Source organism: Pteropus medius, unplaced genomic scaffold (assembly GCF_902729225.1).
Source record: "Pteropus medius unplaced genomic scaffold, Ma_sr-lr_union100, whole genome shotgun sequence".
Taxonomy (NCBI): domain Eukaryota; kingdom Metazoa; phylum Chordata; class Mammalia; order Chiroptera; family Pteropodidae; genus Pteropus; species Pteropus medius.
This window is the reverse complement of record NW_024340700.1, coordinates 1032000-1104088: the sequence shown is the minus strand read 5'-3', so window position 1 is coordinate 1104088 and position 72089 is coordinate 1032000. Positions and strand designations below refer to the sequence as shown.

The window sequence follows — 72089 nt, the reverse complement described above, 5'->3', positions numbered from 1 at the left end:
ACTGATTTAAGTTCAAATGATTTCAAATTTAAATAAATTTAATTTATTCAAATAAAATTAATTAATGGTAAGAATGTCATCATTCTTACCATGCATATTTAATATTTTTTTAAATATATCTGGTTTACTTGTTTATTAATTTATTTTAATGCCTTTTTCTTATTTTTTATTTTAATGCTTTTTTATTATTTTTTATTTCTTAAAAGCTATGATATAGATCATTTCAGAATATCCTGTTTCCCCATATGTTTAAGAACATATAAAATCAGGGGATTTGAGGATTAAAATACTGCTTTTTGATATTTTATCTCCTTTGACCATGAAATTTCATAGAAATAAATTCTCATACTCTTCATATTTAAAGTAATTAATTATTTTTAACTTGATTGTAAATTTTTACTTGTAAATATCGTAAGTTATAGTCAATTTGTAGTCAGAAGATAAAAACTCAAGTTTGAATGTTCTAGACTGCATTTGACCTATGGGGATCATTACAGAAGCAGAGGGTCCCTAAGAAGACTTCAGGACCACTTGGCACACCAATAACCATCAGACAAATTTAAGGACAAAGACAACAGCATGAGCTATGTAATAATAACCACATAAACACAGGTAACACTTAAAAGCAGTGAAATTTATTTTCTGCTGTGCCATTTTTCTACCCATCTTTCCCTTTAACACAATAAAAATACCCATGAATAATCTCACACACAAAAAAATCATGCCAGGGTTATGAATTACTGAGAGGCAAGACTGCGAGAGCCAAGAGGCATCTGGTACCTAAAACCCATGTTCTAAAATGGAGTCCAAAGTAAAAAGCAAAATTACTTTCAGGAGTTGGAAGTGTACAAGTCAAAGATCAAAGATGAACTAAATAGTTGATTAAAGGGTCAGGGATAACACAACATTGAAATTGTAACAACTTTGGCCTCCTTAAATAAACTTCTAAATATTTCCTGCTCTGCTCAGACTGGATATAATTATTCTAGGACCCAGGAGTAGGAGGAAAGTGATTCAAGATAAAAATATAATAAACAAGCTGTTTTAACAGCTTGTTATGTGGTGACAAAAAAAGAGATAGTCTCTACCTGGATGGGCATAATTCTTCCAATTGTAGGCCATTAGTATGCTGATGATAAAGATGTTTTGGGGCCAAAGTGCCCTCTCCTTCAAAATCTTTTATGTCTACTTGTTTTTCCTCTTTGTTATTTTAACTAAAAATATTCAAATATCAACTATTGATTTATCTCTTTCTCTTTCTCACACACACACACACACACACACACACACACACACTGCCTTTTACACACACTCTCACACACACACACACAGAGTAGGCTAAGGAGATAACGAATACAAAGCTGAAGGAGAAACTCTTATGCCACAAAATAGTGTGGCAAATGAACAAAACAAACAAATAAATATAACAAAATAAAGAGTGGGGTACTTGGTGAAATCACAGGAAAGAGACATTACCTTCAGTTTAAAAGATTTAGAAAAGGCTTCATAAAGAGGTGACATTTCAGAAAGAACTAGAAAATGATTGAGATTTTTGTCTAGTGAAACTAAGGGAAGAATTATTTGCTAGCAAATATGTAGTCACTGAATATTTTTGAATAGTGGTAGGCGTTGTACATCAGAAAGATGTCATCCTCTGTAGCCAGGATTTGACAAGCAAGAACTAAGGAATTGCCTCATCATCTTTAGTGGTAATTTTATTCATTCCAAAGGGAGATTCTGATACTCTTTCTAAGTCTATTTAATTAGTTTAAGCAACCTTCACATATTTAAAACTGGTAATAAATCTTATAGAATAATTAGCTATTCCTATGACATTTCACAAAATCAGAGAAATCTGAACAAGCACTTGTTCTTAGTTGATAACCTTTGTTATTATTTTGTTGATAATCTTTCTAAAGAAGTCTGTCTCTTTTTTACAGTTCCTTTGTAAAAAGTTTCTGTAAAAAGTTTCTACTAAAATCTAGCAAGATGCAAATTATGCTATAGACTTAAATATCAGAATCCCAAATTTTCCATCTCAGAGTGTAATCTTATATTTCCTTGAGTAACACCCTGAAAAACTTGTGTGTGTTCATGTGTACGTGATCCATGCGCTTATATAAATATATGCAGTGATTTTCAAAGGTATCTTAAGTTGGCTGCACATTGCCAGATTATTAAAATAGTTATGTAAAAATGCCAATTTCCAAATTTAAATTTTTAAAAATCATTTACAATTAGAAAGAAAATGACTGCTTTCCGTTATAGCTCTGTGGGAAATTTCTGGAAAGTTTTTATGCCTTTAATTAAAGCCTTGAGAGTCTCTCTGACTCTGGAGAGACAGGAGCTCTTTGTGTCTCATGTACTGGATTACAGGACATCATAGCTCTGAAGGTGTTATGAAGGTCAAGCTCTGCTAAAATTATTGAGAGAATAGCAATTCTCTTCATCAGTCTTGTCTCTGCCCCTCGGTTGAACAACAGACCACAGAAGAACACATCTACTTATTTATCAAGGAAACCCTGACTTAGGAAGTACTACATGTTCTGGGACTTTCCCTTGTTAATTGTAGAGATGCTCTGTTTATTGAGTGCATTAACCTGGAATGAAATAAGTAATCAATTTAATTTTTCCAAAATTCCTGCCCATCTATTTTGCAGGTGCTATATATCTAGGAAATATAATCACACAATCCTGTTTTAGGGCACCCCAGCCTTTCGCAAGCCTAGAATATTACTCCCGCTGCCAATTCTTTACCTCTTTTTTTCTCATGAGATTTTATCTTTGACATCCAGTTCAGTGCTTTCTCTATTCTTCTGTACTACCCACGGCTGTTTTGAGCTTTTGGGATCAGTTTACTTTAATATAGAAACTGGCCTGCTGCATTATAGTACTGTTAATGCAGGTAAGTCTCTGCCTGTCCTTTCTCATTCTTGTCTTAATTGGCACCAGATTCAAACTTCAGTACAGTGTTTTCCATATTTAAGGACTAAACTGAAAAACTCAAATCAACTGGAAAAAAATCAAGTTCTGGGCATAAATTTCTCTTGATGCTTTTAATTTTCTGATTAATTTTGAGAAACTTCTCTTCCTGAGAGATTCTGTGGAGTTAAAAAAAATTAATTCTTTCTTAACTTCATCGAAAGTTGATGTTAACGTTCACATTGTATATATCATCTCACCTCTGTTAGGATGGCTATTATCAAAAAGACAAGAGATAAATGCTGGCAAGGATGTGGAGAAAAGAAAGCCCTTATACACTGTTGATGGGAATGTCACCTGGTGCAGCCACGGTGGAAAACAGTATGGTGGTTCCTCAAAAAAGTTAAAAATAAAACTACCATGCAGCAACATAGATGGACCAAGAAGGTTTTATGCTGAGTGGAGTAAGGTAGGCAGAGAAAGACAAATGCCACATGATTTCATGTGTATGTGGAATCTAAAGAACAAAACAAAGAACAAAAGGGTAGTAGATTGGTGTTTGCCAGGGGAGAACATGGTTGGGGAAATGGGTGAAAGTGGTCAAAGGTCACAAACTTTCAGTTAACAGCATGAATAAGTTCCAGGGTTCTAATGAATAGCATAGTGACTATAGTTAACAATACTGTAGTGTATACTTAAGAGTTGCTGAGAGAGTAGATCTTAAAAGTTCTCACCACAAAAATAAAAAGGTTAACTATGTAAGATGATGGATGTATAAACTAACCTATTGCCATAATCATTTCACTATATATAGATATATATTTCAAATCATTGCATTGTATAGCTTAAACTTATCTGTTATACGTCAATTATATCTTGATAAATCTAGAAAAATTCACATTATAATAATTACATTATGAATTTAGAACCATTAATGTTATTCTAGAAAATGACATTTGGAATCTTCATTTAAATTAAGAAAAAATATATAAATAATATCATAAAAAGAAATAAATAGAATCTGAGAGGCCAATTTCATCATTTTGACTATATGAATTTACTAAAATCAACAATAAACTGAATTAATAAGGATGTGGATATAGAAAATATCCCTCCTCTTTTTCAAACCAAATGACCAAAGGATCTTGTCAGATTAAAAAAAAAATAAGTAAAGGAAATACTTTTATGGTATCAGAGTGTTTTTTGTTTAGTTTGGTTTGGTTTATCCTTCTAAGAAAAGTTCTTCTTCTTAACAACAATCCTTAAAATGTCATCTGAATTTTTACATATGAAGCAATCTGGCCTCCAATGACTTTTTAACTTCCAAATTGAATGAACACATGTAGGTCCTCTTCTTACTTGACCTCTCAGTCACTTTTGACACTGACTTTTTCTTTTACCTTGAAATTATTTCCTCCATCATCTCATAAGATTCTATGTGTTGGTTTTATTTTTACTTTTGTGGTAGTCTTTCTCAGTATCTTTTAAGTTTCATCTTCTAGCTCTTCCCTGTAAATATGGGTTTTTCCCAAAGTTTCTTCGTTTGTACTCACTCTTCTGATTCCAGTTAACCCTTTGTCCTGGAACATCTTAGCTAAATCTGTGATTTCAACTGTGATACCATCTGTTCAGCAATCAGTTTAAAATCTATATTTGCCTCTCAGATCTCTTTCTTGAGCTACAACCCACATATATACCATATGTCTATTATACATCATTCATCTCTAAATCAATAGATCTCTAACTGAACTCACCATTTTTTCTACCTCTTATATCATACCCATCCCTTCAAAATGCTCTGATGTGGGTCACCATTTAACTATTATGTTGAGCCAGAAACTGAGAAGTCAACTTTAACCATTCTACTTTTGTATCCCCCATTTCATCTCCTATTCAGTTCTATTGATCTAACCTCCTTAGTATCTCTTAAATCAACCCCACTCCCTCAGTTCCTACCATCTGCTACTTCAGCTTAGGTACTCATCACTTCTTACCTGTAATAACCAATAGCCTCCTAACAGATCTCCCCAGTTTATTCTAAAATGTACCTATCCACGTTTCCACAGTGACCCTAAAGCTATTATTTTTAATTGAGTGACTGGAAGGAAACCGTATAATCCTATTTAAGTGTTGGGAAAGGAGTAGAGTGAAAAAAGAGAGACTTTGTTAATTAAATAAATCATATTTATGGTAGAGTAATTTGAAATACTGGAGATTCTAATCTCTGTTTTTAGTAATTTTTAGTAATTTAGTAATTTTTATTTCAAACCTCAATTTTTTCTAAAGGCAGCTATATTCTTTTTATGTGTATTGAAAGATAGCATGTGCTTCAAGAAAGAAAAAAAAAGAAACTATACTGTGTAAAACTCTTCAGTGGCTCCACATTATCCTTAGGATAAAGAGTCACTTGTTTAGCATGTCTTACAAGGTTCTCAATGATCTGGCTCCTGTTTATCTCCCCAGCTTTTCATTAATGATTACTAAACATATATAGGACTACAACTGATAAAGAGCTATTCAATGCCTTAATGTCTGCATATGCTATTTTCTCAGTTGAAATACCCAAACTACAGACAGCCCCCACCCACCCACACACTCACATCACACACACATGCATTTCCTCTTGGCTGGTATCATTTTTCCTTCAAGAAACCTATCAAGTATAACAGCCTTTAGAAAATCTTCTTTGACAACAAAATAAATTATTTCTAGAGTAAAAAAAAAAAAATTTCTCTAACTCTCTGTTCTCATCTTTAAATGTTGTGTGAATTCCTCCATTATATCACTCATCACACTGGAATAAAATGCTTGGTTGTTTTTTTTCTATATTCCCTACTAGACAATGAACCTCTTGAGAACAAATATTACATTTTTCATCACTATATTCCTAATATCAAGCCTGGTATTTAAACAAGCATTTTTTGAAACCATTGAGACTGTTTCTAATGTTTTATTAAATCAGAGGTAATAAATAAATTCCTAACACAGGTTTGTTTTGAACATTTCATATTTGATATTCTTTAGAGAAACTTATAGCTTATAATGTAACACCTCCATTATATTCAGAAGATAACAATTAAATGACTAACCCCATTCTACAGATTATGTAACAGGGGCACTGAAGTCTAAAGTACTACAATGAAAGTCATTAAAAACAAAATGAGATTTAAAATTCCCTATTTTTTTATTCTGTAAAAGCAAAAGCTAGTCAGTTAGTTAAGTAAATTAAGCTTAGTTTATTTGATAATTTTCTCTAATTTGCTTTAAAACTCAAATTTATAAGCCCGTTAAGGTAGGAAGTCAAATTGCTCCTAGTAGACCATACATAAAGAAATTTGGCGAAGGCAAACTAGCCCAAATAAATTATATTGAAAATAATTTTGGAAAAAAAAATCATCCCATTTAAAGAAGATATACTTGCTATTATTAGCTAAGATGGTCCTTTAATATCCTTATCACGTGTATTATTATACAACCAACTAGTTAGACATGTCAGCATGGATTTGTTCCTATTGAGCATACAATTAAGAGTTATCATGAAATTTGACGAATTATAATAATGATGTATTCATGACCACCCTGAAAATATGTTTAAAACATTTGATTGTCTGCCAAAATTGTTTATCATCTCTTATGCTAAATAATTGTACAGGGAGTTTAAGAAATGAAAACAGCTTTTGTTCACTGCTCACCTGGCCTGTTACACAATTACCATATATACCGTGTAATCAGAATCCAGGGTAAGATAACAGCTTTGCTGTCACTAACATAATCAGAGAAAAGAGTCACCTCCAGGTCTTACATTGTTCCCTGGCCATGGTCAACACCTGGGCACTCAGGTCACTAGTACCCAACAGACAATAAATCAGGGTACAGAACACCGAACCTTTAGTCTATTATTCAAGGTCAACTCTGCTGAGTCTATGGTATCCTTGGACTTCCTTCATTGTCTAAATCTCTAATTATCTACTAGACTCATTTATTCCACTCGTTCATTTATTCTTTCACAAAATGTATTGAGTATGCATCTTGCACAGGCTGTGTATATCATGCACAATACATGGGAAATTCAAAATGAGAAAAACCAGCAATGTCCCTGCTCTTATGGATTTTATAGTTTATTTGAGGATATGAGCATTACTCAAAGGCTCACTTAAATATATATAATTTTCAACTTACTAAGTATCATAAGGAAAAAATATATAGGAAAATAAAAATGTCTGATGGGGAAGTGAGAGAAGGATTTCCTTCCTCATTTTATTACATTCCTTTTCTTAACTCCTCTAAGTCTTATTTATTTCCTACTCAGAAATTGTCTAGTAGCTGTCCACTGACCAAAGCCTTATTTCTCAAATATTTTCATGGCTCCAGGTATGGAGGTTTGCTCTGACCATTCAATTGACATTAAGACCTGTTATGAGAATAATTGTCTTCCATAATATTTTCAAGTGATGGGACATTCCTCAGATGTATCTAAATGTTTTAAAATATGTATATACCTTCTAATTTTGTGTATATTTTCAGCTTAAACAATTTCTTGGAGTAATGATACTTTAAGTTTATTGTTCATTTTAAAAATGTAAAGAAAACATATTTTGGTCAATAAATGGCCTTCAGGGAAGATTTTGGGACTATTACAAATGCTGAAGATTTGGTGGAATTGTACAAGCTATGAAGAAAATAAAAATTTAGTTAAGATTTCTTTCTTTGAGAGTTTGTGACTAGAGTTAGACAGAAAAGAAAAAGAATAGTTTTGAAAGTCTCACAGTTATCTTGAAGGATAATAATAAAGTTATCTTGTGGGAGATACTGAATTGCCGTGTACTAAATGTGGCCTACCACTCACTTATATGCCAAGGTAAGACTCAGGCAAACCAAGATGGTATTTAAAGCATCAGAAACTGTAAAACCAGTGTCCATTGTTTAAAGACTTGAGCCTGACTGGTTTTGCATACAGAAAAAATTCTGTATAAATATTAATTTGACAACTGTCAGTTGCACGTATTCAGAGTCAGTGTTACATAAACTGTCAACCCACAGTCAGATTGAGAGGGGGTGGATATACTCTTGGGAGCCTATCTTACCAGTCTGCCCCACATTGTTTTTTTTGTTTGTTTGTTTTGTTTTGTTTTGTTTTTTAAGTAAAGGAGCTGACAGAGTCAAGGACAAAGTAAAGAGAGCTGCAGGTTTTACTGATCCTCTCAGGTTAGGATTTAACTGCTTAAGCAGATATATCCTTGGCTTTAAGATTCCCCCTTTCACTAGCACAAACTCCCCCTTTTCTTAGCATCAGGGAATGATTTTACCACTGAGGAAATAGATCAATAACAGGTTCTAATTCAGGACACAATGTCTTTTGTGGTGGACTAAGGATGTGATATTACTTCCAGGCCACAAAGCTTTCCCCAACATTTTGAACCTTTTAGACTTAAGAATTCCACCCCATGAAAGAGCAGGAAAGACAAAAAACAACAGAGCAGCCCTTCACCAAATAGACTGTAAGAGGCCAGTCATCCCTTTTCAAAGCCACAAGTTTATGGAGCTCTTGTCATGCCTGCCTCTGCCCCACCTGTCTGACCTACTTGAATTCGTGCCAGTTCAAGTCCTACATATCAAACCACCTGCTTAATCCCTCCTCAGGACCTTGATCTAGGCCAACAGCAGCTTCTCAGCCCCAGGCAAGAGGCTAGCCAGTGCTTTAGGTGAAACTGGGGCACTGCTAGCTCCTCCAGTGCTCCTTCCTGACTGACTCCTGCTGCTTTCCATACACCAGAGGCTGTCAAAGCCGTGGGCACATGAGCTGATTCTAGCTTTGAAAACGATGGACACATACACAGTCAATGCTTCCTGCAGAGCCTAACTCTGGACATGCAGCTCTACTTTACACTCAGTTGGATTAGCTGAAACTTTTCATGAAAAGAGCTCCTGGTTTGTACCTTGTGCCTATTCTACTCTCTGCCTAGGCTATTTTTTAGCTGCATCTTACTACATCGAATCTTTCTTTCTTTCATTTTTTTTTTTTTCTTTCTTTCTTTCTTTCTTTCTTTCTTTCTTTCTTTCTTTCTTTCTTTCTTTTCTTATTTATTTATGCCACCTTATTTATTTATTTATTTATTCATTCATTCATTCATTCATTCATTCATTCATTTATGCCATCTCCTGATAAAGGTTTTTTTCCTCAACCCCATAAAATAGCTATTTAAATATCCTAGAATATATAATCGTATACATCCTTTCTAATGAGGTGGTACTGCAAGAGCATCATTTCTTTGCCCAAAGAATTTTGAGAATGTTTGTTACCTTGATCACCACTTGTCAGTTAATATTAATTGTGGTTTGGAGATGACAGTGATTAAAAAAAAAAGTGGTATACTTAGCAGCTATAGCTTACTAAACCATATACAAAATTGGAAAGTACTATACTATCTAGCCTAAAGTGTTACTTCCTGCATGAGTGGCTATTTCCAAAGCTGATTTACAGTATGGCAAATAAGAAAATGGGATGATATACAGCAGTAGAGATGCTGCAAGAATTGCCATGCAGGCACTGTTCTCAAGCGCTACCTATCATAAATTCCCACATGATAAAGTGTGTACCAGGGGAAGCAATGAACCATTTTCTTCATACTCTTTCCATTCTGCCAGAACTCTAATATTAAAATAGGAACAAGTGAAAAAGAGCCTCTACTTTGAAATCAGAGTGGACAGCAGCAAAACAAAAGCAGATCTGTGACTGCTTCCAACTCTGTATGGGCTTATGTGACCTTGGGTGAGAATAAATCTCAATATTCTCTGATGTTTTCTGTGGTTTGTTGTAATTTTCTAAGGGACAACACATACCTAAGAGGATACTATAAGATAACATAAACTGTCATATGCATGTGTATGTGATAAAATTATATAATTCGATGTTATAAAGAATATATATGAAATATAATAACAGAAATGTAGTGGTTATATATATATCTGGTTACTACATGTGCACAGGGCAAGTTTGACACTATCCCAGTTCTTGATATTATGAGCTCCCTAATTACATGAGAATTCTATAAATGTGGTATGGGAATTTATTATCTTTTCCATTTACTTTCCATTCCATAAAGAATACAAATAATTTTTTAAATTATATTTTGAACTGGCAATATCAAGAATTTAAAAACTTATAATTTGAAAATAGGTCTGCAACCAGTGTACACACACACACACACACACACACACACACACGCACACAATAGAAACACATAGCAACCTGATATTTAGTCAGTTGTCCCTCATATGTCCTTGATACATCTTTGAGATAATGAACTTGATGGAAGGAACAACCAAAAGATATTTTTCTAACCAAAATTGGTGAATTTATGGTACATAGTAGCTATTAATGCTAAAAGCATTGATGAACTTTGATGCTTATTTATATTTTAAATTGTTATCATAAATATAAAAATAATCCCAAATATTGGATAAAATTTTGATTTTTAAATTTCCTAGGCACCAACAAGAAATCATCATTCTTATAGCAACATTTAAAACAAATCTCTCAAAAACATTTCAGGATTTTTACAACTAAAAAGAAATAGTGGGTAGAATAGTATGGTAAAAAGCATAGTCAATGAAATTAAAAATTACTTCAGGCTTTCTTCAAGTTTAGTGAAGCTTGATTCCTAAAAATTATATTTTAGGAATAAACTACTTGAGAAAGCTCTACACTATAATCATTCAACGAATATTAAATGCCTAATGTGTACCAGGCAAAATGTTAGGTGTGGAGTATACCTTAGCAAAAAAGACAAAGTTCCTACCTTCTGGAATTTATACTAGCAAAAAATAAACAAAGTAAACAGATAATCACAAGAGTTGAATAAATAATTACAAAAGTGCAAAATGCTGCAACATGTGTGGTTGAAATATGTATGTGATCACTATATAGACAATGAAGTTTTAATAAGATAAAGTGAGTTAATATTAGGCAATAAGAGTCACTTGAGATTCTTTATTTATGAGATGAGAATTATGCCATTAGGGGGAAATAAAAATCAGTGAGTGAGACTGGCCATTGGGTGCAGAGACCTTTTAAATTCAGGTAGTATTTGAGAGTCTCTTTTCAGCAAGACTTGTCAGAGATTCAGAAGTGCAGTGAAAAAGTGTTGCCATTTGTATCCCCAGATTTGGGTTAGTACAAACTACTGAAATTTGGTGATTATAAGACAAGAAGAGAAATTTCCTGGACACTGAAACTCATATGTAGAGTCAGTTGTCTTTAGCACAATTCTCTGAAATTGATCAACTCAATGTAATTGTACTCATTAAGTTAGAAACACAAGATTATTTTCTTCTAATAGTAAGTTAGACACAATTTTTATACTTTAACTTATAGAGGATGAAATAAGAATTTAAATAAATTTTTTAAATATAAGAAGAAACTTCAAAAAAGCTACCTTCCCAGACACTCCCTAAATACATGTTTTGACACACAATTTCCAGTAGGGACATATTCTACTCTCCTCTGGCTTTATGGAAACTGTAATTGAAAGTTTGCGGGGGAAAGAACTTTGCAGTTTATATCCTAGCTTTGCAACTAAGTGGCTTTTTGGCCTTGTGCAAGTTACATAAACTTTTTGAGTCTCTGTATCCTCATTTATAAGATGGAGTTAATAATACCCTCTTAACAGCTTTGTGAGATTCCAACTGTGAAATGCTAACCCTTGCCAAACATAGAGTAGGTACTCAATAAAAGTTTCCCAGTCTCTTTCTTTCCTAACCTCTGTCTGTCCCACTTTGCTAAAAGCAAACACGAGAAAGGAAAAGAATAGAAAAATTGCCTCTCTTTCAAACAGAGCCAGAGTCACAATAAGAGATGCCTTCCAGGCATGAAGAGAAATTAGTAAACAAATATGCATTTTAGCTATCAAGTGGTGACTGAGTAGAGAATATCCGCCCCTAATTCAGTGATAAATATAAAGTAGGTGCTTAATAAATATCAAATGAATTAAATGTAATGAAAAGAATGACTAAAATGAAGTAATAAATGAATGGAGTGACATCAATGTACATAAAACTTTTTTTTGGTGCTATTTCACTGGCTTTAAACCCTGCCTACACAATGGAATCATCTGGGCAACTTTTCAAATCCCTGTGCCCAGATCAATGGCATCAAAACTTAGGGGAGGAGAGCATCAGGATTTTTTAACATTCCCTTGTGATTCCAATGTACTGTGAAAGTAAACTACACGTAGAGATTCATCTCCTCTATACTAGTCTGTGCCCGACCTCATATGTAATTTACTTGCTGACAAAACATCACCATTCCCTTTTAACCCTGTCTCAGTTCCTTTGAAGTAATAATTACTAGTTAATTACTCTAGTTTGTCCTAGTTTACTAACAGATGAAGATTAAACAATGCAGCCCTTGTCGGATCTTTGTCCTCCTAGTAACTAAGCAGAATGTGGAATGGTTTATAAGAACAGAAACCTTAGACAGATTTGGAATGGATTATAGCTCTACTGTTCTAACTGAGCAATAGAATGACCTGGAGAGTAAACTTTTCTCTCTCTCTCTCTCTCTCTCCTTCTCTCTCTCTACACACACACACACACACACACACACACATATATTATTTCAAAAACCTAGCCTCTCTGCAGAATCGGAATCTCTGCAACTGGGACCCAGGTATCAGAATGTTTTTTAAACATAGGAAAACCGCAAGGCACGAATCTGTTCATATCCCTGTACACCTGCCATCTGCAATAACCTTCCACAGAATTGGCTCCTGCTATCAACAGAGAAGACAAGGCAGAGTAATGAGACCCTCCTGTAAATATAATCCTGCTGGTTCCTTTTGAAATGGGAAGGGTTTCTCCCTCTTGGAGAAACCTCAAGCCATCACTACTGTTCCTGAGGCAAGTGTAGGCCAGCATCTTGCCAGTGCCCTCTCTGCTCTGAAGGATGCAATTATGGCCTAGATGTAGCACACTCTTCTTAAACCCAAATTTTTCCATGTAATTTCACATTTTTGGAGGCTGATATTCTCAGAGAGTGAGGTTATCCATTATTGGGGCTTTTCTTGCATTTATAATTAAGTCTATTAATGGTAAAATATCAAACTATTTCTCCTTCTAGAAAGCATGTCTAGCAGAATACTAATTTATATAAATGCAGAAATGTGATCATATCCTGGATATTTTTTCTTTTATAATCTGTTATCACTTGTTTGTTTTTCTTTTTCTTTATTCTTGATACCACCTTTCCCCACTTCCCCTTTCAAAACATTTATTCTACCTTTGCTCTCCAAGAATATTGTTAAAAAGATAATACTTATTCTACCACATTTTTCATATATATACATAAATATATAAATTTTTTTCATTATTTGCTTCCAAAAAAAACCAAAATCTTATTATGTTTTTATGCTTTTCCTTTTCACCCAATAATACCTCAAGAAACTTTTGGAAATCTTGTTATAGCTCTAATTCATTTTTAATAGCTGCAAAATCATTCATTATATGAAGACACCGTAATTCAACCATTGCAACTTATATTCATTTTCCTTCCTTTTTTTGATATTAATGAATAATGCTTAATTAAACATCTTATATATTTATACTTACATATTGATCTTTTTAACTCTATGGCCTAAATACCCAGGATGGAATCACTGGATATTTAGAGTATATGTGCTATTTTTTTTTTTTTAATTATAATGCTGTTACTAGATTTCTTACCCAAGGTAATAATTCATAGATCCACTAGCAAGTTTTATCTTCCTGAACATCATTTCATGTATTTGTTGACCTTTTGGATTTGCTATCCTATGAATTGCCAGTTCATATCCTTTGTTCATGTTTTTCATTTGGAAACAAATGCCCTCAATGATTTTTAAGGATTTTTTTTTTTTTGGCAAGGCAACCCTTGGTTGACCTCTCAGATTACAAAGACCTTGTCAGCTTACAATCCTTTAATTTTTTTTAATTTTTTTATGCCTACAGCACCTGGTCTTTCTAGGTAGTCTCCCATCCAAGTACTAACCAGGCCCGACCCTGCTTAGCTTCCGAGATCAGATGAGATTTTTAAGGAATTTTTAGTAGTTCATTTCGGAAGGAAATGGGTAAATGGCATTATGGTAGATATATATATATATATTTTTTTAATTTCAATGGGATTTTATTTCTAGAAGTTTTATTAGAAATCCCTGATAAATTTTGTTTGTTTCTTCACCTCTATTCAGCATCTAGTTGGACGAGCAGACTCAGTCCCGACAAACTGGTTTCTCCGAGGGCGGGGGAGACAGGCCAGTGCGGGTACCTCGGGTACCTCGGGTACCTCGACCACGTGCCCGTGGCCAGCCTCGGAGGAGAGAGGCACAAAGCCCACACGCCAGCGCCCTGTCCCTAGCCTGCCTGTCTCCCAGTTCATGAACCCGCTTGCAGCCCCGTTTCTCACCTGCAGTCAGGCGGCCCTGCCTGCCACGCTGTCCTCAGCCCGAAAACAGGGTGGGCTGCTCTCACAAGCCCAGAAAAGGAAGAACAACCCAGACGTCCGGGATGCGGGGAAAGGGCGGCCAGGCTGGTCGAGGTCAGCAGCTGTCGCCGGAACCCAAAATACAAGGCCTCAACCGCGGGAGGACGCGTATTCGTGCTGCGCCGCCACCATATGACCACTGGCCGCTTCCGGCTCAGGACAAGGATGTGGCCGGCGTGCGGGGCGCTCTGGGCTTGGGCCCTGCCCTTGGCGCGGACCCCCAGGGCCCGGGCCTGCGGTGGGGGCAGGGGCATCTCCTACACTCAGGGCCAGAGCCCAGAGCCCCGTACGCGCGAGTACTTTTACTACGTGGATCATCAAGGCCAGGTGGGCCAGGGACGGGGCCGCGGAGGGCCCCTGCAAGAGGGGGCGGGCGGGAAGGGTGGGCAGTGTCTCTAAGGTAAGTGAACCCAACTCTGCTGAGCTAGGGCAGCGCGCTGGAGTGACTGGGCCGTCCAGTCCCAGCTCAAGACGGCTGGTCCCCAGCTGCCAACTTTCCACACATGGCGGCGCCCAGAGCGCTCTGCATCCCCAGTTCCTTCCCTACTCATCCGCCACCAGCCCCGCCTGCTTTGGAAACCCTGGCAGGAGCAACCACCATAACTCCGAGGAAGCAAGTCTAGCCTCCACGGAGGAGGTGTCACAGCAGACTAGAAAACTGAAAGGAGGCAGGAAAGGCATGCCACTTCAGTGAACCCGTGTGCCAGGAAGCACGGCCCAGGTTCAGGGTAGACAAGGGTAAGTTGGCAGTGCCCCCAAGTTGACCTAAATGCCTCTCTTTGCTCGGTATATGCTTCTCTGTGCACGGTGTGCACAGACAAGCAAGGAGAGCAGTCTCAGATCCGCCTAGAGGTCCCTGCCTTGGGGAGGTCTTCCCACCGGGACTCATGGGCCACGGCCTGTCCCTCTGTCTGCAGCTTTTCCTGGATGACTCCAAAATGAAGAATTTCATCACCTGTTTCAAAGGTACTGCTGCGCCCTCCTCCCCCACATTCCTTACCCCTTCCAGGAAGGCTCTGGAGGGCTCCGCTCCTCAACCCCGCCGCAGCGGGAAAATGGGCTTCCTGAGGTCAAGAGCCCCGCTATCCAAACTGAAATCGGGACGGCCCTCCAACAGCTGGCGCCGGCCCTTGGCGTGACCCAGGACGAGCCATTTGCCTGGGAACCTTGGGTTCCTGGCACGATGAGCAACCTGTGCCCTTCGATCCCCTAGACCCGCAGTTCCTCGTCACCTTCTTCTCCCGACTGAGACCAAACCGCAGCGGCCGCTACGAGGCCTCCTTCCCCTTCCTCTCTACCTGCGGCAGAGAGCGCAACTTCCTGCGCTGCGATGACCGGCCTGTGGTCTTCACGCATCTGCTGGCTGCGGGCCCCGGGCCTCCGCGCCTCTCTTACTGCGGCGGCGGCGAGGCCTTGGCCGTGCCCTTCGAGCCGGCTCGTCTGCTGCCCCTGGCCACCAACGGGCGCCTCTATCACCCCGCACCAGAGCGCGCCGGCGGCGTAGGCCTGGTGCGCTCGGCCCTGGCCTTCGAGCTCAGCGCCTGCTTCGAATACGCGCCTGGCGCGAATGCGCTGCCCTCGCACGTGCGCTGGCAGGGCCGCCGCCTCGCCCTCACCATGGACCTGGCCCCGCTGCTGCTCGCCGCCCCGCAGCCCTGAGCGTCAGGCGGGTGATGGTCCCTGAGAAATTTTAAAAACACTGTTTATGTCATCTATTGTTATATGTTTATTCTCTTTAAGTTTGTTTTATATTAAAAAAATGCATTAAATTATGGTGGCAGATTTCCTAGTAATGAATCGCCACTTAATTCTAAAATAAAACCTATATTAGAGTGTATTTTTTGATAAATTGTAAGTTTTCTAATATTTTTTAACCTATGTATTAAAATGTAAGATTGATCTGTAATATTTTCTCTATTTAAGGGATGTAAATTGTTGTATTTATGGTCTTATACATGTATACATATGTGTGTGTATATATATTTTTATTCAAAACAACTTTTTTCTCTATCAGACCTACTGACAATTGAAAGTGGTATCCTAAAGTTTCATTATAAATATAAATCATTATATTTTAATTTATTTTATAATATATTTTTGTTTATATATTTAGTTGCTATGTTTGGTACATAAAATTTAATAATTATTATATCTCTGTCATAAATAGTAATCTAATTATATGTCTTTATCCTGATTAGTACCATTATTCTTAAATTTCAGCTTTTCTGATAATTATAATTCCACTTTTGCTTTATTTTGTTTGAATATACCTGATATTCCTCTGCTCATCTCTTTATTATAACATTTTCTATAAAGTCAGTACATAGCTATGCTCTTTACTTCAATTTGATGGTTTCTATCTTCTAAACAAAGATTCCAGTCAATTAACTTTTAATGTAATGACAGATATAACATTTTGTTCCTTACCTTATATTACCTTTTTTTATCATATATAGTCAGTTCTCTTATTGTGCTTATTTTAAAACACTAATTTGTTCTAACATGATTGAAATATTAAGGAACGATTTAGATGTGAAATAAATTTCACATTTGCTTATGAATCATTTCATAAATATCCTTAAAAACTCTAAGTAAAGACAGAAAACTGTACTGACTAACCTGAGCCACATCATAATTCAAACACAAAACAAAACACACCAGGCTCACACTTGAGACATCCTCAGTTCACAGCATGTTTATCCTACATGGTTCTGTTTTTCTAGTCTTGAATTTATGAACATTTCTATATTTAAAAACCCACTCTTTTAACCTCTCAAACTTGTCTAAGCACCCACATTCAAAAACCATAAGTAGTGCATGTAAAAGAAAAGCTTTAAGTATTGGGGAAAATCTTGAAATAAAATCTTGAAAGAAATGAGAGAATACATGTGTATCTTAAGAGCAAGCATAAGGAAATCCACACTCTGAACCATCAGAGACAACTCTGCAAAAATAAATGTCAATGTCTGAAACAGCTTCAAGTGCTGTGATAGTCAAAATAAGAACCAGTGCTAAAAAAAAAAAAAAAAAGATACTGAAATATTGTTGAGCATATGAATTAAAGACCAAATAGTGCAACAATTGCATATAATCTTATTCATAATCAAAGAGAAAGCACCATTTATATACAAAGACCTCAGTCACCAAACACTGCAGAATTGGCTCTCATGAGTGCTATTAGCGACCAGGTTTTGTGGTTCCAAACATTACAGTTACCGAAGCCTTCAACTGTTGGTAAAGCTGTACAAATGAGAAAGCCACAGAGAATTTCCAGCAGTGATACCAAAGTTAATTAAAGTGGAAGGTAAGGCATTGGATCAAATTTTAAATATCTATGAAACAAGTGTTTATTATAAACATGCACCTGAAGGACCAACACCTCAAAAGCAAAAAAAAAAAAAAAAACAGGATTTGAGGATGCAAGAGATCGCAAATTTTGATAACCCTCCTTTCACAACTCACAATAACACAAGTTTCAACCCTTCTAGCTCCTACTTGCACAAGCAAACTGTAGTCTTTTTCAATATAATATGCCATATTTATGATATTTATGTATTTTTAAACAATTTAACATGTATAAAATTATCTCACCATTTTTATTAGGTTCCAGTGACCAGTGTTTTGAGTTTTGTAATCCTTACCCCATTTTTCCAATTAGCCTGTGTTTTTTTTAATTATATGATTTTGCAGAAGGCAGTCACTTTTAGCAATGAATACGCTGAGTTATAGAACTGCCTGCATTTTACATTCTCTTTCCTTTTTCACCTTTTCCTTATTTTGCTAGTTAGATTGTCATGATTCATTTTACTTTTTTATTCACATTAATGGGTATGTTCTATATTTTCCTACTTTTTAATAGTTACTAAGACTCTTAGTAAGACATATCTTTCTTATCTACTACTATTAAAACTCAGGTGGCAAGTCTTTTCTCAATCAAGGTGCTCTAATTCCATCCTTCCCGATTTCTCACCCTAACTCAGAAACACACGTGCGTGTGCACACACGCGCACACAACACAACAATGAACTGTTTAGTTTTTTCCTCTTCTACATGCCCCAGGTAAAACTGTTAAAATGCTTTTAATTTTCTCCTCTTTTGTTTACTGTGAACTCTCAGGTTTTACTCAGATAATGTAGTACTTTTGGTTGTGGGCTAATATTCAGTCCCCCTGTGGCCCTTCAGTTTCAAGACTGTGCAATTAACACTTACACTAACAGTCCAAATCAGTAGGATTTTATCCATATAGATCTAGCTATATGACTACATGTCTTCTCCCCCATGTCTATTTCAGGCTCTCTCTTCTGTTTATCTGTTGAATACAGTGTTTTCTCAATTACTTTCTTCTAATGCAGCATATATTTCATGGTTTACATATTATAAATATCTTATACATTAAAAGATGAATACCTTTTATAAATGGACATAGAATTCCTGGCTTAAAGTCTTTTTCTCTCCAAAATGTTATTCTACTCTCTTCTATACTTAATTTTAAAGATGAGAATTCCAAAAGGAGTCAGATTTTCTTTCCTTTGTAAAAATTTTTTCCTTTTTTTTTCTTTTGGATGAATGCTTATATGGATCTTTAAATGTTTTTCTATAAAATTCTTAGATATATATTTTTTTCCAACAGTTCTACTTGACCATTATTAATTTCTGTTGGGTCTCTCTTCATCTTGGAAACTTTTGACTATTGGTTTAACCATTTTTCTTATCTGTCCCTTATTCTTCTTCTAAAGCTCCATTTGTTCACAAATTAGTTACTTCCAAATGTCTTGTAACATCCTTAAATCTATTTTTATAGTGTACACATTGAAATATTTATTTCCTTTAATTTTCCAAGACACTAATTGTCAGCTCACTATATTCATTAAGGTACACTTGAGGCATAACAGATAAATTCAGTTGCTTAACACAATTGCAATATATTTCTTGACCACATAAAGTCTAAGTGGTATGTTAGGGGAGTCAGCTCTGCTCAGTGAACCTAGCCTGATGGAGATTCATCATCTTCAACACAGGGTTTCCCATGTCATTTTGGGGATTTACGCCCAGAAAACAAATGAGGAGAAAGTGGAGGATCACCATCGGAAGTTTATATGTCAGTTTTGGAATTGGTGCACATTGCCTCTACTCACATTCCATTAGCAAGAATTCAACCACATGGGCACTCATAAGTGCAAAAAGACCTGGAGAATATAATCTCCTTACATGCCCAGGACAAAGGGCACGATTTTATGGAACACATATCAGTCTGTCGCCTTACCAAAGACTGTCAACTGATTCAATTCTTCTGATAAATACTTTTGTGAGAAAATTATACTTTGGAGGGGGGAGGGGTGAATTTTGTTTGTTGTTTGTTTTAGCTCTGAAAAGACTTCTTGAGAAGTACTTGAATCTTCTTGAGTACTCTATATTTCTGTTTGAATTATTGTCTATATCATTGATAAGTTCCATTTTATTTGGTACGCGTTTTGTTCTCACCAATCCTCTCTCAGGCTACCAGCCTTTTTAAAATGTTTTTGGTTTAATTTTGTTTTTTCTGCTCAATGGAACTCAGGGCTAGTTGCAGAGTACCAAAGTAATAAAAGTGACGCAAATATTGGTGGTCAACTAGTAGTGAAGAAGTTCTTGTAAAGTACCTGTCATTCTCTCCCAGACCTGGGTACATGGAAGAAGTCTGAGAATGATTCAATATTTTGTTTGTTTGTTTGCTTTTAAACGTCACTTCCTATTTGGAAACCAATGAAAACCAGGCCCACAAACATGTTGCTCTTCCACTGGGCTTCCAGTAACCTTTAGGGCCAAACTCTCTACAGATTTCAATGATTAACAATCTAGCCAACGCTCCTTTGGTCATCTTGGGCACTTGCCCCGTGAAAGTGGGAGAAGTGAAGGCTTCTTTACCACCCAGCCATTCCACGGATTTTAACAGCCATTTGACTCAGGAAAGACAGTTTGAATGAGTAGTTAGTAGAAAAAAAGAACACCCAATTAAGCAGAAAGGAGGAACACCTAGAATATCCAGTTTCGAATCTTTGCACATTAACTTAAGGAAACGTTGCATTCACCCCAAGTATATAAAATAACAAACTCAATTATTGGAGAATCAAAATCCTATTATATTTACTTTGATAAATGGCTGTGATTCCATTGTAATGGGTATTAATTCCATAAGCAGGACTCTGACTTTTTTTTTTCTTTAAACACTGCAAGTAAATTAATCAAATATTCTAAATTTTATTTGCCATTGATGTTTTAAAACAAATAAAACAAACTTCAAACTAAAATGATTGATTTATTGTACATTTTAGATAACTGTCAATTCGAAGTAATGAGTTTTTACTCTGAAGATAAAATATAAAATAAGGTTCTATATAACAGTAATATTCATATGTCCTCATATTGTATTTTAGTAAGCAGTAGTTCCTAAATCTACCTACCAATTATTTTCTAGGATAATCCTAAATAGCAAAGGCATTTTCTGTTCCCTATGATTTTAACAATCAGTCATTATAATTAAAATGGCTTGAAAATATCTTATTTGCCCTGGAATAAAGGAAAAGCTTAGAAAGAACTAAAAGGGCTATTATTTTGACTTGAACAACAATTATTCTTTTGCTCCCTTCACAACTCACTCTCACTTCCAATCCTGAGTTTCATAATTTGGAAAAAAAAAAAAAGGCAGGTAACAAAAATAATTGTATGCAGCTACCTCTTTTTACCACCAATTCAAAACTTCACTTTTAAAGGCCAAGTGACTGTTGTATTTGTTATTTAATAAACTTGTCATTTCTAACAATAACTGCAAATTTTATAACAGTTAGGCCATTTGTTTTTCCTAGGAAACTTGCCATAATGGAATTACCTTTCAAATTGCATACTGTTATTATTCAATAGTACTAAAACACTCATACTGTGAGCATTAATTTGCACAAACTACCATTGCACTTGCCACTGATGAAAATACAAATAACAAATTACACATTTTAAACTACATTTGAATTTGAAAATATGTCCAGTATCATTCATTATCCTGAATCGAAGAAACTGCCTGTGGTAACTGGGTGAAAATATGATTGTTTACATCTCATATGTTTTCCAACAAGACAATTTCATGTGTGAAAAAAATCTAATTATTTATAAGGACTCATTTTTTGTGAACCATCCTCCCAAAAACTAATTTAATAAAAAGCCAATATGGTAAATTGTGGCTCTCCCATAAAATTTAGGATTTATGTGTGTAAAACAACACTGATTCTGTGTCGGATACTGGAAATATTGATAGAGATTAAGCCTCTAGAACAAGCATTGTCTAGTAGAGTGATAGACGTCTCCTCCAATTACAATCTAATATTATGAGTTATAATGGGGCTACAAGATGCAATGAGAGGTGTATTAGTTAAGATGACACTAGTGACTACAATGGATAAAATCTCTAATTTCAGCGATTTAACATCATGAAAGTTTGTTTCTCACTTTTAACAATGGTCCATGCAGGAGTTGCTGGTTGGGCAGTCCTCCAAGCAATGACTCTGGGGCCTGGGTTTCCTTTTTCCAATACTTTAATGCACCTAATAACCTTTCAATCAATGACTATCCACATATACAATGGTGGCCTTATAAGATTTTAATGGAGCTGAAAAAGTTCTATTGCCCAGTGACGTAGTAGTAGCTATCGCAATGTCAAAAGTACACATTACTGTTTTGTGCCATCTCAGTCCTTGGATAGTGATGCTATCCTCTAGAAATGCCTGGAGGCTCTCACCTCCACCTGGTGTGCTTCCCACGGACCCCTTCCTTTTCTAAACCAATGTTACTATAGGAGGACACCCTTGTGGTTCTTATTATGATTGCAAGATGCCCTTCAGTGATAACCACCAGGAAACTTTGAAGAAAAAAATGTTTTCTACTTACAAGCCCTGGAGAGTGCAAAGAACGCTGGAGGGCACATAACTAGATCACTTGTAGGGAGGGGAAAGGAGAGGAGAAGAGAGAGAGAGGAAGAGGTAGGAAGAAGGGAGAAAGAGAGGGGAAGAGAGAATGAGTATGTGTGTTCCTAGCACCCATGCGCAAGTGTGCGAGCCTGAGTCTCTGCTTTTATTGGGAAGGAGGGTGGGGGCCTAGGCTTTCCCTCCAGCTCACTCTTTATTGGTGATTTTAAAATGTAAGAGCGGGAATTTCAAGCACAGGAAGAAAGAAAAAGTAGCCCAGATGATCAGTTATCTAAATCAACCAGGATCTCTAAAACAAAGGAGTATCAGTAGGAGAGCAGTATGGCTCTTTATCTAGTCGTAGGCCTGACAACTCCTTTATTCTTGATAGCCTTCATTAAAGCAGATGCCTCATTGAAATAGATGCCAGTTTTAAAATGGGTACCTCAGCAATTGAAGCTTAAGTGAGGCACTTGCGTTACCAAAAATAAATTAACAGGGCTTACACCACACTTATTCAGGTGTTTGTGGTGATGCTGGTGTAAACAAATCTATTGCACTGCTGGTCATATAAAAATATAGCACGCACAATTATAGTAGTAGTCTATACCATCTAGGTTTGTGTAAACGAACTCTATGATGTTAACATAACAACAAAATCACTTACCGACTCTTTTCTCAGAATGTGTCCCCATGGTTAAGCAGCACATGACTGCAGTTCCATCTCAACACATAGCTCCTGAGCGCTCATTGGCAGGTTTTGTAAACCAGCCATCTGAAAGTGAAAAACAGTATGAAGGGGGGTGACAACAGGAAGAAATAATGGCCACGCCTAAGAGTGTAAAGTTTGGTTCCACTCGCATTCTATGGTGATGACAAACAACAAGAGAGGCTGAGAAATGTTTTGTTGAGTGCCAGAAAGAAAAATAAGTGTGCTTGGTATTCTGGAGCATGATCTGCGCACAGTAGAGGAATAAAGGTGAATTTCACAGGGGCGTTAATTCTTCTACTAACATTTTAGAGACATGATCCACTTTCTAAGTGGGCAATGCATTGTGAAGAGCACTCCAGGGAGAAGTAATAGCTTGTGCACAAGAAAACATGGACTAGACTTGGCTATTGGTAGAAGAGTAGGTTGCACAGTGTGACTGGAATATAGGATGCAAGGGTAGTAGGGCATGAAACTGGAAAACCAGGAATCAGATCATTTAGTACATTGCCACAAAACTCACTAAATATTTTAAATAAGTTTTATACATTTTTAGGTGTTGAAATGGAGAAAAACATAAAGAACAATCCTCAACCTTGTAGAGCTTTCCAAATCAGTGGGGATCACATAAAAGAGAAACATGATTAAGTAAAAAGATAGACACCAGACTTAAGAGAAGAATCATTTGTAGAGCTTTGTGTCTGATTGGGTGAGAGGTGGCAGGAAATATCAGAGGAATAGACTGGTGGTGAAAGAGAGAAATATAAAAGGACTTCCAGACTTCTCATTTGGGAGACTGGGTAACTCAGATAGAGAATATAAAAATAAATATATGTTAGAGGATGGGTAGAATCAATTAATGAAATTAATTTTAAACATTTTGAGCTCCAGGAACTTATGGGACATTTATGTCACAACTAGCAAGTCTCAAAACTCACATATCTAGATGTGGTTAAAATTTCGTTCTGCTTTTTTCAGCAGCACATATACTATAATTGTAACGACACACAGAAGATTAGCATGGGCCCTGTGCAAAGATGACACACAAATTCACGAAGTATTCTATATTAAAAAAAAAAAAAATTGTTCACTCTCAAATGGTTAGATTCAGACTCCATCAGTTGTTTCTGTCTCTTTGCTCTATTTTCAGCATCTCTTGAACTCCTTCCCAGTTGGTCAATAAACACTTTTTTATTGTATAATGAAAAAGTAACCATTCCATAAACTTCGTGTGGCTATCACTCCATTAAACAAACGACTTAAAAAAGAAAAGAACTTTCTCCCTTACTTTCTCTGTCCATTATAGATTTCTGTCTAATCACAAGAATGAAACTACTTGTATTATTGTATGCCATCGGTGATTTTCTAATTGACAAAACTAACAAATTGCTTTCACTCAGCCGACCAGGTGTCATTGAGAATGTAGCATTGTTTGACCATCTCCCTCTAATTAATACTATCTGTCATTTTGCGTGTGATGACAATGCTCCCTCTTGGTATTCTTACTAACTAATCCTCTCGTTTTTCTTGAATGACTCCTCTAACTTGTCCCACTTCCATAATTGGCTTCTTTTCCTTCTTCTAGTATCAACCTCACTTATATCACTGTCCCTATTGACTTCAATCAAGGTTCTCATCCAAATGCCTCAGAGAGCAGGGAGGTGGCCCAAATGAATGGGAAATATATTTTAATTTTTATATTGGTGTGAATATGAATCATCATAGATTACCAAGCATTGTTAATAGTCAGTGCCTCTGTTGAAACAATTCTATATGTGTAGCTTATAGCAGCGGTCCCCAACCTTTTTTCACAACAAGAACAGCTGTTCCTATGAGAATCCAACACCTGATTATCTGAAATGGAGCTGAGGTAGTAATGCTAGCACTAGAGAGAGGCTGAAAATACAGATGAAACTTTGCTAGCTTGCCTGTCGCTCACCTCTTGCTGTGCGGCCTGGTTCCTAACAGGTACTGGTACCAGTACTGGTCTGTGGCCTGGGGGTTTGGGAACCCCTGGCTTATAGTATATCGCAAATCAGATGATCATTGCCATCCAGAATATTTCCTTGTATGGAACTTCTTGAGGAGTGAGGGGCAATTGCAAATCCTTACTGATAACTTGAGAACACCTTAAATTCTTCAACTAACTTTTTTATATGCCTATTTTAATATATAAGACAAAAGGGGCATGAGCAAACAATTCACAAAGGGGAAAATTTCTCAACCTCTCGTAATATAAATGCAAAATAAGGCAAGTTGTCATTTTCTAGCTATGAAATGTTTGAAAATGTATAACAATTCTAGTGCTGATCACAAAATATTTTCTAACCCTCTTTCTTATTAGTCTATGGTAGATTTGCATTTCCTAGGCAATTCATGATTGGATGAAGCCATGTCACTAGTTATGGCTAATGGGATTATGAACGTAAGTGATATTTTTCATTTCTGGGCCAGAATGTTTCGTTGTTAATGTAAGGTCCTCCAGGGTGAGATTCCAGAGAGAGGATGACACAGAGCAGATCGCCTACCTAGCCCACGAAAGATATGTGATTGAGCATATAAGTTGTTGTAAGTCACTGAGAATGAAATAGCCTATCCTGACTGAAATAAAATGTAAAAAGTATAGCAGCCTATTTTGGCAAGGTGTATTAAAAGTGCACGCTTTATATACTACTAGTGGCAGGTAAAATTGGGGAAACTTTTTAGAGTGTACTTTTGCAAGTCGTCCTAAAAGATCATTAAATTATTCATTTTTCTCTAATATATCCTAACATAAAAAAGGAAAAGGAGAAAAAGAAGTGATAAGAAAAGTTTTATTGTCTAGAAAGTTCAGAGCCAAATTTATTTTACTAAAGTTCCAGTGTATTGTAAGTTAAGAGTATCCACTCTGAGTTCAGACCATGCATTAGTTAGGATTCTCCAGAGAAATGAAATCAATAGGATATATAGAGACTTTTATTTAGGACTTTATTATAGGAATTGGCTCATGTGGTTTTGGAGTCCAAGAAGTCGTACAGTCTGCTATCTGCAAGCTGGAGAACCAGGAAAGCTGCTGGTATAATTCAGGACAAATTCAAAAGCCTGAGAATCATGGGGCCAATGGTAAAAATCCAGACTTGAGTTCAAAAGCCCGGGAATCAGGAGTGCTGATGTCTGAGGGCAGGGGAAAATGGCTGTCTCAGCTCAAGCCAAGAGCAAATTTACTCTTCCTCCATCTTTTTGTTCTATTTAGGTGCTCAACAGATTGGATGAGTTTCACCATTATTGGTGAGAGTGATCTTTACTCAGTCTACGGTTCAAAAGTTAATCTCTTCTTGAGATACCTCCACAGACATACTCAGACCAGGGGTCCTCAACACTCCCAGCTGCGGACTGTTACTACTTAATGGTCTGTTAGGAACCGGGCCGCACAGCAGGAGGTGAGTGGTGGGCCAGTGAATGAAGCTTCATCTGTATCTGTAACTGCTCCCCAGTGTTAGCATCACTGCCTCAGCTCCACCTCATCAGGCATTAGATTCTCACAGGAGCACACTGGTCCCTGGTGCCAAAAAGGTTGGGGACCGCTGCCTTAGACAATTCAAGTTGACCCATAAAATCTTCCCCTTGTGAGTTAATTTTTCAAAGAAATTAAAGTTCGTACTTAATCCTCTACAATTACTGCTGAGTCCTGGCAGAGCCTCTCACTCAGATACTACGATGGGTTTCGAGCTTCTTCAGCAGCTGTGGCCTGGTGCTTTTTATTACCGAAATGCATGTGGTCTCTCATTCGCATTGGTAAGTCCAAAGAGTTAATAGATGATCACACAGGGTAAACTAGGCATGCACCTTTTAACAGTTTGAACTGTTTGTTAAGTTGATCTCTTTTCTTCTCTACCTCATCTAGGGCTCTCATCATTTACAAGCTTTCAGTGACCAATTTCATTTTCATTTTCTTGATCCCTCAATTACAATCATTCTTTCTCCCTCTCTCTCTCTCTCTCTTCCCAGAAGGCCAGAACATTTGTTTTTCAAACATGCACTTTAGATCTCTGGGTTAAGTCTAAGAAGTCAATGAATTCTTTATGTTTAAATTATCCATAGTTTACCCTCACCATCCTAGAATGGATAATCCCACCAAAATAATAAATTCTGCCCTGAGTGCAATCTTCTGCCTGGTTTACCTTTAATATGGTTCAATTTGTGCCTTCCATTTAAGTCCTAATTTTCTCATTTTTTCAGCATGTTCCCTCAGAACACAGTACTCTTTATACTGACCATCCACCAGTAGTAACTTTGTCACCTCTGAACTCATTCTGCAATTCTTTGAAGAGTTTATGCTGCTCTTCCCCTTTTAAGTCTGTTCAGATATTGTGTAACCATTTGGTGCAGCTTCCCTATCTTTAAGGGCTGGCTTAACACCTGCTTCTCCTATATGTATAATTGGAGTATAAGGTAAGAAAATAGATTCCAAGACCTTTTCTGTCTGGAGCCTGGGAATTAAGACAAATGGCATTAGTCATGCAGGCCAGTCCCAAATCTGTTTAAACTTCCATCTGCCTCCACTCCTTTATCAGAAGTCTAATTCAAATCAAGATGGGATTCTCAATCGCATATCAAAGGTAGTGAAAGTTTGTAAATTCACCAGTTTGAGCCTTGGGACATTTCATTAGGTTAACAGATGATATGCAACACGGTGAGAAATATAGTAGATAAAAATAGGATTGGCAATGAAAAGAGTTTTGTATTGTGTTATATTTTTTATTTGATTCTGTTAGAGCCAGTCTGTTTGCAAAACCCAAAAGCTTTAAACTTTAAGAATCTCTGTGATTTACTACAGCAGTTTAAATTAAGTTTTTTTTAGATGTGTGTGTATATATATGTAATGAACCTACTATCTGATTTTAATAAATTGAAACAATTTATATATGTCAGGTAGGAAGTTCATCATATTAATATATTAATATGTATATTTTTTAATGTTGGAAACATTTCATTATAAAAACAATAAGGTATTTTTAAAAATTCCAAACTTGGGCTTGGCCAAGCCCAATGATGTTAGGTTTTAAAGAGCTAATTCCCTCCCCAATTCAAAAACAACTGAGAAAAAGACACAGAAATCAGATACAAATTATAATGTCATATTTATCATTTGTGAAACAGCTTGAAGAATGTGGTTTTTGATCTTGAGTCAACTACCCAGCAAACCCTGACTGCCGGAATCGACTCACTCTGCCAGACGCTGGCGTGGGAGGCACCTGTGGAGGTGGAACTCTTCCACATAACAGAGGGGAAGCCTGAGCAAACCCTCTCTGCAGGCAGACAGATCTGAAAATACCATCACAGTTGCTAAAGTGAGTTGGAAGGGGTATAAGAGAGCTTCCTGGGGTGCTTGAAATGTTCCATTTCTTAATCTGTAGTGATTTCATAAGTTTATAAATATGTAAACATCTATCAAGCTGTACACGTAAGGTTTGTGCATTTCTCCATATCTATGACTATTTTATGGCTACTGTAACAAAAATACCACAGACTGGGTAGCTTAAAAAACTGAAATTTATTTTCTTTAGACTTCTGGAAGCTGGAAGTTCAAACTCAAGGTGCCACCAATGTTCTAAAGAGGCTTTTGTCCTTGGCTTGCAGATGGCTGTCTTCCCTCTCTATCCTCACATGGCCTTTTCTCTGTGCATGCCCATCTCTGGTGTCTTTTAATCTTCTTATAAGGATACTGGTCATATTGGAATGAGGCCCCACCCTTATGACATTGGGGGGTTAAGGCTTCATCATATAAGTTTTGAGGGTACATGTTTCAGTTTGCAGCACCACATATATAGTATATTTCAATAACACAGTTTTAAAAAGAGAGAGAAGAAGCAAATGTCCATAAATGGGAGCACTTTAATATAAACAAAGAGGTTAAATTCACTGTATAAGGTTAAGATATTCTATCTTTTCTAAGAGAAAACTTAACAAGGAAAAAAATACTAAAGAACTGGAATCCTATGGTAAAGAACAGAGATGGATTATGCAGGGTTGCCGCAAGTGGGAATCTGGAAGCCAAGACCAACTTTTCCTGATTTACAAGTAGAAATTAGTTTGGGCAAGACCAAACTGGTAGGCAATTGGGGATTAATAGAGGGGAGAGAGAAAGAGATCAATGAAGGGGAGGGTGGTGCAGAGGAGAGGAGAGAGAAAAAATGGAGAGAGGAAGAAAAGAGGGAGAGGGAGACAGGAATCGGGGAGAGAATAAATAAACATGACTCCCCAAGAGTCAAATATGTGGCTTAATGTTTAAGTAAATGAACCCTGGAGGCCAACTGCCTGGGTTTATGTCCCAGCTCAGTTACCTAAGAGCTATGTGAACATGGGGAAGTCACTAATTGCTCCTTGCCTCAGTTTCATAATCTGTCAAATGAAGTAAAAAATACTACCTACCACATATGACAATTAATAGAATAAAATGAGCTAATGCATGTATAGCTTGGGATATGTTTCAACGTGCACCGTATGAACATCTACTATTATTATCATTCACGTTAAAGACTTTCATCTGGGATCCAAAGTATAAACAAGAAGTGAGGACCTGTCTCAGAAGATCCAGTGCGCATGCAGAGCTTGGAAAATAGTCTGTTCCCTTTTTCAGTTCCATGCTTGCTTCTCCGGCTGGGTCTAGATTTGTATAATTACTTCCAGCTCTGAACATAGCAAGCCTAGACAGATTGCTCTGTTTAGCTGTGCTGAGGTGGCTAGGATGTTCTCAGGTGATTTTATTTAAGCCTGATATCTCCCAGCATAGACCTAATTTCCCCATCTAGGAAATGTTGATATCCTGCCTTGCTATGATAAGGCTAAGTAAGAAGTCTGCAGTTCTCAAAAGTAATTCTTCTACATGGGTTATCTTGCTTGCCTTTCATATTGAAACAGCCAAAAAAAAAAAAATCTAGCAAAGACCATCATAGTTCTCCCAACCTCACTGTGCTACAGGATGATAGATCACATTAACCCGAGGAGGATCCCTTTGGAAATGTGAGCATGTAGTTGTTTTGCTTATTTTCTACAAGGGCACCTTTTTTTTTTTTTACCAGTACATATCTCCAGAGACCACAAGACCACGCAGTTACTGGGAGCTGAAAAACCACAGGTAGTGTTTACTGTGTGTGTTTATCAAAAGGTGTTAACAGCTAATTGCATAGCATCACCCACTTAAACATATCTCAAATGGTATTATTACCATGAGTCTAAGCAACATTTTCTTGGCATAGATTTTTAATAGCTTTTAAAAAGAATATGATCCTATAGGAGATGCCAAATTTGTGGCTTCATCCATTGCAATTCAGATGGCAAATAGGATGTGGTTCAGCAGTTATGGGGGTTGCAGTGAATCAGCTATGGAGACAAATGTTTCCATGGTGACCTTCCCCATTCATTCCGTGTGAGGCCTCCGTATACCCATGAGGATTAATGACATGGTATTAACACTGATAATCATAATGAAGAGAGCTGTCTGAGAGTGGGGCAACCCTACCCTGACATGTGTGAGGAAGTAGGATGGAGGAATTTAGCCAATATGTAGAGGAAGAAAATATTGAACCACAGAGAAAGGAAATCTATTTCTTTTTTATAAAATAGTTTTCCTGCCAGAATAGCCCCTGCTGCTGACAGACTTCTATAGTCTCCCTTCTGAGAATTCTCAGTGTTACAGCAAAGTGGGGAGAGAAATAAATAACCCAAAGAAGGAGTTCACTAAAGGTCAAAAGAACCAGGATGAGAGAATATGAAAGAGGCGTAGACTTAAACTTCATTCAGTTGTCGTATTTCATTTGTTTGTTTGGTTGTTTTTAAGTAGTTTAAAATGTTCCTTAGGAAGTTCTTCTAGGAAAAGTCTTTTTTACTGAGAGACTTACCTTCTTTATAGCTTCATGGCACCACATTTTTTCCTTCCAGGGAACAAAATTCTTTTCACATTGTGCTAATAGTAACACTTTATTTCAATGTACAGAGACATGGGGCATTTTACAGATAAAATGAAACATTAGGCACCTAGACTCTAACTAAGATGCCAGCCTGGGTAAAATTATAAGCACAAAGAGAGATTGTGCTTTCCCAGAGCAAGATGTGATATTCGCAGGCTCCCAGAGGACTGAGCCTTGTGATTTAGTTCGTTGTTTGCATGGTTATCTCTTTTATTACATTTCAAGATTCCGTAGAACAGAAACTTCACCTTCTTCTTTAGCTTTGCCAGCTCCACTTTTAACACACACACACACACACACAATTATACACAGACACAGGTACACAAAAATATACCTGCACGCACATACACACATTAATCTAGCATCCTTCTTTATACACCACATACTGCATAGCTACACATCTGTTAAATGACTGGATTTGATCAACATTGTAAAGCCTTGGATGCTTCAATTAAGCACTTTGTATATGAAGTTCGGAAACCCATAGAGACAAACTATAATGGTTTTTAAAACTATGTAACATTGTTTTGCTTTTTTAAATGTTTAGACGAGTGAATTTGACACAAATACAATAAAGCCTGACAGGCAGTAAATGAAAAACATGCATGAAAAAAATCAAGAGGCTCTAACACCAGCTGGACTGGTTAGATTGATTAAATGATGTCTGCAGAATGCTGATTGCTGGACTTACTGTGACATTTATTAATCCATCAAATATTTATTGAGCACCTACTTTAAGAGCTATTTGTTCTGTGCCAAGCACTATCCTAAATGCTTTGTGCATATTAATTTACTTAATCTTCCCTAAGAGGTAAACACTCTTATTAAAAATACCTATTTTCAGGCAAGTAAACTGAAATACAAATAATTTAAGTAACTTACCTAAATCCACACAGATAGTCGAGGTGAAGTCATAAATTGAACCAAGCAGTCTGGCTCCAGATTGCAAGCTCTTAACTACTTTATGATACTGCCAATCCCTGTGCTAGAAACCTGGGAATAAAGCGATAATCAGGAGATACATACATTTTCTTTGTTTTCATGAAGCTTAGAGTTTTGAAGAGATGACATGCTATAATTACAACCAATTACAACTACAAATGGCAAGTGCTATAAAAGCCAAGGAAGAACTTTTGGGGACAGGGTAATGTAAGTCATCTTAACCTAAGGATTATGCATCTCTTTATAACGAGGAAAAGATAGAGATAATAAAAGAGCTGAATGTCATTTTCTTACTGACCTTGTTTCAAGATGGTCTTTGGTGATGAGGTATAAATGATTCAGCCAGAGGTGTCATATTCAGGAGAGAAGCTTCTCAAATGCTTCATAAGGTCAGCTAAAGAACTTTGTGTCAGGTGTGTCACAGGAAAGAAAGATACCATCTGAAGGACAGGGACTATCACACTATGTGAAATCTGTTGACAGAAACTGTTGGGAAGGACACTATTTCCATAAGGCCAGAAGTCTAGATGCAGACATTATAGGAAACAGCACAGTCAATAAAGGATACTGATGTGTTTAGCTAGGGTTAGAGAGAATGCTGTAGATATGAGAAACTGGGGAGCCAGGAATCTACGAAAGTCCCCCTAAATGCCAATCCAAATCTTGACAATTCATTGCACATTTTTTCTTACTTATTGCCATAATAGTTAATACACATTGAGCACTTTATGTACCAAGCAAGCTCTACAGTAAGACTAAAAAAAAAAGTTTTATTATTGTTATCCTGATCAAAGTTATGACATCTATGTTTAAAGGCAAGTTATGCATGACCTGAATTATTGCACTTTTATATTTTATTACAATTACATTACAGCATGTCTATTAGTCTATTTTGTATTACAGCTATGACTTTTAAATATCAGGAAAAGGAATTCTAACATTCTTTATAAAATATGACAATGCTTAGGTAAATATATTTCAATATCTAAGCACATTACTTAACTATACTATTTCTTCTTAAAAGTTCGTTTTGAATACACTTCTGGCAGTGGCAGCTCAGGCAGTGAATCAAGATGGGTCAAAAGTCAAAGTGGTGGTCATGATCCTGGAAGTGATAAGAAGGATGATGAAGATAAGAAATGTGAACTTCCTGTACCAACTAGAGTGGGGAGAGAAAAAAGAAAAAAACAAAGGGATCAGATGCTGCCAGCAAACTGCCACTGGTGACACCTCACACTCAGTGCCAGTTAAAATTATTGAAGTTAGAATTAAAGACTATCTTCCCATGGAGCAAGAATTCATTAGAAATAAGGAACGAATAAAGCCTTTAGAAGAAAAGCAAGAGGAGGAAAAATCAAAGGCAGGTCATCTGAGGGGGACCCCAGTGTCGGTAGGAACCTTGGAAGAGACCATTGATGACAGTTACGCCATTCTGTCTACATCTGTGGGCTCAGAACATCACATCAGCATCCTTTTGTCTGTAGACAAGGATTTGCTGGAACCCGGCTGCTCAGTCTTGCTCATCCACAAGGTGCATGCTGTGACAGGGGTGCTGATGGGTGACACAGATCCCTTGGTCACAATGATGAAGGTGGAAAAGTCCCCAGAGAAAGACCTATGCTGACATTAGGAGGTTGGACAACCAAATCCAGAAAATTAAGGAATCTGTGGAGCTTCCTCTCAGTTATACTGAATATTATGAAGAGATGACCCCCAAGGGGGTCATTCTCTATGGTCCACCTGGCACAGGCAAAACCTTACTAGCCAAAGCAGTAGCAAACCAAACCTCAGCCACTTACTTGAGAATAGTTAGCTCTGCACTTATTTAGAAGTACCTGGGCAATGGGCCCAAACTCATTTGGGAATTGTTTCAAGTTGCTGTAGAACAGGCACCATCGATCATGTTTTTCTGAAAAAATTGATACCATTGAGACAAAAATATATGATTCATATTCTGGTGGTGAGAGAGAAATTCAGCAAATGGCGTTGGAACCGTTGAACCAGTTGGATGAATTTGATTCAAAAGGAGACATGAATGTTATCATAGCCACAAACCGAATAGAAACTTTGACTCCAGCTCTTACCAGACCTGGCCGCATTGACAGGAAGATCGAGTTCCCCCTGCCTGACGAAAAGACCAAGAAGTGCACCTTTCAGATCTACACAAGCAGAATGACGCTGGTTGATTACATGACACTGGACGACTTGATCATGGCTAGAGACGAATGACATCCCTAGTGCTGACATCAAGGCAATCTGGACAGAAGCTGCTCTGACAGCCTTAAGAGAACGTAGAATGAAAGTAACAAATAAAGGCTTCAAAAAATGTAAAGAAAATGTTCTTTATAAAAAAATGAGAAGCCACCCCAGAGGGGAGGGCTCTATCTCTAGCGAACCACAGTTGCCTTCAAGGAAATGTCTGGATGTCCAGCCCCTAGGAGGAGCGAGGTTGGGGTAGTTGCCCAGAACCCATGTTCCAGTTGATCTTTATTAGCAAAATATCTTGTGTACTGTGTACCCTTCTGAGCATGATATATAGAGTAACCACTGTGAAGTGTTCTCTTCCCGATATAGCATGCTCTTTCTCAAGGAAAAAAAAAAAAGAAAAAGGTAGGTTCAGCATAAGGTTGTTTCACTCAAATTATGTACTTATCTCTTTGAAAATCTGTACCTGAATAAAATTTCAAGAAGAGTCCTCAAAATCTAATCAGTTCACTAATATTGTGGAACAGAAAATGACTTCCTTATTTTAACAATGGGAAGTATTTTTATGACCTGTAGGACCTTGGGCGGTATTTTGAGAATTATAGAAGCAAGAGTTCCCTTCCCCGTTTGCAAACCACTGACTACAAGCTATTGCCCTTGGTCTTAGTGCTTCTGGCTGGCTTATTAAGGATTTGATGTATTGCCTTTTATCCTTTTGGCTCCTGTCACTGCCTTCACTTTCCTGTCCTTTTCGTGGTATCTACTTGGTTCTGGAATCTCTTTTTGGTTGCTTTTTCTCCTTTGTACAAAATGTTGTCTTGTCTTTTCAGCATTTCAAAAGGCTTCCCCAGTGACTTGAATTTGAAGGAAGCTGCAGGGTCATAGCTCAGTGGAAAGCTTAGAATGACAGTGAAATCCCTAAACAGGGACTACTCTTTCTGAATAGGGAAACCTGAAAATAAAAGCTGTCTGCAGCTGAGACTGTATGCCAAGACGACCATCACTGAAATGCAGAGGAAATCAAAAACAAATTTAAAAAAACCCACCTTGCTAAAAAATGACTAAGGTGTTAACCTGGTGCCAAGGTAGAAACCTGGAAAAAGCCAACCTCATAGTAGGTGGTTTATCACCCACAGATAGTCTGATGTGGTAGAAGTTTGATTCATCCAAGAAATGTCATCCCCAAGAATGAAGGATCCAGTAAAGAAGCTCCACATCAACCTAACTTCCTGAAAACAACTGGAGAGCTTTATGTTCCCTAGGCCGCTATCTTTGCTTTTCTTCCTTCTACACAAAGAGACCTGATTACCTTTCGGTGGTCTTTTCTGCCAATACTTCTTTTGACTGGCAATTCTTTTGAATAGGCTGTCCCAATTCGGAGTCTCCCCTCCCCCATTCTTCTTAGCCTTTTTTAAATTTTCTCAACTATGAGACACAAATATAATTTCAAGTCTCTACCAAGCTTTGCAATCCTTTTTATTCTACATGTCCTATTTTTTTTTTTAAAGAAAATCGGGGCTCTCTGTAGCACACAAGACTATAAATTATTTCTATCTACATGGGATATTATATAGTTTCTTTCTACCAACATAGTTGAAAACACATACCTTCTAGTGCTTTTTATTTGATTACCCACTCTTCTGGCTTTCCCTCAGATTATAGCACCATGCTTATTTTTCTTAATTTAGCAGGAAAAAAACCCTCTAAAACCTGTGTTTCTATCTACCTTTTCTGCTTTCTCATTCCTTTTATTAAGAATAACCTGCACTCACTATCTTTACTTTCTCATTCACATCCTTATATTTGATTCATTTTAAATCGTTAACACCATCGTTAAAGTAATGCACGTACCTTTTTTAAAATAAAAAAAAAAAAATAGTAACTTCCCGTTATACCACTGCCCACCTCCCAGTTTAGCTACTCTTTAACTCTTTAGGCCACCTGAACATCACCATTTTAATATTTCTCTTCACCAACAGATGGATTTTGTTTTCATTCCCTCCTTCTGAAAAGTAGATTCTTCAGTCTGATAGAGAAGCTAAGCTTTCTGAGTTCCTGTGTATCTGATAATTAAATTTTATATAGAACAGGTTTCAGAATATTTAAGGCTTATTCCACTGTCTCTAGTATCTAAGGTTACTATAGAGAAGTCCAATGTGTTCATTTGTATGGTCAATTTTATATTTAGCCACATATTTGCCAAGCATAGGTGAAAGGAGCCATGCCTGGATCCCATACTCTCAGAATTCTATAGTTCACTCTTATTATTTCATGAAAGAAAGCAAATTTTCTCCCTGTCTTTTATACTTCTGTTTTTATTCCACCTTAGTGGAGACTTTGTTAACAAGAAGCAGAAGTTAGATTCTGAAATGTTTTATTTCCACTTCTTCCAGTATCTGGTATGTTCTAAAAGATATATATATAGATAGATAGATTATGTTATATTACATTACATTATATTATATTATATTAATTATATTATATTATATTATATATCATATTACTTTTCTTGCTTAACTTTGATTATTCTCCTGACCCATATTTTGTTATTTGAAATCCACACTCTCTGTCTTGGTGCCATCCATTAATTGGGCCCTGCCTCACTCTTGTGCCTTCTTTCTTATTCTCTTTTAGCCAGACTGAACTTCTTGTTCCCAGAATTCATCCTGCAGTTTCCTGGGCTGTGCTTTTTCTCTGTATTCCTTCTGTAGGAAGAACACCTCCATTCATTGACTACCGGGCAAAAGCACCTTTGAACGCTCAGATCAAACATCATTTGCATTTGTAAGGCTTCTGTTTCACCATCCCCCTCCTAGATAGTAATGACTGTATGTATCTTCCTTTGGGCCCTAATCATGCCCTGCATATTCTACTACCTTTGTTCTCTTAATATTTAAGTACACTTATTTGTTGACCTGGCCTTTATAAGCACTTTTAGATCATAGAATACATCTCATCGTTCTTATTTCATGTTTCTAGCTCAGTGTCAATACCAGCAGCTATTGAATGCATAAAAGACTAATTGAACACACAAAGGAAGAAATTTAACAGTTTGTATGTATTAAGTTGTAGTGGATAATCTTAAGGCGGTAAATATTTTAATAAGAAGTAATTTCTTAAACTAAAGAAGTTAAATTGAGATGCAAATATAAAGATTATATCATGATGAAACAGTTAAGAATTGAGAAAACATCCTGACTGAGATTTCTAAATATAAATTGGATCCCTTACTATAATTTTTCCGATTTTTCTTGGGAAATACAGATTGGCATGCAATTGATAGCTGATTGGCACAGAATACTTACAGATATCTGACCAAGCAGAAGAGGTCAGCATGAGAGAGTTCAAGAAAGGGAATGTCTTCTCTCTCAGATAAAATGCAAAGGCAAACATGCTTGATCATTTGAGGAACTTGTAGAGAAATGGATTTAAAATTCTAAAATTTTAAGTCCAAGGCAGAAAAAAAAAGTCTTTTAAAAATCAGTGTTTTAATGATGAACAATTTTAGCCAATTAGAGTTTAGACTAATTGCTATGGTGGTTTTGGAAAAGAATGAAACTAATGAGTTTCTGAATGCCAACTGCAATTTTTTAGTACTTTTAATTTGCAATCTCTTTATTTAATGGAGAAAGCTTCGAAGATTTGCTCTGAATGTATCCAAACTGCATTTTCGTTTCTCCAGCTGTACTTTAGCACAGGGATTATATTTTACTATAATATCCCATCGGTTTTTGTAAGTAAAATTTTAGAAATTCTCCTTTAGAAGTGTCAAATCATACACTCTGTCAGATTCCAAAAATATCTTTGCTCTGCGTTATACAGGATACGAATCTGGCCTGATATACTAATCCTATGATCTAGAGGAAAATAGTTGACAGATTGCTTGACCTAGCAAATCATTCAGATAACTCTGCTAGGAGCAATGGCCCTGCCATTTTTTTTAATATAAATGTTTGATTCATATCAATTTTCACTGAAGGAAACGTTGAGGAAATGCCTTAGGATTTTTTAATTTACTACAGTTTAAATGTCTATTTCAAGTAGATAGACAGCTATTCTCTCTCTTTCCTACTTTTGCAGAGGCAAATAGGGAAAATAATAAAAATGACAATTTGTCGTTTTCTTCCTGCTTTAGGTATTAATTACAATAAATGTAAAAATACAGCGCAGCCACCCATACATTTAAATCTACTTCAGCCTAGCCGTTTACCTGAAGATCAATAGTTAGAAAACCTTGCAAACTATGTGCATACATAAATAATTGGTGCTTTTCCTCACACTTTAGAAGTTTGCTTTTCATTTGCTAGTATTGATGTCTACAGAGAAAGGAGTGAAATGACACTACAAAGTCTAATGCACCAATCACGTGAGCCCAATCATCTACAGGAGAGAAGTAATGAGCTGAATTTTCTCTCTTTTTTTTTTTGGCTTGCATTTTCCTCTTTTGATTTTTTAGCACCAAGGTAATATTTGATATCAGAAAAAAAATTCACCAAAATAAAAACATGAAAAGCCAAAAAAGGGCATCAAACCTCTGTGTCTGCATTTCAGATTCACGTTGCCAATTATTTCAGGTCCAAGAAACTCAGAGGCACAAAGATTACCTACTTCGACAGATGCATTATTTTCCCCTTAGTTGTCAGGGTGGCAGACAACACGAAAACAAACACACAAAAAATATGTATTTGCGATGTTTTTATATGCAGTTAATGGTTTACTACTCCAACATTCACTAAATCGAACTACTGTAGAAAAATACCTGCCCTGGGGTGTCTCTCTCTGTCTCTCTGTCTCTCTGTTTCTCTCTCTCTCTCTCTCTTTCTCTCTTCTCTTTACCTTACTGATTGAAAGGCTCTAATGAGAAATGCCACTAGTTCTGAGGCTTTTAGTTGACATACATAGGACTAATTTAAGAACTTTAATCTTTTACTGACTAACTCAGGAACACTAATCTTTGAAATAAATTTTACTCAAGATAAACACACATACACAAATGAAATGAGAGGTTCAATACAATTACTTGAGTGCTAGAGGGCATTAAAAAACATTAAAGTAATATTGTAGGTAATGGTCCATTTTACCTATAGATCTATTATGATAAATCATATCTAATTGTATTTTTATAATAGACATTCATGTAATTTTTCCTCCATCAGTATTTGAAGCAAATAAAGTTTTAAGAGGGAAATTCACCCCTCTCCAGTAGTGGTTGCTCACTAAAGAAATAGCACATTTAAGTAACACCTCTGAGGTTTTCTAAAATCTTTCAACATAGTAGTTCAGTATATACTGTGTATTCAAAATATTTTCTGTAAACATTTAAATATTTTTTAAAAATTGTACCATAGTATCTAAATGGGAGTTTAATAATATTTTAGAAATAGAAGGGTTTTAAAGATATTACAGACAAAGCTCTTCCTTTGAAGTAAGAAAAACAAGGCTCTGAGAGATAAAATAATCTGCCTAAGATCAAACCTTGAGTTAGGGAACAAATAAGAACTAAAAAACAGAAACTTCAAGTGTAGAGTATATTCATCAGCACTAAATCATGTTGAGATCAGAATGTTTTTATTATATTTTAAAACTCTTATTTTTTTTCCTCGTCTGTTTATATTTATAAAAGAAACCTTGAATAGATTATTTCCTCACCAACTCTAAAATATAAGTTTTTATTTTCAAACGTCAGGGTTTTTTTTTTTTTTAATTAAAAAAAAAGTACATTCTGTTTAAGCCTTATCACTTTTATACATCATGGAAAAATAGCTTAGAATTTTGAAATTGACTGTAGAATTCTAGAAGTGTTTGTCAGTTTATATGTCCCCTAAAAATCCATTCGCCATTCAAGATGTGTATTCATCAAGGATTTAAGAATACTTCGTTAACCAATGAAAATATTTACATGCATGATTGACATTTGTTTGCTTGGTTTTTTCCTTCCCCTTTTTAAGCCCAGTTGGTATTTGGTAACAAGTAGAAGACTACAAACTCAGTGAGGAAAAATGTCCTTCAAAAATAAAAATGATTATGACTATTCACATTTCTTCAGGGATTTTTATAGACTGTTTGAAGAAGGAATCAAGTTTCCGAAAATTTGTATTTCCAGAAACTAACTTTGGCTCATTGACCTGATTTGTACAACGGTGTTCAATTTTTTTTAATGTAAACATCTTTGCAAATACTGTTAGTTTAAATTTGGAAAAGAGTATGGTTATGTAGGATTCTATATCTAATGATTTATCAGACATTAAACAAATATTAATGGAAGTTATTTGAGACTATTGTCTGAGACTTTTTTCATCATACAAAGTATAAAGTCTAATAATGTAAAATAATTTATACATGTAAATGCCTCACCATTTACTGTGAGTGACTAGTGAAAATAATAAAGGCTGCAGATTTCAGAGATCAAACCAGAAGAGATCAACAGAGCCATTAAATAGTTCCCAAGAACAAATTTATTAATTGACCTTCCTACATAACCCAATTGAATTGGTATTCTTTTTGTTATAGATTAAAAAGTGGATTACACACACATGTATACACACTCACACATAGACACACAAGCACTCTGGCCTGGCATTCTATATTGAGAAATATGCATAAATGATTGTTTAAAAATGAGAAATTGTCAGTCTCACCCTTATCTAGAGTGTACCCAGCTGTTGCTCAGTGACAGAAGCTGCTCTCCATGGGATACAGCTTTGTATGTAGACCTCTAGTCTAACAGTTATAATGATTTTTTTTTTATCATAATTACAAAGCATTTAATTGCACAGAGCAATTTAGGAAACAGTCTAGGTCAAGACAGATCGTAATCTAAGACCGATAACACTGATGTGGAAAACATAGAGAGTATGCAAACAACGAAATAATAAGCAATGAATAATTATAAACATAAAACTTAGTACTTTCAGCATATTTCTGTTCGGAGTAAATGCATTTTGGATAACTCACGCTTAATTGCTAAATGCTTAAAAGGGCTATCAGGTGTTATTATTTTCTCACCGAGCTTTCATTACTCCAGAAATTATGCTTTCCTAGCACTGTATCACTGGATAAAGGGGAATATAGTAAAAAATAAATAAATCTGAAGAATCATTTCAGCCAATTTAAGCCAATTGTTTTAAAAGCATATAACATACACATGTCTAATTACCAAAGAACATCCCTCCTTCATACTATAAGGGATAACCATAACTGACAGATTGTTTTTTATTGTATTCTTTGAACAGTTGATTTAAAATAGTAAAAGAGTAAATAAGGCAAAGAAACATATTCAAGGACGTAATGGTAATAGCAATAATAATAGTAATAATAATAATAAATAGCTTTTGCTATTAAATCTTCCTAATGTGATGCCTAATGTTCTTTAAAAATCTTTTGGCTTATATCAATAAATCTTTATTCCAAGAAGAGAAAGACAATATGGGCATTTTTAGGTATTTGTATATTATAATGATAATTTATTATTCAAAAGAAAGGAAACTAAAGAGAAATGCAATGATTTTTCTTGGAATCTTTTCAGATATAGACTAACACGTTTTTGTGGCTAAAGCCTGTAATGTTAGATTCAAATCTCTCTCTCTCTAAAATATTTACCATTTTATATATATATATATATTGGTAAATATTTTCAAGGCTGTCACTCCTTGATGGTGAAAACTTTAAATTTAGTTATTTGTGCTTACTATTGAGGAAACAAAATAATTATGATTATAAAAAAAAGTTTGTCCTGAAATAAAGATGATAATGGTTTCAAGTGCTGTTTTTCTCAAATTACATTCAATTCTGCTTCAATGCAACATATGTGTTTCTAAAAAAGTCCCTATATTATGCTAAATAACACAATAAAAACCACAGGGATTGGGGCATGACACTTAAAAAATATGTCAGTGGAACATAAAAAAGAAAGAACCTAATAATAACGGTAGCACAGTTTCACACTTGTTAAATGAATAAGAAATTCATAAAGACAACAAATATAGTGCTTAACTTTGAAAACCATCTGAAATTTGTAGAAGGGTTACAGTTTATGAATTATTGTGAAGTGGTGGAAGGAAGGTTTTCTGAACTGACAGGGAGTTGTAACACCAGATGTGGATGCATGTGGCCCACCGATTGTCCTTGTGAGGTGTGAGTGTATGTTTTGTATTATATGTTTTGTATTCCTATGAGGAATCAGATCAGCTGTGTGCAATTTCCTTCAGTCAACTAATTTTCCTAGCAGATAAAATACAGTCATGCTTTGCATAAGTATGTTAAGTCAACAACGGACCCATAAGATAATAATGGAGCTGAAAAATTCCTATCACCTAGTGATGTCACAGCTGTTGTAAGGTCATAGCTGTCATTGTAAGGTCATAGCACAACGCATTATTCAAATGTTTGTGGTGATGCTGATGTAATAAAACTTACTGCGCTGCCAGTTATATAAAATATAACACATACAACTATGTATAGTACATAACACTTGAGATAATGATAATAAATGTTACTGGTTTATGTATTTACTATACTATAATTTTATTATTAGAGTGTATTCTTTTTACTTATAAAAGAGTTTGCTGTGAAACAGTATTCAGTGTTTATAGTCCTTTTTATTGCATCATTTACTCTTGTGTTTGGTTTAATCTTGTGTGGTTTTGTACAATGACATGCAGTACAGGCTTGTAGTCTAAGAGCAAAAGGCTATATCATATAGCCCAGGTGTGTAGTAGGCTGTACCATCTAGATTTGTGTAAGAACACTTTACGATGTTCACACAACAACAACAACAACAAAATGGCCTAACAATACATTTCTCAGAACGTAACCCTGTCATTAAGTGGCACATGACTGTAACACATAAACAAATGTAAAATTTTTATCTTATGCTAAATTTGTTTCTTAATATATCAGTTGTATTAGAACAATGATTTTTAAAAACGATCATTGCAGCAGAACTGAGAATATTTTTTTTGCTTTCAAAATTCTATTGGTATGTACCAGAATATAACAAGAAAATAATTTATCTGGGGATCACTTATCTGGTATACCCCAATCTCAATAGCAATTCAATGACATTAAATGAGTCTATCAAATACACATGGAAACCAAGTAACAGTTGAAATAATTGTTATACTAGTGCTTCTCAAACTTTAACATGATCAGAATCAGTTGCGGTGTTTGTTAAAACAGATTTTCTGTTTCTGTTTCCACATTTGCATTCCTAAACATTCACAGGAGGTGCTAATGCTGCTATCCCAGAGACCATGCTTTGGAAACCACTTGGTTAGATCATACCAACTACTACTGAAAGCGGTTGACAGCAATATATATATATATATATAAAGGAGAAAATTTGTTTCCATCATGGTTACCATTAAGAATGTGACTCTCACTTTTCCATGCTACCCAGAAAAGGGTCCATGTGGTGTTATTAGTTCCTACGTAACTTAAAGGGAAACTGTCACAATGTCCTGAGCCCTTGATGTTTTACAAATAAGGGAAAAGGATGTCTTCGAATTCCTTGCAGCAGGAATCCACTTAGGTAGCATCAACCTTGATTTCCATATGGAACAGTACATTTACAAAAGGAAATGTGATGGCATTTAGATCATAAATTTGAAGAGAACATGTGAGAAGCTTCTGCTGGCAGCTCGTGCCATTGTTGCTATTGAAAACCCGGCTGATGTCAGTGTCATATCATCCAGGAATACTGGCCAGTAAGCTGTGCTGAAGTTTGCTGCGGCCACAGGAGCCGCTCCTATTGCTGACCGCTTCACTCCTGGGACCTTCACTAACCAGATCCAGGCAGCCTTCCGGGAGCCGAGACCCCTGGTGGTTACCGATCCCAGGGCTGAGCACCAGCCTCTTACAGAGGCATCTTATGTTAACCTGCCCACTATCGCTCTGTGTAACATAGACTCTCCTCTGCACTATGTGGACATTACCATCCCTTTCAACAACAAGGGAGCCCACTCAGTGGGGCTGATGTGGTGGGTGCTGGCCCGGAAGGTCCTGAATATGTGTGGCGCCATCTCCCGTGAACACCCGTGGGAAATCATGCCCGATCTCTACTTCTACAGAGATCCCGAAGAGATTAAAAAGGAAGAGCAGGTCGCTATTGAAAAGGCTGTGGCCAAGGAGGAATTTCAGAGTGAATGGACTGCTCTAGCTTTTGAGTTCACTGCCACTCAACCTGAAGTTGCAGACTGGTCTGAAGACATGCAGGTGCCCTCTGTGCCTATTCAGCAGTTTCCTACTGAAGACTGGAGCACTCAGCCTGCCACCGAAGACTAGTCTGCAGCCCCCACTGCTCAGGCCACTGAATGGGTAGGAACAACCACTGAATGGTCTTAAACTGGTCTTCCATAAACTCTTAAACAAAATGGAAATAAGGTTGATGGAAAAAAAAAAAAAGATTGTGACTCTTTTAAGATCCTGATAACCAATTTGCTGCTAAGTGTTAGAAGCAAATCAAACAACAAAGAATAAAAACAAGTTTAAAGTTTGGGTTAATGTAGCATGTTGGGCAGTTGGATTACCCCCTAACAAGTTGTCATTCTTCATTCTATGGAAACCATGAGTTTGTGGTGGAATTGACCTCCTCCACAGATAAGCCTTGATTAGAATAAATCAATTATGTTAAATCCATTCCCCCTGGACATATGTGATTAGTTCATTCAGAGGAAAATATAAACAATTTGGGAAGCAATGCTTTCTTTCTTTTCTACAAATCTGAATGGAGAAACAGGTCACTCCAGAAGGCACTGGTAGCCATTTTATGACCATAAGGCGAGCCAGACTGAGGGCAAGGCTAAAACTGCAGGAGATCAGAGCCAAGAGAATATGGAAAAGTAGAAGCAAATACTTCATTGAACAGAAACTGAAACCTACATTACTACTGAAATTTTCAGTTATGTGAGTGGATTAATCACTTTTCATATTTAAACCAGTTTGAGTTGGATTCCTTGTTACTTTAACCAAAAATAAAACAAGGAAATGAATCAAAAGAAAGGCAAGAAAGAAAGAAAGAAAGAAAGAAAGAAAGAAAGAAAGAAAGAAAGAAAGAAAGAAAGAAAGAAAGAAAGAAAGAAGAGAAGGAAGGAAGGATGAAAGGAAGGAAGAAAGAAAGGAAAAAAGGAAGGAAGGAAGGACGGAAAGAAGGAAGGAAAGAAGGAAGGACGGAAGGAAGGAATTCCTATATAAATAGATAGAGACAAAGGCAAAAAAAAAAAAAGAGCTAATAAATAAATCAAGTAGCAAACATATTGAAGGTATGCAAAAGACTCCTTAGATATCTACTGATAAATATTCTACTTAAAGTGAACTTTGGCTATTTATAGATGCACAGACCAACATCTCGTTAGTAAGGATTTCAGAACAAAGTATCAGCAATTCCAGATAGTAGAGCCTTGGTAAATTCCCCAAAGCATCAAAGGGTACAAAATGTTTAGAACAATTAAATGTACAAGCAATTTCCATGGCCACCCAAGTTAGACCTGTTATCTACACAGAAAATGAATGTAGTCCTCATTCCAGAATACAGTTAGTCATTTTTAATAATTCTTTTGGCCAACTTCATAAAGTCTCAAGTAAAAGACTCTTTTTAACCTATTGTCACATACAGATAGCTAGACCAAGTAGACCCTATCTATTATAGAGTTTTGAGCAAATGTAGGCCAAACCAGTCAGGCAGTCTTACTCCCACCCAACTTACAAAATTTTACTTTAACCAAACTTACTTCTGCCTAGATATGATCTGTTTTTACCAACAGAAAACAAACACACAAAAAGTAGAGCCATGAAAAGTAAAAGACTCATAAATTCAAGAAAAAGAAATTTATTTTGTCAGTTTGCCTATTATAAGAGAAATTTTTTCACTTTCCTTTATATTAAGGGGAAATTAAGTCTAGCAAACGAAATGGCAAGTAGAAAGAGTATCATCTTAGGAGTGATGTAACCTAAGTATGAAATCCCACCTCTGTTATTTAATATTAACTTTCCTGTGTACCAGATTTCTAATCTGTAAAATGGGAATAATATGTAATTTATAAAGGTATTTTCTGGTGTAACAATTAAATAAGATAGCATATGGAAAGTACCTCACAGTGCTTAACAGATAATAGGTGCCTAATATATGATGATTTCCTATCTTTCTCTTACCCTAAATATCTCAACAGCCTCTTAGAACAAAATATAAAATAGCTGCATTTTATCATGTTGCTTAGGCTATTCACTGAGGAGGGCACTCTGAGTCCTTTTGACCTAGGAGACTCAAGGGCACCACAGTATTGGAAGGGTTGTCATTTTGAGAGTACTCCAAACCATACTGGGCGAGGGGCCTTCCACTAGGGTATTTACTGGCGAAGGAAACTGATACAATCTAGGCAACCAGGGCAGCATTCAAGTACATACAAGAAGGATAACAATTAGTTCAATGGAAACCAGATTGTTATGCAAAGTCTTCCTTATTAACACAAAGGCAGAAGCTCTTTATGTGTCACTTGACAAGCAGCTTTCACATTTCACAGTGGGACATGAAACCTAAGGAATGAGTGTGTCCATGGAAAGTAAGTTATCAAACAATAAAGCTACAGGAAAATTATGTGGCTTTTTAGGACTCATTTATAAACATCATCTCCTGGAATACTTCTACAAAGCTGGCGAAAGTGTGGTCCAATTTACTTCTGCTTGCCAAACAGTAATCATCTCAAACTGCTGAGTTTAAGAAGAAAAAAAAATACCTTAACAGCTTTTGCATATACCAGTCCTGCTGTCTTTTATGTAATAAAAGCTGCACTATTGGAAATTCTGTCCATCAAAAATAATGTACATTTCTAACTCTATATTTACAAGGTATGTGTTAGTGGATGGGTGCATTGAGTTTTGTTCTGTTTTTCTTGTTGTTTTAACCTGATTTTGACACTTGCAATGTAATTTTTAAAAAGCCTTGTCTGAATGATAGGTTCACCTAAGAAAATTGTAAAATATATGCTGAAAAGCAGAATGTGTCAAGTAATAGTTTTGTGATTTTGCTGCCTGCCACTGTCACTTCATTATTCAAACTGTATACCTGAGTGTTATTCAGAATATATAGTTAAAGAAAAAAATGATTTTATGGGATATTAATTTATAGAGCATTCAAAAATTTCTAAGTTATGATAAATATTTAGAACTCTATTTGCCTAAAAGAATACAGAGATATTAAATAAAATATCTCCAGTGTTCATTAAACAAAGATGATATTTTTAATAAACATGGTTGGACTCCCAATTCCGCCATTACCAGCTAGATGACTTTGGACAGATAACCCAACAATTCCACAACATCGGTTACCAAAATTAGAAAGCGATCAGTAAGTACTATATAGATCATTGTGAAGAACAAATTAAATAATTAATATAAAAATATTTTCTAAATTAAAAAAATACTGAGGCAATTTTGAAATGTTTAAGTATTCTAGATTCAAGCATCTCAATTATTATAACTGTATAACCTAGAGAAGTAATTTACTTTGTCTCAGCCTAAATTCTTCATTTGTACATTGCAAACAAAAACAGTAATAACACCTATCTATGTTATCTGTGAAATGCTAATGAAACTGAATGATCTAAAAGAGCATTATCAACTGTAAAATATTATAAAATATCCTTAATGAATAGATATTCTTGTCCAGGTTACACTAACATGAATTATTAACACTGAGAGAGGCATTTCAGCTATACTCTACGAAGTTAGGAATTCTGTTTTGTTCCTTGATGTATCTCAAACTCCTAAAACAAGACCTGATACATACCAGGTATTCAATAAATATTAACAGAAATATATAGAAAAATATATTGATGTTTATATGTTAATAGTTACAGGGTGGAAAAAGAGATAACGATCTGCATGCTACTAAGAAATCAACTGGCAATAAAAATAAAGAATTTTCTGGAGGGTAAGGACATCATTTGAGAGAAGACCATGTATTTTTTTTAAGACTGTGTATTTTTATTCTATGATTTACATTGGGAGAGAACAGTTATACTATATTTCCCTCGGGGCCAAGCAATACACTGGTTTTCTTCCACGTATGTGAGAAACAAAACAAATCAATGAACATAAACTAGAAGCAAGCATTCAGCAATCTAGGGATCTTTTCAAGAAAGAAAATGTCATGTACCTCCTCATATTGATACCCATTTTCCCTACACCCTATCTTTTTCTGCATGTACACCTACTGCCCAATTAAATAATTATTGCTCATAATAGTCACTCTGAATTCTCAAAGAGATGTCATAGTCAATGTTGTCCTTACTAGTATAAAGAGGCATGTAATGTGTTTTATAAATATGCCCTACGAAAAAAATTGTTACCTTTTTAAGTTATGGCATTTACTTCTTTCATCCAAACATTTTATTTAAACATGTATTATGTGTCATGAAATGTAGATAATTCAAGAAGAAATATGTCCCATACTGTAACTGAGCTTATTCAATGAGAGAGATTAAGCCTCTTAAAAATATATTTTATCTAGTCCATCTATTTTCCTGTATCACCAATAATTATATATCAGATTCATTTCTTATAAAACTAAAAATGATTAAGTCATATTAATATGCATCAAGGTTGAATTTTGCTTTATGGGTGGCTTTGCTACTTATAATTAGTTCTTTATTTTATTTGTGGGGATTGGTATTTTCTGTGTGTATGAATGTATTAATCAGGCTACTCTAATGTTATTATGTATTATTTTCTAGTAGCTGCCAATGTATATTTCTATCAAAATATTCATTTATCATCCACAGTGTATTATAATTATTTATAATTATCTCCCCAAACTATACTGAGTTTATTAGAATATAATTATTATTTGACTTTATTTCTCTAATATGTAGCAAGAGAATCTGGAATATTATAGATACTAAATAAATGTGTAAGAAAAGTAAGAAGAATGAAAGGAAGGGTAAAGAGCCATGTAAATACATGTCACAGTTTAACCAAAATGATCACATGATCTGATGATCTGGAGAATTTTTAATAGAACTAAATATATCGATGCCAAAGTATGCTAAAAATTTAAGAGCATACAAAAAGGCAATAGGGTATACGTCTTGAAGCGGGAATTAGATCATGTTTATCTACATGCCCTAATTAACTCCACATATACTTTATGCCACATACAGAGAAGTCACAGCCTCCTGATCTGGAAAGAGTCTACTCCTGCAATGTATGTCACCTCCAGCCACAAGAAGCTCAGGCTTCCATAACCGAAGGAAAGCAGAATTTTTTAGTAGTTATCCCAATGACAGAAGCAGAAGGTGAAGGAAGCACTTAAGCATCCTCTATTTATTCCCTTTTTGCCTAAACTATCTAGATAATTGGTTTAATCCTCCATTTTGCCTAGAATGTGGAGAGCTGGTAAAACTGTAAATGGAAATTTGTCCAGTCTTAACCTATGATACCAGTATCAATATTACCCCACACTCTAAATAAACAATAAAACAACAAGAAACTCACTGAGAAAGCTTCTGCCAAAATTACACACCTGCTGCTTCCAGACTTGAGAAACAGAAACTCAAAAGTGATTTATAGGAAAATAAAAGCAAACACACACACACACAATCTAGCCTAGTGCAGCACTACAGAGCAGGTTTTACTGGTATAGCTGCAATCTCACTACTACACTGTGAGTGCTCTGGTATTCTACCCCAAGAGCATAACCCCTGGGGATCTGAGATGGCTTCTCACTACCATCCTCTCTACAGAAGGCAATTCTCTTTGGCTTCTGTTAGGACAGCTGGAAAGATATTATTTTACCAAAATAATTTTTTTTTTATTAAAAGTTATAATTGCACCTTCAATATAGCCCAGCATGTGGTGTGTCAGTTTTGTTATATATTATTTTTCTATTACTATTCTAGGAAAGATCTCTATCAGTGACTGCCTGCGGTGAAGGGAAAAATCCAAAATGGAGTATTATAACTTATAGCCCAGAGGATAGAAAAAGAAAAGAAAAGCAGTAACAACAACCTGAGATCTCATATCTTTTTTTACCTTTAGGAAAGGGAAAGATTTGCCCGATTTTGAGTAGCTTAGCTTACATATGCGAGAATTTTAAGCCAACAAGAAAAGAAAGTGCTGCATCCAAACAAATTTAAAATGTATTTACAATGTGGTTAGAAACTGACAAATTAGGCTCCAAAATATGCTTCACCTATATGACCTTTCCAGTCATATCCAAACTGCATGTGATTCATCTTCCGCGTGAACTTGTATAAGGTCCTGGGAAGCTGTTGCCGCTATTCTCTCTCCCTGCTCCACCTTTGTCTTCATAAAGTCTTAGTTTAGAGACACCTTCCCTGAACCTTCTACTTGGAATATCTTTCATCTCTCTTGGGATTTCTTATGTGTTTTTTTTTAATCAAAATTTTTACAAATCGTAACTACTTAATCTATTTCTTTGCTTGTATCTATTTCCCTCAGAATTTAGGGGCAAGTACTTTGTCTTTTTGATCATTGCATTTTCAATACCTAGCTCTCTGCTTGTCCTATATTAAGTACTCAGATATTCTGTTGAATGAATAAATGAATTGAGTAAACTGTGTTAAACAACCATAGCTCATTTATTGGCCTTGCGATTTATTTACTGCATGATCTTGAGAGAGTTATTTACCTCCCTAAATGGCTTTTGATATCCTTCCTCTGTGAAATAATAATAGTTCTAATCATGTAGAGATGTTGTGAGCATTAAATGAAATAAAGTGAATAAAGAGCACTATGTCTAATAAAAAAGAACTCACAATAGTTATCACATTTATGGAGTGAAGGCAATTCGAGTTGTTGGTTAGCAGTTTCTTGAAGGTCAGAATCCACCATCTACTTGGCCACAATTTGATTGGAAAATACACACATACCTCTAGAAGGAGATAATCCTTAAGGATACTTCTCCCTCAAGACATTCAAGGGCTAGGATTTCCAAAAATTATCTCTATTCAAACTCCTTCTGGATCCTGTGATGTCTTCTTTCTATAGCATGCCACAGGAAGGAACCACCTTTGAAACTGTCACAGGAGGAAAAGCATTTTCAGGAATTTGTCCTCAACCATATCCTACCATCACGCTGCCATCACTAATAGCAAGAGAAGGAAAAAGGTTTGAAGAAAAAAATCTAACGCAGAATATTGAGTTGCTCTATTGTCTTTATGAAGGTAGCAAAAGGAATCTATTGGAGGCTTATGTTTAACTTGTAACATCAGATATGTGATTTATGTCATTGGAAAATGTAAAGAATTGAAAACAAAAGAAAATTAAAATTTTCTAGTTTAATATATATTTGTATGTAAATTATTTCCACAAAATTAAGAAAATTTCTGGTAAAGAATTTTGTTATGAATCATATAAACAGAAATTAAAAGTGTCACAAGGAAGAATACAATATATATCTTTTAATTTTGAAAATGTGTGCACATTATAATTTGGTAGCCAACAAACTTAGGGTACATTTTTTATTTTTATCTAGAAATTTTAAAAAAGCTATCTCATTTATGGTTTGAATCATTCAGTTAACTTGTTTAATCTTCTGCTATTGCTCTATGAAGTTTTTAACAAAGTCTATTTTATAAGCTCTATTTTATACTCTAGTCATAGGTCTACAAGCAGAGGTCTTTTGTAAACTAAGATTAATGACGTACCAAGGTCAGTATTTCCACTGACAGTAACTCTAGATCTGCCTGAATATCCGAAGTACTTGGAGGTATGGGTTGGGAGTGGCTGGTGTTTGTATAGTTTGTTTTTGTTTTGGATAGAACATTTCAATTAGACTTTGAGAAGTTTCAGTTTATCATTCAAGGAGTCAGCTTCTTAATTCTAATATAGTGGCTCTCAATCTTATGATGCCCAACCTTCCTTTTTTATTATAATTATTTTGTTACAGTCTCTTTTTGATCCTGAAATAAAATTCATAGATCATGTAATCTACTAGCACTCATAATTTCACAAAAGGAAGAAAGGAAGGAAAGACGGAAAGAAGGAAGGAAGGAAGACTTACTGTAAAATTATAGAGTCAAAATAAGAAAATAAAATAATTTATATTCCAACATGTAAGGACTTGGGCACAAGTGTAACCAAAAGACATATTGAAATTGTCGGATATTTGTACCTACATAAATTAGGGTGAAGTGAAGCAGAACAAAAACTGTGGAAGGCAGAATAATATCTTCCACTAAGATATTCAAATTCTAATCCCTGGAACATATGAGTGTTCGTACGTTCCAGAATATGTGTGTGTGTGTGTGTGTGTGTGTGTGTGCTACATAGCAAAGAGAAATTAAGTTTGGATAGATGAAATTAAGATTTGCTAATTGGCTAACCTTAAAATAAGGAGGTTGTCTTGGATTATTCAGGTGTCATGGGGGGCCATTAAAATATAATCAAGAGGGCCATTAAAAGTGGAAGAGAGAGAGTCAAAGTCAAAGAAAGATATGGAGACAGAAGCAAAGTCAGAGTTATATGATGTGAGAAGGACACAGCTCACCTGGAAAAGGGAAGGAAATGATTCACTGCTACAACCTCTAAAAAGGAACTTTGTCCTTTCAAAACCTTGTTTTTTGTTCAGTGAGGTTACTAACCTATAGAACTAGAAGATAAGGAATTTTCGTTGTTTTAAGCCACTAAGTTTGTGGCAATTTGTTACAGCAGCAATAGAAAATTAATACTATAAGTAAACATACCAATCTTACTTATATGATAAGAGAAAGAGAGACATAATCTTAACTAAAATAAGAAAGACAAATTACAAGCTTTCGTAGGGGAGTAAAAGGGAAATATGACAGTGTCACAAATTACTCGAGCTTTATAAATATAAAGTCAAAATAATTACTTATTTTATAACATAGAATATGACAATGATATATCATCGCAGAAAACACATCTCATTTTCTGCTAGCCTAGTACCTGTCAAGGCATTTATTAGGCACTGGTACTTAGAACTTGAATTATACCCTTCTATTGGTTTGGGGAAATTAAGGATGGATTGAAAAGAAATAAACAAGCAAATAAACTATAAAACCAGAGTCTATAGAGAAGTTGTAAAATTAACTTCCAGGGATAGCATCAAAGTTTGAAAAACAAAGGACCACCCAAAATTATATAAATAATATCATTGTGCTTTCTCATAGGTTACAGGATAAATTAAAAATATATAGGTTTAAAAAAATAATAAATAGTAAAATAAAATAAATATACATACAATTTGAAAAGTGTTGTGGACTAAACTGTGTTCTCCAAAACGCAATATTTTTGATCTATGGGTTGATCAAATTTGAAAAATTTAGAGCCATTATTTCTTCAAATATTTCTTCTATCCCTTCCCCTTTGGAGACTCCAATTAGATGGAGTAAACTGTATGGCGAACCACTTCAGAATGACCAGACCATCAGCGAAACCAATTAAATCTTAAATTGTTATGGGTGGGACCCAGGCATTAGTATTTCTTAAAGTTCCATAGATAATTCCACTGGGCAGCTAAGATTGAGTGACATTGTCTCAAGAATTTGGAGAATGAAGGGTGGAGACACAACTGCCTGAGGTCAAAATCAGTACATATTAACCACCACCCCACCCCACCCCCAAATTAAATAATATAAAAGCTTTGTATATAATAAAAACAGAGTTAGGCTCTGGATTCAAATAAAATTTTGAACACCTTGTGGGCATTTGAAAGTCATGTAAGATTCTTTGTTTTATAGATTTGCCCTGCACATTGCCAGACATTGGTCATGTCTGGCTCCTGCCATTTCCCCCAAATAATAATATATTATACCAAAATGGGAAAGGTCTTATAATCTCTGATAAAATTGAACCTTATCCTAAAGGTAACTGGGAGATTTTAAAGGTCTTTTACAGAAGGAAAATACAAGGTTCAATAGAAAAGTAGAGATCTAGAATGGGCTGTCAATTTCTTAAAGGTAGCCTCATTTTGGTATTACCATAGTATCACCAAAGATTAGTTAGAACATGACAAATTAGAGACAATAAATGAGTGGGTAGACAGATGGATGGGTGGAGAGAAAGAGAAAAACAAAGAGTCAGAGAAACAAAGAGAGAACATAGGAGGCAAGACCAGTTAGGTAACTAATATTAATATTTAATTATTAAAGAAGGCCCAAACTAAAGTAATAATAGGGGAATAGTGAGAACTGGACAAATGATAAATATTTAAAAGAAATAAACAATATGTCTTATAAAATAGTGTAAGACAGTAGACAAAACATAAATTCCATAGCCCAGATAATCCTGAATTAGACAAAAATAGCTTTTAGGCACAAAGAAAACACAATAATACAAGAAATACAAAGAGAAATCTACTAAATTATTTGTTTCTATATTTTTTATATCATACAGGAGCAAGCTCAAGTATACAATAAAACTTCAGTAAATACTTGTTGAATTTATATAAATAAGCAAGGCTTTATCTTAGTCACATAATTAAGCTACTCTAATCCCTTTCACTGTTGCAGCTTCAACAATGAGTCTTTCTGACATTAACTGTGATTGAATAAACAGGGTTTATTGTACATTTGCGAGTATTTTTTAGATTGTTTTCTCCATTTTACACTTTATAGTTGTAGATTTTTGCCAGTTCCCTTTGGACTAATTATGCTTTAAAAAAAGGCACCCTCATTCATATCATTAATTACCAAAACCAGTAATAGGTACATATAAAGGAAAGTTTTGGATGTGGAGAAGGAGTTTGAATGAAGGAGTATAAAGGATTTACCTATCTAATGTAGAAGTGACTTGAACAAATGCAGAAGTTTATTAAAGAATAAAATCATTTTTGAGAGTGGGAGATTAAATGGATTAGAAAAAAAGAAAAAGGCAAGAAAATTAAAGAAGAATCTCATAGATATCACTGCAATGTAGAGAGAAAAGCAAAAGAGATTACAGAGAGCTTGAAAAAGAGAGATGAATAAGAATGAGCAAAGGTCTGGTCATGGATTGATTGGGATGACTTTGAACATTTTGCAGAAGGACATTAAGAATAGGGCATATTGAGGAAAAGAAAAAAATAAACTCGAAAAATATTTATTGCAGTATTATTCACAAAAGTCAAGATATGGAAACAACCTGTATGTCCACCAACAATTGAATGGATAAAGATGTGGTACATATACACAATGGACTATTATTCAGCCATGAGAAAGAAGGAAGTCCTGCCTTTTATAACAACATGGATGGCCCTTGAGGGCATTATGCTAAATGTGAAAAGTCAGACAGAGGAAAACAAATACTGTGTGATATCATTTATATATGGAATCTAAAAAAGCTGAATTCTTAGAAACACAGAGTAGTATGGTGGTTACTAGGGGTTGAGAGGCAGAGGAATTGAGAAATGTTAGTCAAAGGGTCAAAAATTATATAATGAGAAGAAAACAAGGAACCAAAAGACATGTTAATAAATTAAAGTAACTGTGTGAAAGTTATTGAGTGAATAAACAGAATTGAAGTTTGTGCTATGGAGATGATAACTGAATACAGAAAGAGAAAAATTTTTTAGAAAAGTCAAACTGTAATAAAACCCCAAAGGAAGACATAAGTATTCATGGCAAGTTTTTTATATTATGTTTCCAATTAGTAAACTTGTTTAATAAGACTGAGCACAGAGCAAATACACTTTCGATGGTGTCAGAGAAAAAGTACCTGGGTGGATATTGAACAGGGAAAACTACCTGTGCTCTCAAATCTAATGTATAGAAACTCTAAATTAAGGTAACAGATGAGAATTAAATTTTGAATATTCCAGAAATTGTGGCAAAGTTTTGCACAATGTGACAGTCATAGTAGTTTTGGTTGGCAAGGCTATCAAAATGACCAGGCTGTTTGTCCTTAGCTCCTCCTGTCTCACCTTCCTTCCCTGTGAGTCCTTCTAACCTCGCAGGTTCTCTGCCTTCTCAGGACCCTATCTCTTTTCCCCAGGGCCTACCACTGGAAAATCATGGATAATCTCCAGGAAAATGTTAGTTAATAATAGATTAATGTGTTTTGCATATAAGCAGAAAACATATGTACAAATCTCCTAGACAAAGGCATCTAGCAGTGGGTGTTCAAAAAAGTGACAAGGAAGAGTTGGAGAAGCCAAAAACCACTGATCTCCCCTACATCCCTTGGATTTACACCTTCTGTTACTTTTTTCTTTTTCTTTCTTTCTTGTGTGTGTGTGTGTGTGTGTGTGTGTGTATTCTGTAAAGAAATATACATATGCCCTGCTCTTGCAAAGCAATGTTTTATATCCTCATCTAGAGGACATATCCTTGCCTAGAGGAGATTTGAATTAAACCTAATATTCACCATCCCTCATTCCCATCCTTTCTTTGTGGAATTATAAATATTGCTGGGAATTTTGACATAATGGACAGTTTTCTAGGCAATCAAAAAAGAGATGAGTAGTATAAATTAATATGGATGGTGAGAATGTACATTTTCCAGACTAATAGCACTTTGAAAACTTAATGATTTTGAAGGCTAAAGTAACAGTCAAAATACAGAAAATGGAAAATAATTGGAACAAAGGAGAAAATAGCATAGATAATATAAAAGCAAACAGGATGGAATAATCTTATAATAATAATGTTTGTTTTTTTTAATAACTTGCTGACAGCAGATCTTGACAAATTATAAAATGTTTCCTCCACTCCATTCTCTTCGTACATACTTTGTGCCTCTTATCTATTCACAGCAGCAGATGAGCCTGTTCTCATCATATGAGTAATTTGCATGTGAATGTTAATTGAGCAGATAAGGCTTGCTGAAAAAAAGTGTTGTATTGTTTATTGGTGGATCCCATCACATACACATGCACACACACACACACACACACACGCACACACACACACGCACACAACGCATATGCAAAACTCTGATAATATTTTGTAGGACATTTTGTAAAATAGATTAAAGTATTTTATAAACACTAATTTAATATTATAGAAGCTCCTCTGAACAATATCTAAAAAGAAATAGTACAATGAATCTATCAGTCCTGAGATTATTTAACAAGTATGTAAAACATTAATTTAAGAAGTGTGACCTCTAAATAACTATTCTTTCCTATAGTTCTGACAAATATACTATAAATTCTCCAATAATGTATTGGACTAAAATAAACTGCATTTATATAATTACTTAATAGTTCTTTTGAATTAAATTATCATTTCATAAAGATATTTGCAAAGTTATAATCCTATATATTATTCTAAAATATTACTCTCGAATGCAATTTAGGTTATTTTTTTTTCTGCCTCTAATATTGTTTCAAGCTTCTCTGTTTTTCCAGGGCATTGTCTGTTTCTGATTCTTCCTCTCTCCTGCTTCCTTTCCAATGTTTATTTCCCCTCCTTAATGTAATGTGCCATCTTTTAATTACTTTGTGCCCAGTCCATCTGTAAAAGTTATGTTTCTGTTTTTTTCTCCTATTCTCTCAATCTAATACATTATCCTCTCTAGATCATCTATGTTTTGCTCTCTCAATATTAGGGGTTTCTATTATTTGCAAATAATATCGTAAGCCAGTGCTGGTTTGTAATTAGCTAGGGCCAAAAGCGCAAAAGAGCAAGGGCCAGGGAAAGAGGCCAAACAGTAATAAGCTAACAATATTGATGCTGAGATTTTCCAGCCCTAAAATTATTTGAAACTTTTGTTCATTAGTCTGTTTTTACATTTGATAGTTTCCCATTTTGATAATTGCTCAAAAATGTTTTAAAAGAGACCATTAGCTATGTTAAGTAGTTGATAAAGTAATGATGCACATACTACATTTTCCCTTTTCAGAATTTCAGTTTTTGAAAAACATCAGAATGTATCCTGTTATTGTAGTATATAGCTTATTGGCTTTATCAGTTAGGTGTAGGTAATTGTCCTCTGTAATTGCGTACAAAAGTAATTTATAATACGTCTTCCTCTCTTACAGACTTCTCTCAGCATTGCCTACACTCTCAGCCAAATCATGTAGTATTTAAGGCCTTAAGGGCCTCAACAAATAACAGAATTTCTTTGATTAGGAGTAACCTTACTTGGCCAGAGAATATTGTATTAGTTTCCTAGGGCTGCTGTGAGAAAGTACCACAAACTATGTGGCATAAATCAAAGGAAATCTATTCCCTTACAGTACTAAAGACTAGAAGTCTGAAATCAAGATATCGGCAAGACAATATTCTCTGTGAAGGCCTAGGAGAGGATTTTTCCTTGCCTCTTTCTAGATTTGGTGTTCCCTGATTTGTGAACAAATAGCTCCAACTCTACCTGTCTTCACGTGGCCTTCTTCCTGCGTGTCTCTGTGTGTCTGTTTTCTCTTTTTTTAAGGACATCAGCCATTGGGTTAGGGTCTACTTTAGCATCACTTCATCTTAACTTGATTATGTCTGCTGCAAAGATCCTCTTTCCAAGTAAGATCACATTTATACGTACCAAGGTTAGGATTTCAACAGATTTTTTTTGGTGATACAGTTCAATCCATAACAGATACCATTCCATTCTCCCCCTACCCTCTTTTAAAATTATAGTAATGAATTATCTAATATGATGTTATATATTCTACATATGTTTAATTTATATTATTTGATTTTTATTTCTATATTTTTAATACTTTCTACTATTAATTATTTTGGTGGTAATGGTAATAAGAAAATTGTCAACAAGAAAGGATTTCTGCTGCTTTCCGTAAAACACAGGTTGAAATACAAGTTTTAGTATGTTACTCAATATCTTACGTTGCTCAAATAATATTTGTGCTCTTATTTTTTACATACATTTTAAAAATACAAAAACCCATATAAAAATAACATCGAACTATGCTATAATATCAGGAGTAAGCTGAGATGCCATTTTCATATGAAATAAAACTATGACCGCTTTGAAACAAAATAATACCACTCAGGCTTGGCTCGAATAAAGAGCAGATATAAGATCTGAGTATCCACCTGCTACTGAGAGAAAGAGTAAACCTCTGTTTCTATTTTGTTGTTGTATCAGTTAATTATACTAATTAAAATTAGAACTTTCACCATTAAAATTACCTGCAGCTGTATGGTTCCTGCCACTATCGTTGCTGTACACAGCAAATACTCGACAGAGGGCACCAAGAATTACTTGTGACTTTGGAAAGATTGCAGACAGCATAACTAATAAAGTTACTGTGCTCTTGTGAAAGAATAATAGCATGTTTGAAGAGAGTGTATTAACCCTGTTGTAAAGTACTGATTGCACTCTGTAGTAAAGGAAATGAAAGAACAAAGATAAAGTGTTTTTAATTCTTGCCCTGTTTGCTCTTGCTTGTTTTACTCCATTTCAATTTACACTTGTATTCAAGAACACTAAAAATGTATCACTTGGCCTCAAAGGCGGTTTTATTTTTCCTATACCTTTTTGTAACAATTTGATGCTTTAAAGAACAGATGTGTAATCCAACTTAGAAAGTGATGAATAAGAAATATTGTCTGATCTCAAATAGCTGTGAACTCAATTTGCTATGTTTATTTTACTATTACAAAAAAAAGAAGAGAGAGTGAGGAAGAAGACAGAAAGAAAAGGAAGGAAGATCAGGGTGGACGAGGGGGGTTGTTATTTTGTTTTACTTTTTTGTTGGTACCCTCTGAGATTTTTATTTATTGAATCATAATAGTATCAAGTTATAATTCTGATTGTAAATTCTTATAGAATAAAGCAATAAGTAAACAATATTTCCGAAATTCTAAATTTGAAATTAGAAAATTTTAATGTTTTACTGATCCTCATTGAAGACTATTAAAGCCAATAATATGTTTACAAATATGAATATTCATCTAAACTAGCACCCCCTATACATAAGGAGCAAGCTCTTTGGAAGATAGATAAGTGTGAGAAGCAGAGGTAATGGAATTGATTTGGATACCTTTTTTTTTTTTCAGTGAAAACACAAAAGGAATGAAAATTCTTGAAATTTTTGTTTCAGACCATAAAGTTTATATTTACAGCACTGATGTTAATCTTTTGTTACATTATTTAAGTAAAAACAAGATATGCTTGAAAATAAGTAATATTTACATATTGATTACCTCTATATTCATTGTGGTATAACAAATCTTAAGAGTATATAGTTCTTGAGTATTTATATACATAAAATTATATTGAACTTCAGGTAAGTGAAAGAAATATTCAAAGTTTAAAATTTGAAGATTTTTTTTAAATACAAAAATCATAAGATGAGGCTCTGGTGCTTCAAGTGGCAGTTGATGAACATTTCATACGTTATTTAATAGATACAAACTAGTATTTAAAAATCAGGTAAAATTTTCTTTTATTGTTAACGAACATCATTTAATATCATCTTTGTGTGGTAATCTATTAAGTATAAAATCAGTCATCTTTCTAAACTACTTCTTTTAAGAACAGGGTTCCTGAAAATTGCACTCCCTTGCCTTCTTTTTTTTTTTTTTTTTTTTTGAGATGTATCTAAGGATATTTGGCATCTCATCAGCAAAAAGAGCAGCTGGAGAAAGGCCTTCCTACGTGCTCTGTCAAGGGAATTGCAAGTTTAGATAGAGTTTTAATAGACATCAAGGATTTACTGAAAGAACATAGATTGCATGCTTTCATTCTATTATTTGTGCTTCTCTTTTAATGGAAATGAAAACAATTATAAAGTAGAAAAGATAAAGCTTCTCTTTGAAAATATATCCTATTATATTCCATGAAGAGGTATAAACTGGCAAATATATATATATATATATATAGTAAGTATTTACACATTAGCTGACACTTATTAAACTTAATTTCTATTTTCAAATTTTTTAGGAAACATCTGTGAAATTTGACCCAAGCCAAAAAAATCAATAATATTCTATATAGGACAAGGAAGATGATGATGATGATGATGATGATGATGATGATGATGATGATGATTACAATTAAAATTTTCCAGGGATGGCTGGTGATTATTCGGCTTTTTTACATTTCAGTTGTTCATTGATTGTTTCTTTCATAAATTCTCCACAATTAGGACTTAAAAAAAAATACAAATTAGACAAGTTTCCTGAATTTAACTCTAAAGATTTCTTTCTAGGGTTCTGACAGTTCTTCAGTGTTCGAAACCTCATTCTACCTGTAGTCCTTCTACATCAAAGATAAACAGTGGTTCATCATATTAAGACTCAAATCTCCATTTAAAAATGAAAAAGGAATGGTAAAAATACACTTGGTAGGGTTTGTTGAGTATATGGGATGTGGACATTGTAAAACAGTTTACTTTGTATTTGATTCATGTTTAAAGAATCATAGAAATATAGAGATTGAGGTGCTTCATCTGTCAAATTCAACATTAATTTTAAAGTAAAGCTTTAAATTAAATTATATTTCTTGTGATAATTTTAGGAGACAGTTTTTATTTAAGCATCATAGATTAAACTCATGTTTATTTCCTCCCCCTTTAGAAATAAAAGAAAGTAATGGAAAGTAATGGTAATAAAAGAATAAACCTTCAAGAATAAAGAGAATTAGAAAGAAGACAACAGTGGGTGAGAGGTGTGAATATCTTTTCATTTTTTAGAAAATAAAAAGCAGATGGAGAGTAATCAAATTGGCAAAGCAAAATGAAGATGAAATCTAAGATATGCCAATGAGAATATTAAAAAGTAGCTAGCTAATTTATCTCTTGGGACCCCAGAAAGTCTTGGGACACAGAGACTCATAGTACTAGGATAGGCAGAAGTGTGCCTTGGGACCCATTGTTGGCTTGTACCCTCTAGAATTCCCCAGGAGAAATTCTAATTTGGCTCTCAGTGCACAAAGGGCAAGGAAAGATGGAAGAAAGAGGCAGACCACTACAGATTGGTAGGTGGCAGTTTCAATAAGCAAAGAAACTTATATATAAGGCTTTTCTTGGGAGGCTGAAAGATGGGTAGATCTCGACACCAGCTTGCCAAAATCTTAAGGGTTTATGTAGAATCCGTAACGGAATTCATTATTCAGTCCAAATGGTCTCAACAAGACATTACTCTCTCAACACTGCATCCTTGAAGTGGCTTCTAGCATAGGAAGAATGGGCAGAACATACATTCCAAGGAAAGGGAGGAGATAATGAGCTTCCAATTGCTTAGGTCCAGATCATGGGTCAACTGGTGGTCATGTCCTCTTGATGACCTCCTCCAACATGAGTGAATTTGTGTGTGCACACTATGTGTGTGTAAATGGAATTATGTAATATGTGATCTTTGCGTTTGGTTCTTTAAATTCAGCATAATGCATTTGACATTCATCCATGATGTCTCATATATCAATAGTTCATTTCTTTTTATTGCTGAGTAGGATACTATTGAATGAATATATTTTTGAGAGACGTTCAGCTATTGAGAGACATTTTAGTTGTTTCCAGTTTGAGGTTATTGAAAATGAAGGTGCTATAAACAATCACTTTTGTGTACACATAAATTTTCATTTCTCTGGGATAAACGCCCAGGAGTGCCATTGATAGAATGTATGTTAAATGTATGTAATTTTTTAAAGAAGCTGTCAAATTATTTTCGAGAGTGGCCATTACATTTTACATTCCCAACAGCAAGTATGAGAGACTAAATTTCTCCACATCCTCACTAGCAGTAGGTATTGTCACTATTTTTTTATTTTAGCTGTTCTAAAAATATCTCATTATGGTGTTAATTTGTATTTCCCTAATGGCTAGTGATGCTGAACCTTATTTCCACTCTGTTCAATATATTTTTTATTTTCCTCGAGACTTCTTTTTTGACCCATAAATTATTTAGAAGTGTGTGTTTTAGTTTCCAAGTGTTAGGAATTTTCTGTTATCTTTTTTGTTATTGATTTATAGTTTGATTACTTTATCATTAGAGTATATACTTTGTATGATTTCAATGCTTTTTTATTTGTAGAGGTTTGTTTTATGGTCTAGAATATGGTCTATCTTGCTATATGTTCTGTAGCACTTGTAAGTAGTATTCTGTTGTTTTGGGGTAGGCTGCTCTATAAATCTTAATTAGATCTTACTGGCTGATGACAATGTTGAGTTCTCCTAAATCTTGTTTCGATTCCTCTCAATTTTTGACAGAGGTAGATATATTGAAGTCTGACAATATAATCATGAATATCTCTATTTCTCCTTTCAGTTCTATCAGTTTTTGCTTTACACACTTTGTGGCTCATTGTTCAGTGCATACACATTTAGGATTGTTATGCCTTCTTCGTGGATTAACCCCTTTTACCTTTATGTAATGTCCTTCTCTGTCTCTAATACTTTTCTTTGCTCTGAAGCCTACTTTATCGGATATTAATACTGCCACTGTGTTTTCTTTTGATTAAGGTTTTCATGGTATATTTTTTCCTATCCTTTTTCTATCATCCTCTCTATATCATTATACTTGAAATGCATGTTTTGTAGACAGTATATGGTTAGACCATGTATTTTTATCTCCTCTACCAATATCTGTCTTTTAATTTTGGATTTATATAATTTACACATTAAAATTTACACTTAGTGCACTTATCAATAATATAAAATGTGCCTTTTTTTTATTGTTTTGTTTTCTCTTTTTCATTTGTTTACTTTTTCCCAGTATACTGAAGGTTACTTAAACATTTTTTAGAATTTTATTTAATCTATAGTGTTTTTAAGTGTATCTCTTTGAATATCTTAGTAGCTGTTCTAGTTATCATATAATATATACATAACTTGTCACAGTCTAGTAAAGTTGATATTTTACAAGATCAAGTAAATTTTAGAAATCTTAGCTTTCTTATAATTCTTTACCCATTTATAATATAGTTATCTTAAAATTTTCTCTACGTATATTTAGAACTGTATCAGATAGTATTATAATTTTTGCTTCAACTGTCAAACACAATTGAAAAATTCAAGAAGAGAAGAAAATATTATTGTAATTAAACATATGTCTACATTTCCATTTTCCTTTCTTCTTTCCTATTATTTCAAGATTCATTCTTTTTTTATTTTCATCTTGTTGGGAAGCTTTCTTTAGCTATATTGTTTGAAGATAGATCTACTGGTAACAAATTCTCTTAATATTTCTTCATCAGCATTTCTTGATTTCCACTTTATTCTTGAAGGATATTTCTTCCGGATACAGAGTTCTGGATTGACAGTCCTTTCCTTTAACCTCTTGAAAAATGTTATGCCCCATTTTATGGTCTTCATAGTTTCTGAAAAATAAAACTGTCATTTAATTTTTTTCCCCTATAGGAAAAGTGTCATTTCTCTCTCTCTGCTTTCCAGAGGTTTTTCGTCATTAGTTTTCAGAAGTTTGACATTAATGTGGCTTTGCATGAATTTCTTTGGAGTTGTCTTACTCAGATTTCATTTACCTCTTTGAATCACTCTATATTTACCTTAACAATTGAATTGAATTTGAAGTTAAAAACTTTCCCATGAGATGGCTTCACTGGTGAATTGTACCAAACATTTAAAGTAGATGTAAATAAATTCTCTACAAAATGGTACAGAAAATTGAAGAGGAAGGAATACTTCCAATGTCATTCTGTGATGCTAGCATGTCTATATTAATACTTTTGGTACAAATGAGACAAATACTTACAATGGACATAAACAAAATAATTCTTAACAAAATTTCAGAAAAATTAAAATCAATAATATATGTCAATCAATGTAATTCACCATGTTAACAAACCAAAAAAAAAAAAAGAACTGTGAATATCTTAATAAATGCAGAACAATCATTTGACAAAAATTCAACATTTATTTCTGATAAAAACTCTCAACTGACTAGGAATAGAAGGGAACATCTTCAGACTGATAAGGGCCACAATCTATAATTAACCTACAGTTATTTAAAAAAAAAATTGATGGCTTTCTGATTAAAATATGACATAAGGTAACATTATATTAAATAGAGAAATTGAGAAGCTTAAAATTCAAATAACCTGAAATAGTCAAAATAAATTTGAGAAAGGAGAACAAAATGGAAGAATTGTATCATCTTATTTTCAGACAATACAAAGGTACAGTAATCAAGACAATGCAGAAGTGGTGTAAGGATAGAAAAAAATAGACCAAAGGAAGAGAATACAGTTTCCAGAGATAGATACACATTCACATGGCCAATTATGTTTTGGCAAAGGTTTGTACGGGGAATTCAGTTGGAGAGAGTGTACTCTCTTTATCAAATGGTACTGAAACAATTGGGTACCCATACACTAAAATAAGTTAACCTCAATTCATACTTCATACCATATACACAAATCAAATAAAAATGGATCACAGACTTAAGTGTAAAACCTAAAATTACAAAAATTTTAGAAGACACATTGAAAATTTGTAGCACTAGTTAGGCAGATTTCTTAGATAAAATATTAAAAGCATCATACATAGAACAAAACAAAAAGAATTATAAACTGGAGTTCATTAAATTAAAAACTTCTGTTCTTCAAAAGACACTGTTAACAGAATGAAAAGACAAGCCAAAGACTTGGAGAAAATATGGTTGTGTCTTATATTTAATACAGGGCTGATATCCAAACTTTACAGAGAAGACTTAAGTTTCAGTAATAAGAAAACAACATAATTAAAAAAGGGCTGTAAGGAAGATGAAGCTGGAGCATATTTTATACTGAAAAGTAAGAAGGTGCCTAAAACAAAACAACAAGCAACTTACTGTTAATGGAGATATGTTAAAAGGACACAGAAACAGAGTGAAAGAGCTCCTAATGGCCAAAGCTCAAACAATCTGAGCAATTACAACAAAAAGAAAACATTGGATTATAACCCAGAGAATAAAATAAATTTTCATGAGTCAGTCTATATTAATATAAATAGATGATTGAATAAATAAGTGGAGGAAAAGAGACAACTTGCTTGTGCATAATTCTAAATAATGTATGTAGATACTTTATCCTCCAGGAGGGATAACATAATTTCCAATTATTAGTTTTTGGATCAATTAAGTGTGGGCTACACATAATGACTTCTTCACAAAGAGTACACTATGGAAAAAAGGGAGGGGAGAGTAACTGCAGTGAAGAAACCTGACAAACACTGCCTTAGATAGGTGATCAAGGTTAACATCAATAGTGATGAATCAAGTTGATAGTATATATTCTTGATATGATATGATGAAAATGGTAGTTTACTTTAGTAGTCTTCCTTAAACACAACCATGATCCTAGACTAACCATGAGAAAAACACCAGACAAATGTAATTCAAGGAATATTCTAAAAGATACCTGATCCATACTTTCAAAACTGTCAGGATCATTGAAATCCAGGAAAGTCTGAGAAACTCTTACAGATAAGAGGAGCCTAAGGAGACATGATGACTAAACATGGTATCCTGCATGAAATCCTGGAATAAATATAGGACATTAGATAAAAACTAAGAAAATTTGAATAGAATATGAATTTTAGTTAATGAAAATGTATAGATATTGGTTCATTGATTTTAACAAATGTACTATAGTGATGTAAAATGTTAGAGGAAGCTTGATGTTGGGTATGTAGGAACTCTATTATCATCTCAGTTTTTTGGTAAATCTATAACTGTTCTTAAAAAACAGTTTATTTTTAAAAGATGGGTATAAAATTTTAGAAGACACTTCACTAAAGATATATATAGAGAAAATAGTCACGTGATTCTCAACATCATCAGTCACTAGAAAAATGCAAATTAAAGCCATAGTGCATTACCACCACCCACTTATTTGAATGTCTCAAACCAAAAGGCTAACCATACTAAATGTTGAAGAAGATACAGAATAACCAAAATTATTACATACTGCTGCAGAAAATGTGAAAAACAATATGGCAGTTTCTTGAAAAGTTATATATACACCTACTGTATGATCCAACCACTCTACTCTTACATATTTACTCAAGAAAAATAAAAGCAAAATTAAAAAAAAACAAATTTAAAACATGAAAGCCTATCTTCATACAAAGACTTATACAGATTTTCACAGCAGCTTTATTTGTGATATCAAAAACTGATATGGGATGGGAGACCACCTAGGAAGACCAGGTGCTGTAGGTGTAAAAAATAAAAAATAAAAAATAAGGGATTGTAAGCTGACAAGGTCCTTGCAACCAAGGGTTGCCTCACCTAAAAAATAAAAAAATAAAAATAAATTAAAAACTGATATGTACCCAAATTGATTAATGAACAAGTAAATGAATAAAAGATAATGGCATATTCATACAATGTAACATTACTCAACATTAAAAGGAATAAACTATTAATGTGCCTAACAATATAGATGGATTTCAAACTAATTATACTGAGTGAAGTAAGTCAGTCAAAAAAGGAGAAAACACTGCATAAGTCCATCTATATAAAATTGTAGAAAATGCCAACTAATATATAGTGACAAAGTAAATTAGTGGTGTTCTAAGAACTAGATGGAGGAGAGGGCCAGGAAGAGTGGGAGGAAGGGCGACAGAGAATCTTGAAGAAACTTTTGTGGGCAATGGTATGTTTATTATCTTGATTGTGTTGATGTTTTCAGAGATGTATACATATGTCAAAATTTATCATATTGTATACTTTAAAAATATGCAGTTTATTGTATATTTTTATCCTTCTGAGTTAACTTAAAAATTTTACCAAGTTAGAGAAGTTTACTTTCTAATTTCTATTTTTCTACCCAGAACAAATGTTATTAACATAGAATCTATTTTGTTTAATTTAAATGACTATATTATCACTTGATCAAGTGCTGTCTAATAGCATTTTCATGATAAAGACAAACGTTTATTACAATTGTGTTAAATAGGGTAATATTTATGTGTTTATCTTGTGTGTGGGAAAAATAAAAACATTGTATTTCAAGTGAAGGGCTCCACATGCATCAAAGTTCCTTAAAGATAACATTCATTTGAAGGAAATGAAGGATTAATGAGAGGAAAGGAGGGAAAAAGTAGAGGAGGAAAGGAGAGACGAAGGAAGAAAAGAAGGAAGGAAAGATAACAGGTAAAAAGAAATTATCTTTTTGCATTAATAACGATTCTGAAATACCATATATAGAAAGCATAAACTGTTTTCTTTTATCATCAAGAAAGGAAATATTAGTACTCTGGGTATGTATGAGATATGGTACTAAATGGGAGTTAAATGGACCGGTACAATAAACAATTACATGATTCACAGAGCAGGGTGGCAGAGCACTAAGGGCCATCTATCAAAAACTCTGAAAATAGCTGGATTATGGTAGAAAATCACAGGACTCTTAGCAGTTAGTATACAGTGCCAGGCATCTGCTTTTTCAGATGTATTAATAAAATGAAACTCCTATATTTAAATAAGATTACTTAGACTTTAGCATTCTAGTTCCCTCTCTGATGAGAAATCCTATCATTTTGTTTTCAAATAGATACTCCTGTTTGACATCTAGCATTCTCCCCTGTTCTCTAATAGAGATAATTATTTAAATTTAAATTCTATAATTTAGAAATTAAATTCTACTTTTAATAGCTCACCAAAGAGGCCCTGTATATTAACCCTTGATCAATTTCTAAACACGGCTTACCTTTAATGTTATTGAAATCCAATAAATTTTTAGAAATAGAAATAAAGAAGAAAAGTTAAGAGTCAATATAACAGAAGCAATCCTGAAGGAAATTCGGTCTATAATCTCTTTCCTGAAATCCATGGGGCAAGATGTTTATCACAATTAAGAACTTTAGAATGTTAGAACAGTGATCGGGTACGTTTAACAGTGGGTCTGTGAGAGCACTGTAATCAAAGACTTTGCAATTTTTTAGGGAAATGTGTAACCATCTATAAATGTGTAAAACAGAGATTCATAAATAACCTCATGCTCAGCCAATTATCATCATAGCCATTCCAAATCACCTTTTGATATCTAGATTATTTTGGATTTCAGATTTACAGATAAGGCATTATGGACCTGTAATTTCAATGTTGAAGAAAACATAAATTTGACATAAAACTGGAGAAAGATGGGCTTAAGTATGAAAAAAAAATATGCACACATTTTAACAGATCCCATTAACTTTCCAAGTGCTGATAATACTGATATATGACTGGAAGATTTCAATTGTTGTATTTCAATTTTGTTTTCCCAGAGTTTTAACAGAATGCTCATGTAGTTTCAGAAAAGTGTGATTATAGATGTCATGAAACCAAAGCTATTTTTAGAGGAAAAAAACTCAAGAATTATGAATGGTAGGCAGAACTGAAAAATTATAATATATCATATTAAAGATAGTATATTTGATATATGCTTTTACTTGTACTTATATTTAAGATAGTAAGTTATGTTGCTATTACATCAGAACCCCATTATGATACTATCATCAAGGTTTATGTAGAACAACCTTACAGATAAGACTATCATAGTGAACTCTTTTAGGTCTATATGTAGTACAGTGAGACTGAATCCAATTGACTTCTGTTTCATCTGAAAGTTTTTAAAAGAAGGAAGGGAGGAAGGGAGAGAAGGAGGGAGGGCAAAAGAAATCCAAGTGTATTTTATTCTGGTCAGTGATATATTAGACATTTCCATGTGTGATAGTAGAAATTGTTAGCTCAAGTTCCGTGCTTAAATTAGAATATGCATACTTAATTTCAGCATGTTTTCCACATGTAATATTGTTTTTTAAAAATTTGGTTTGTATTCAGATTAGGTTAAACTTGTTTGATAAGTTGAAATGAAACTCTAAGTATACAAAATAGTCTGGGTACTTAATAGAGGTAGGATACTACTAAAACACAAAACTCCATTCCCACTCTTCAGCAAATACGAACTCTATCGTTATTCTGTGAACCATCTAATAAGTATTTCTCTTCATTTTGTTAACACCTCCTTCAAATTTCAAAATGTTTACACATATAAGGAAACAAAAATGATTATGATAAATTTCAAAATATAGTAGACAAACAGCTGTTTCTTAAACATGATCACCTAAGTGTAGTTAAGGTTAAATAAAGGAAGAAAAAGATAACTATTAGACCAACAACAAAACCACTCTGTCCCAGTTCTCATGTGAAGTCGTTTCACATACGTTACTATTACTTTAACACCCTCAGATATATACTATTAGGTATTTTAGAGATAAGGTGAAGAAATATCCCCAGGTCACAGTTGTGCATAATTTCTTAGTAATCTAGATCAGTAGCCTTTTTTCGTTATCAGACTACTTCATTTTTCCCTGATTCTGCAAAATATTAAGTCTATAGAGCCAAGTAGATATTTTCCTTAATGCCAAGAGCTTGATAGAATTCTCAACAAATTCTCCCACTAAAACATCAAAGTATTCAGATACTCTCCCCAAATTTTGGGTAACAATCCTGATTACTCCAGAGGAACATGAATAGAATACAAGAAGTTGAATCAGGAGCTCAAATGCTTAGTTTGTACTATTATGCCCACATATGTAGCCTACTAAGTGTTTTTAGCTTCAAATATTCCCTAATCTTCAATCTAGGGCTCCTGATGCCTTTCATCTTTGTGTCTCCCTATTAGACTGGAACATTTTAAGACTGACTGAAATTAGAAATGCTTCAATAGCAGCATCTCTGAAGTATTATTATGCCCTATTGCAACCTACATTTCTGTGTCTTTGGCCAGAATATTCAGGCAACTTCAGGTAGTGCACAGATGTTTTGAGACATTTTATTAGCAGGAGTTATTCCTCTGAAAGTGTGAGGGATTTATTTTGAGATGTGTGCTGTTACCCTGACTGCTGCTATAAAGCTGTGGGTTGTTCTTTCCTTTTTGCCATAGGAGTACTTTATAATTTCAGTAAGATTCTCTCTGCATGAAATAATGTACTTTAATGTAGATTTCCTGCAGCAATCCACAAATACTTCTCTGTGGGATTTTACGTTTCAACCAATTCAATGTACTCATATCACTTTTACTTACATTTTTATAATGTTCACCCTGACTAGTAATTTTAGCCTTGCCATAGATATTTTTTGTCATGTTCTCTCTAAATCTTAAAGACCTAGAATTCTAACCCATAGGGCAAAAAGTTCTTTTTCTTGAACCCTCTTTCTAATATGAAATGGCAAGTCTTAAGTCATAAACTATTAAATAAAAATTAAAAAAAAATTTCCTCAATGTTAACGTGATTAACTTGGATTATAAAACAAAGTGGCTTTTGTTAACTTGCATTACATTCTAGCTAAAGGAAGAGTAACATACTTATTTGGATATAACCTACATATATATATATATATATTTTTTTCTGCCCCCTAAACTGTTATTTTTGGTTTAAGCTTTTTAATTCCAGTTCCAATTTTAATAAACTTTATTGACATGGCAAGTAATGCAAGCATAGCTAGAATCCATAAATTGTCTTTCTGATTTAAGGGCCACAGGTTTCACAGAGGAAATGGGACTTTTTTTTTTTTTTTTGCATCTTCATTTTCCATTAAGTAAAGGAAATGGAAAAGAATATTTCAGTCCTAGTAAGATAGAGCAGAAGAAGAAAACAAAATGATGTGTCAGTGCAGTGGGTCTGCTTTTTAAGTGAGCCATGAGCAAGAAGCAAATATTTTCTTTAAGGAAATAAAAAAAAAAAATCAATTCAGTATGTTATATCAAAATAAAATGTGTAGTAGGAAAATATTTTGGTTCTTTGGGGCCTGAAGTTTAAGACAACTTTGTGGACCCTTTTTAAAAAAAGAAATTAAAATTATAAATTCAAAATTAAATCCAAAAGTGAATATTTAAAATGATTTAAAAATAACAATAAGTTACATATTTTAAAAAGCTGACAAGTAAAATAACATCACAAAAATTCATGAAAAAATATAACATTTTTATTAATTAACTGCCTTATATATCTGTATAATACTTTTTTCTCTAGCACCAGTTTCTATGACAGTTTCTATTTATATTTTTTATAAATGGAATGAAACATAATTAATTCTGTCTTATAGCATTGTAGATCAAATGAGTTTTAAATTAAT

At 34.7% G+C, this 72089-nt stretch overlaps 1 protein-coding gene, 1 non-coding gene and 2 pseudogenes across 2 annotated transcripts; all 4 read left to right on the top strand.

Moving 5' to 3' along the window:
- The first annotated feature begins 14477 nt into the window (after positions 1–14477).
- Positions 14478–16104, top strand: LOC120617272 (UPF0598 protein C8orf82 homolog). Its single transcript, XM_039880877.1, has 3 exons — positions 14478–14764; positions 15355–15403; positions 15651–16104. The coding sequence occupies exons 1-3, from the start codon at positions 14570–14572 to the stop codon at positions 16094–16096; spliced, it is 690 nt and encodes a 229-aa protein (XP_039736811.1). The 5' UTR covers positions 14478–14569; the 3' UTR covers positions 16097–16104.
- Positions 16105–24042: 7938 nt separating this feature from the next.
- Positions 24043–24149, top strand: LOC120618335 (U6 spliceosomal RNA). The gene has a single exon (XR_005657221.1). It is a non-coding gene; the product is annotated as a U6 spliceosomal RNA (small nuclear RNA).
- Positions 24150–33114: 8965 nt separating this feature from the next.
- Positions 33115–34426, top strand: LOC120618254 (26S proteasome regulatory subunit 4-like; annotated as a pseudogene).
- A 9200-nt stretch (positions 34427–43626) lies between these two features.
- LOC120617270 (40S ribosomal protein SA-like) lies at positions 43627–44523 on the top strand (annotated as a pseudogene).
- Positions 44524–72089: the final 27566 nt, after the last annotated feature.

Coding starts and splice junctions, on each gene's coding strand:
- LOC120617272 (XM_039880877.1), top strand. CDS start 14,570: ATGACCACTGGCCGCTTCCGGCTCAGGACAAGGATGTGGCCGGCGTGC. Junction 14,765..15,354: donor ACGTGGATCATCAAGGCCAG/GTGGGCCAGGGA, acceptor CTCTGTCTGCAG/CTTTTCCTGGATGACTCCAA. Junction 15,404..15,650: donor TTTCATCACCTGTTTCAAAG/GTACTGCTGCGC, acceptor TCGATCCCCTAG/ACCCGCAGTTCCTCGTCACC.